This window comes from Zea mays, chromosome 4, assembly GCF_902167145.1.
Source record: "Zea mays cultivar B73 chromosome 4, Zm-B73-REFERENCE-NAM-5.0, whole genome shotgun sequence".
Lineage (NCBI taxonomy): Eukaryota > Viridiplantae > Streptophyta > Magnoliopsida > Poales > Poaceae > Zea > Zea mays.
The window spans coordinates 170,310,581-170,382,669 of record NC_050099.1 but is presented as its reverse complement, the minus strand read 5'-3'; the positions used below and the strand labels follow the sequence as shown (position 1 = coordinate 170,382,669).

Below are 72,089 nucleotides of genomic sequence, written 5' to 3'. Positions count from 1 at the left end.
TCTCTTCCTTCTATAGTTGCGTGCAGTATTAGCGTTGCCACTAGACCGAGCTTTATGCATGGATATGGAGAGCTTGTAGGTCACGTTGTGGAGGCCATTAAGAACCTGCTCAGACTTCTTGGCATGAAGCCTTTCATTGCTCTTGAGAAGATCGCGAGCTTTAGTGATCACCTCGCATCTCTGTTTCTTCGCCTTCATGGATGCATGCTTTCCAGTGTCAGGCTTGGCTGGGTCTTTGGTGATGTGGTAGTACGTCTTGCCCTCGTACTTGATCACCGCGACTGGTGGATTTGTCCCAAACTGAAACAATTGTGTTGTTGCACCAAACTTGGTGGCTTCTTGAGCGGAGATGGTGGGAAAAGTCTCTCCTGCAAGCAGGGATCCTTTTGTTAGCACGCCATTCAACTTTATGTGTATTCGAACATGCTTCAACAATATAAAATATGTAAATCTATAATGACCATTAGACAAGCTCATTTCACCGTGTCTATTAAATCATTTATTTTATGTGACTCAGGTGCAGAGTCTATCATGCAAGCTGCTAGTACATGTTACCATGTGCATGCAACATAAATATTTGTTGTCGCTGAACTCTTAGAGTTCTGGTGACAAGAGTTCTGATGACAAGCATCAGCCATTGCTATTGAATAGCTAGGCCTAGAAGAGAAATTGTATGACGACCACTGTAGCGCAACAAAGATGGGAGGAGAATCATGTCCCACCGGGCGTGCCATTTTGTTCGCGAGAACAAAAGAAATAAATAAAAAAAAGAATCGAGCGAACGAGGACAAGTGTAGCAGTCATGAACCATATATTTCATTAATCATCGGATTTTTACAAAATACATAGTTCGCTTGGTCTTGTCTTCCGCTGTCTTCTACGTCATGGCTTGGACAAGCTTCTGACTTGGAGAATGTGTAGTTCGCTGATTCCCGGGGCCTTACGCGAGAGAGGCTCACCCGGTTAATTACATCTACAGAGTACAATATGTAGAACACCTCCGATTAAGCTGCACATAGTGGTCGTCGTATCTCCAGAATGAGTGCATGGTGTATGATGTGAGTGCCTTTTAAAATTGCCAAAAAAACTTGATCATGACTACGCCATTGTCACGTTGATTGGTAAACGGGATGTTGTTGATGAAGGGGATGACTTTCGCCTCGTCGGTGCCCAGTCGTATGTCCGCCAGTTTTCATCAGCATGAACGTATGTATTGCCTTCGCCTCGTCGGTGCCGAGCAATGATGTGTTTGGTCTCGTTCACACAAACCGTGTCGTCGGAATAATAATGATAAGTTTTCTAATAAATTGCCAACACTTCATCATACTTTGTTAATATTAGGTGCTTGTGGGTAGCTTCTTCAACTAACGGTGATGAAGTCGAGGTAGTATTAGACATATATGGCCATGTACGTGCATGGACGCACGCCCCCTGGCCAAACACCTCTCTGTAGCTCGGCTACTCGAGCCTATATCTCTTGACGGTCGTGCTTCTGGTTCTCTCAGGTGGCTGGAATGCAATCGTCAGGGACAACACTGCCATGGTCGCCCGCTACAACTAGGCGACACATGATGGTCACTTGAAGGCAGGTCATCCGCCGAGTGACGAGTCGGTGTCGATGCCGGAGTCTGCCATACAGGGGCAAAGTCACGGTAAGGAGCCCATGTGAATCAGATCACCAGAACGTGTCGTTGGTGAGCCGATGGATGCTGGGACGATGTTGCCGATGCTGATGCAGACGCGTGTGTCGTGGAACGGCGCTTCCAGGGAACCTTGGTAACTATTGATAGCGCAGCTCGTGGCAGTGGTAAGGTGGGCGCACCGACAGTGATGAAGGTGAGGTGGCTGATGGACTGGGTGCGATCAGGTAGCTCGTCACGTTCTGTCCTTTACCCCCTGCAATTAGATAATAGAAAATAGATTAAAAATGTTTCTCACCCATGGATGTCGTGAATGCCATATGGATGGATGTTGATTGCCTCGCAAGCGTTGGCTGCTGCTTTGGTGCTTTATTCTGACTTGTATTTGGGCGTCTTCAACAACCTCCTGGCGTCTTCCTCTGTTAGCTTCCTTTTACTGCCTTCTTTTCTCTGATGATGGCTGGGAATGCTCTCTGATGATGGCTGGGAATGTGTGTTGCTGCGCGTGGATGACTTCTCTGGCTGAACGGCGTGAATGCTAGGAGCGATGACTTCCTGATGGCGGTTGGCACTCTCCTCTGGTGGCTTCTCTCTGGTCGCGTCTCCTGACGGCTGCTTCCTGTTCTCTCAGATCACGACGGATGGCGGCCGGCGGCGAGGCCCTTTTCTTTCCTGGCGCTGCACCCCCTTTTTTGCGTGTCTTCTCTTCTGGCCGATCTCTCTGGCCGGCGGCGTCAGTTGCAGCTACCTCGTTGATGCCCCCGTGGATCTGCGATGGTCTCCTTTTTATAGGCAGCTGGCAAACGGATGAACTTCACGTAAGGATAAGTCCTCTATCCCTTGCACGTGCCTGTTAATTAGATAAGGACTCCATACATGTACGTGGATGACTTTTAATTTAAATGATTGGCGTTGCTCAGGTTGTTATGGTCAACTAATCACACGAATATTTTGGATCACAGTGCATGCGGCCAACCTTTGTAGATAAATAACCATATTCATGCATGCATGGGATGGATAGAAAGATCCCAAAGTCATCACGTAACTACAACTCTATTATTTTACGTCTTATCTTCAGTCCCTTTTTTATTTAGTTGATCACCGAAACTGTTTATTATTTATTCTATGATTATTTTTCAACGTGTATGTACATGTACCAGCATATAAAAAAATCCATTGAACATGATCAAAGACTCCAAACACATCGTCAACTTGGAGCAAGGCGCCACCTCCACACTCGAGGTGCAACCCGTCGCATTCAAAGCGATGGAAGAGAAGGAGGAGTCTACACCAAGTAGGCTTCCAATCGATGCCTCCAAGCTTGACAACGAGGAGATGGCGCTCATCATCAAGAGCTTCCACCAAAACCTCAAGCAAAGGAGGGGAAAGAACTACAAATCCCACTCCAAGAAGGTGTGCTACCGGTGTGGTAAGTCCGGTCACTTTATTGCTAAATGTCCTATCTCTAGTGAAAGTGACAGGGACGACGACAAGAAGGGGAAGAAGAAGGAGAAGAAGAGGTACTACAAGAAGAAGGGCGGCGATGTCCACATATGTCGGGAATGAGACTCCGATGAGAGCTCCACCGACTCCTCCTCCGAAGAGGACGCCACCAACATCGCCGTCAACAAGGGCCTCCTCTTCCCTAACGTCGGCCACAAGTGTCTCATGGCTAAGGATGGCAAAAAGAAGAAGGTACAATCTAGAGTCACCCCTAAATACACAACATCTAGTGATGAGGGTAGCTCTAGTGATAGTGAAGATAATCTAATGTCTCTCTTTGCCAACCTTAGCATGGACCAAAAGAAAAAATTAAATGAATTAATTGAAGCAATTAATGAGAAGGATGAACTCTTGGACAGCCAAGAAGACTTCCTAATTAAAGAAAACAAAAAAATTAAATTAAAAAATGCTTATGCTCAGGAAGTAGAAAAATGTGAAAACTTATCAAAAGAGCTTAGCATTTGTCATGATTCAATTTCTAGCCTTAGAAGTGAAAATGCTAGCTTAGTTTCTAAGGTCACGAAGGACATGCCTTCATCATTTCAATAAATAAATGTAAATGAAGGGCACATTGTCGGTACCCTGAATCAGGGGTACCCTCTTCTACAGCATGAAGACGCTGTACACGTACGATGCCTCCAGACCACACGGGGAACGGCACCCGACCCCACCACATGGGCAGGTCTAAGGGCACCACGTGGCAAGGAAAGATAATACATCCCAGGATGCATCATTGGGTCCGGACCTCCATAGAGGGACACCAGACCCCTGTACGTACAAGTCCGGAGCTCCCAAGAAGGCATGCCGGGTCCCTCGGGTAGGCCCTAGGTCCCTCCAAGTAAGGTCCGGGCCTTGGCAAGGTCCCGGGACGGGGAGGACCTCAGCATGAGTAAGGGTCCGGTTCTGGCACGTGTCCCGGCCTTGCCCTACACTCCCCACTCAGGCGGAGACCCGCTGCTGCCGCGTGGCTTGTGGCCCGTGACATAAGCTAACGGGTCGAGCCTGACGAAAGGCCCCTAAGGCCGCGCAGCCTCTGCATTTATTGCGGAGAGGACGCGCCGCCTGCCACCACGCTGACGGACGACATGCCCTCTCAGCATTTAATGTGTCCTGTCCAATCCGCTAGCAGACGGTGTCAGGGTCATCCAGTAGACGACGCGCCTGACCAGTCTGTTGACAAACAGTGCGCCCGTGCCGTGCGGCGTACTGTGCTCACCACCCCTTCTACAAGAAGCTTCCCCTACACGCCGAGGATATGCAGATCTCGGATGTCAGGGCACAAGAAGATTGCCCCAGCAGCGAACATTTGTAGCTCCAAGCGCTATATTCATTATGTCTCTTGGCCCACATATCGGGGTTCAGTACCTTTGTGCATGCCCCCTTCAGCTATAAAAGGGGAGGCATGCGGCGTTACAAGACAGATCCAATCTTAGTCTCACTCAGACACTCACAAGTTCATACAAGCTCTCAAGCAATACATCACACAGTGGAGTAGGGTGTTACGCTCCGGCGGCCCGAACCACTCTAAATCCTTGTGTGTTCTTGTGTTTCCTCCCAGTTTCCAACTAACAAGCAAAACGCTTAGGCCTCTCTTCATCTTAGGATTTAGGGTGGGTGCACTCCGCCACCCGGCTGGAGATTTCCTCTCCGACACACATGTAACACATAAGAATGTAAATAATGATGATAAATCGATAAATTGTTTACATTCTCATTTCATAACCATGAATAAATACTCATAATATTCATATTTTATTGATACCTTTGGCTTGTCGAAAGGTGTGAACGTGAGAGTGATGCAAGAGCTATTACAGTGTAGCCTGAACAGTATAGTGTTACTGTTCATCTATTAATAGGCACGGGACGCAGTCCGGACAAGATTACATTCATGCCCCCGACTTTTACTGCTAACAATAAGATAAGTTGTCAAGGGTTAAGTAGTCTTTTATCCTTTAGGTCGGTTCCATCTTCCACCTTCGTCGTTGTGCTAAGCCAATGCTTTTTCGGCCACAGCTTCGGCGCCCGTTCATCCTGTTCCATATCACGCATGCTTTCATCCTGAAGTCGAAGCCTCCTGTATCAGTCTGTGTTACACTGAAAAACATATTAGTCACGTTTTTTAGGACCTTCGGAAGAGGAAGGCCCCCAATAATTGCCAAAGAAGGACACGACGAAGACCTGTCACCTGGAGGCGACATAAGTAGTATACTGCTAGATACATATAGGGAGAGAGCACGCAAGCGAGAAAGAAGCCCAACCGAAGCAGCTCCAAACCGAGAGGCACCCGCACCAGGCGTCAGTCCAAGAAGGGCGAGAGAATGCGAGTGCCTTCCTAGCCCTGGACTCGCCGAGGCGACACAACAACACCACCAACTTTGTAGCATATGCCGACTGCTGCCGCACTATGGGCCTTGGTTGTCCAATATCTCAGACCTGGACTCCTCATCGCCAAGATAACCAAAGCGTTGCAGGTGCCACCGTGTCCTCCTCGGCGGCACTGAAAGTTCCCTTTGACCCGGGAACAGGATCTTGATGTCGCCTAGAGGGGGGGGTGAATAGGCGAATAAAACTTATTACTTTAAAACTTAAAATCTTACTCTACTCGAAGACTTAGTACGCAGTGGAGTAAGAAGACTCTTCGAGTAGGTTGCAGTGGAATAGAATATCCTGTCTCAAAATGTCCTGCGCTTCAAATAAAGCTTATACCACAGATAAGTATTGAAGTGCAGATATAAAGACGAGTAAGACAGAGAGTCAGGATACGATACAGAATAGAGCACACAGACGCAGGGATTTATCCCGAGGTTCGGCCAAGCCTGAAATGCTTGCCTAGTCCTCGTTGGAGTTAGCCACACCTGGGCTTGGAGTCTATTTCAACTCCTTCCTCCGTTTGCTCAGATCTGTCAGTATGACAGATAGAGCCTTTCACTATTGAGATGGGTTACAACAACACCGTGGCTGCTTACAGACTTCTCGGCAGCACCTCGGTAGAGTAACGATACGCTCAAGACCTTGCTCTAGCTCTTAGCAGCTCTTCTCCACTCTCTAAAGGCTTATAGCTGTGCCTTCTACACAAACTATAGAGTTACACACAAGAGGGAGAGCGAGAATTGATTCGAGTGAAGTCTATACTTGTTGGCTGCACTTCTTTTTTGCTGGAGGCGCCTAGGGGTCCCTTTTATAGGCACAAGGGGCCTAGGAGCCGTTGGAATCCCATTTGGAAGGCAATACTTTCTTTCTGTCGGGTGGCGCACCGGACAGTCCGGTGCACCACCGGACACTGTCCGGTGCCGATCTCCTTCCATAGGTGGCGCAGTCGACCGTTGCTGTCTTGGAGCCGTTGGCGCACCGGACACTGTCCGGTGCACACCGGACAGTCCGGTGCCCCCATATGACCGTTGGCTCGGCCACGTGTCCCGCGCAGATCGCGCGGCCGACCGTTGGTCCGGCCGACCGTTGGCTCACCGGACAGTCCGGTGAACACCGGACAGTCCGGTGAATTTTAGCCGTACATCGCCGACGAATTCCCGAGAGCGGCCTTTTCACCAGAGTCAGCCTGGCGCACCGGACACTGTCCGGTGCGCCACCGGACAGTCCGGTGTGCCAGACTGAGCTGAGTCTCGGCTGTACACAGCCAAGTATTTGCATCTCTTTTCTTTTCTTCGTTTCTCTGTTTCTAACACTTAGACAAATATGTTAGTACACAAAAACCAATGTACTAAGTCTAGAAACATACCTTCTCTTAATTGTTACATCTACAACATTTCACATGCTTGAGCTTTGATGTTGGACTCATAAATCATCAAGTTGGCTTGACTTGATCTAGATTGACATTTCTTAGCTCCAACATCCTGCAAAGGTCACATAGAACATCTCCAAACATAGGAACATCCCAAACTGAAGATCAAGATGAACTTAGCTCTTTTGGGCTGCTTCCAGTTCTGGTTTTGACACTTGTTCTCCTTCTAGTGACCTTGATCTCCTTCTTAGAGCTTGATCTTGAGCCTTATGACTTACACCACGTAACTATAGCTGTTACCTCATTGGTTGTAAGTCACGTCCTTATATAGTGATCCTTGATGTGCCGTAGCTGTTCTCAACTCGATCACCCTTGACTTTGCAAGCTTTCTTCTTCACCCTTGGCTTTGGGTTCCTCAGTCTCCTTGACCTTCTCCCGTGCACTTGGTACCTCGAAGCTCTTCTTGCCTCCGTCCTTGGCTTGATCAGTTGTTTCCGAGCTACGCATCCGAGTATCACTTTTGCAATGTCCATCTTACTTGTGATGCCCATTATATATCATCATCTAGTCCTTGGGCCATCACACTTGTTCACTTGTGTTGAACCCTATCAGCTTTACACTGAGCACCTGTTCAACACTCAACACACTTGTTAGTCCTTTAATTGAGTTGTCATCCAAACACCAAAACTCACAAGAGAGCTTTCAATCTCCCCCTTTTTGGTGATTGATGGCAACACAATTAAAGCTTACATAAGAATAAAATTTGAAGCACAAATTTTGAATTCTAAGTTTATAGAATTGCTCCCCCTAAATATGTGCTTACTTCAGATTCATAATTTTGGCCTTATATGCCAATTTGCACATACTTAGGCAATTCGAAGCATTTCTACACCTTAGCACTTTTTGGAATGCATTGTGTCAAGAATCAAACCATGATGCTATAACACACAAATGCACATAATCAGAGTTAAACATCATTCAAATTAGTGAATATATCACAGGAATATCAACCTACCACTATTCACCATTAAGATACCAATTTAAACTAAGATACCAATTTAAAGCAATCTTAAAGCACCTTTAGTCTTAAAGCACCATTAAAACTAAGATACCAATTTAAAGCAATCTTAAAGCACCTTTAGTCTTAAAGCACCATTAACCATATGACTATCTATTATACTATAGAATCCAAATAATTCATCGCAGCGGAAACACTAGTCCATATGATGCAACACATATAATACTGCAGGAAGCATATGAATAACACACTAGCAAAGCTCAAACTGACACATCACCCCTTAGGATAAGCTTTCCTCTCAGGTTGAGATAAGCTTTAATGCACAAATTCTCCCCCTTTGACATCAACCACCAAAACCATATTCATGCAAGAACATAGGATGATGTCAAGGGACAGCAGGGTGTTAAGGAGGAGAGACACATTATCAACACTCCCCCTTACTTATTGAGCATATGCACTACCAACATTTAATGAAAAAAGATTACTACTTCCTTTTGTACCTTTACCATGTTGTAGTGTACTTCCCATCTTGAAAGTATTTAATCTCTTGAGAGCTTCTCCACACTTGTGCCAGATTCTTTATCCTAACCTTTTCTTGTTGCTAAGACACCAAACTTAGAACAAGTTATAGTTTTGGGCACAAGAAGAAACTTCTATTCTAATGATTATCACAAGATGTCAATTAAAGCAAACTACCATGGCTACCAATTGAAAGATACCAATTGCAAGATCATTTATTATCGTAGCTCCATGATATTAAAGAATAAGCATCTAGTATCACCAAATTTTATAGAGCATGAGCAATCTAGAAATATGCAATTACTCGCGACTTAAGATACCAATTACTTGACTTACGGAGGTACCCAAGTCCTGATTGCTCCATTTCTTTCTCATCTTCTCTTTTCCACCTTGAGACTATACAAGATCACTCAAGAAACAATTAGTCTAAAAATACAAGTTATGTGTGCTCCCCCTAAACTTGTGCATCAAGTATTAGATGACTTGCACTTTGCACATTCTAGCTTTCTCAGAACTAGAGGGGATTACAACATATCTTGGTCAAGGCATACTCTCAATTTCATCACAAAGAAATACCAATTGAGTACCAAATGAAAGATTGACTTAATATAGCAATGCATGCTAATCATTGTACCACATACATGACAATCATTGTATCACCTGTACCAATTGAAGAACACAATCATGCATATAAAGCGTAATGTCTAAGCATGCCATAATTAAGAAGGTTTCTTAGATGCACCAAAAGAAACAACATTTTAAAGGCATAAATCATCTAAACCAAGATACTACCGATTGAAAGACAAGAACATAGCTATGATCACAATTAATGGAACTTCAAGATATTCAATAAAATTGCACAGTTCCATTTTCCATACCTTTGCCTTTATGAGAGCACTTGTTATCACCAATTCAGGGCTCCTTACGCATCTCATAGCTCAAAAGGGCACGACATGGATTTGAAATTCACACAATACCAAACCAGGGTAATCATGTGAACATGGACTAAACAAAATGTCATATTTGCACATAGCATGACTTACACACAGTTACATGTTTATCCATATACACCAAGAGGGTTAATCGCTGTGGATATAACAAATGAAAGAGCTACCCATGAATGATTCAAAAGATATATCCTTTAGTGCACTAGTCATGATTAAACAGACATCATTATGATTCATTTAGCACAGGCAATCATAAAGCATCACTACTCCAAAGACAGGTAGCACAACAAGCTAACTTAAGAGCAACACTAAATTGCAGTTATGTACTTAAAATACACGGGTACCGTCCTTTGGAGAGCACGTTGTAGATTCTCATCAAAGTCCTTTACTTGATTCACCAATAATGGTTCAGGACCTATACACCTTATTTCACTTGAGATGAACATGGGATTAGTGTTTTACAATAATTCAACCTTGGGTCAATAAACACCAAAACAATTGACAGCTTAAGCATTTTTAGATAACCGTCTTAAGCTCTCCCATGGTCTCCAGTCCATCTCAAGGCACCTGCATGGTCTAGTTAGCACAGTTTGGTACCCATCTCGGGATGGGTCCATAACGATCAACTAAAAGTGCCTTTGGCACCCAAATAGTCTTTGTGCTAGTTCTAGGTGAGCTCGTTGTAGATCTAGCACAAGTATATGATTTGGGTTTCCTAAGCAAATGAGATTGAGACAACTTTACTTGTTTAGGAGCCTTACCTTTATTACATACCTTGGATAGATGACCCTGCTCGTCACACTTGTAGCAGAAGCATCGCTCAACTTGACATGACACTTGCTGTTTGTTATTTTCCTTAGTGGGGGTCATCTTGGAGAGTGCACGTGCTTGGTTCATCAATAGCGGACAAGAAGTGATCATGTGGTCCTTATTGTTGCATCCAAAACAACTCCTTGTCCCTTCATCCTTGTCTTTGTATGGACAAGACGCGATAAGGTGGCCTAGCTTCTTGCACTTGAAACACCTCCTTTTTCCTCTTCTCTTTTTGCTCTTTGATGACATAGAGAAAAGGTCAGTGCAAACAACATGATTAAGTAAATCTTTACCTTTTTCCAAGCTCATGTTGATTTCTTCATCTTTAGGAACAATCTTTTTATGAAGCTCAACACTTGCTGCAGTTTTTCCTTTCTCAAGCTTCTTCACCACGCGCCCGTGGATATCTTGAGAGAGTTGAGCAATGCGTCTTCTCCTTAGTTGTCTTTTCTTCTTGTTCCCACACAATTTCTTTTGTGACCCTGCATCTTGATGCTTATTCAAACATTGGCTTTCTTTTGAACAACAGGGGTTAGCACATGGTGATATACAATTCAAATGCGCACACGTGCGAGAATGAGGTTCACATGAATTTAAGTTCGTAATTATAACCTCATGAGCAACATTAAGCATGATATGATCATCAATTATTTTATTATGAGAATATGACAACACATCGTACTCTTCACCTAGAGCAAGCTTTTCTAAATTTAGAATTTCTACTTCTCTCTCAAGCATGGCATTTTCCATTTTAAGTTGAGCAACACAAGATATAGCATCATCATTACTATTTTGCTCAATTAAAATTGAATCATACCGTTGGACCAAGACATCATGAGAGCACTTTAGCTCCTCATGTTCTTTGGTCATCTTCTCCAGGCTGTTGTTTGTTTTGATGAGAGTCTCCTCTAGCCTGAGAAGCATCTCGCTTTGTTCCTTGTTCCTTCTCAACAGCTTAATCAAGAGCGCTTTGTTTTCTTTGTTGAGATGGGTGTAGAAACGGCGAATCTCCTCTTCTTCCACATTATCGGTCTCATTTTCCCTGTCATTAATGTCAGTGGAAGCAATATAGGAAAATGTACCTTGTGGTGATGAGGATTCATCCTCGCTATCATCCTCATTTTCCTCCTCATCCTGACTTTTGTCTCCATCGTCATTGTTAGCAATAAGACACTTATTATTAGTGGAAAACAAACCTGTCGACGAGGTGGATTCATCGTTTGGTGCCCATCGTTCTTGTTCTTCTCCCTTGTACAAGTTAGTATCACTAGCAACAGAGGGAGCAGTGGAAGTGCATATGGACTTAAAAAATTTCAACTTAAGTTTAGTCCATAGATCATGAGCATCAAAAATTAAGTCACTATCACTACTCAAGATGGCAAAATAGGCACCTCTAGATAGAGAATCAACTAAGATGTTGCAAGCATGGTGATTTAGAGTTAGACATCTTAGTTCTTCATTAGAAGGATTTTTACTAACATTAGAAGGAAAAATACTTCTACTAAAGACCTGTCTCATTTCAGGATCAACACTCATGAAAGCATTATAAATAGAGACAGACCAAGACTTGTAATTAGAACCATCGCCTAAAAGAAGTTCTACAGTTACCTCTTGTGACGACATTGTCATCTCCGGACGGCTAAGCCCACACTGGAGAGGCCTAGCTCCGATACCAATTGAAAGTTCCCTTTGACCCGGGAACAGGATCTTGATGTCGCCTAGAGGGGGGGGGGGTGAATAGGCGAATAAAACTTATTACTTTAAAACTTAAAATCTTACTCTACTCGAAGACTTAGTACGCAGTGGAGTAAGAAGACTCTTCGAGTAGGTTGCAGTGGAATAGAATATCCTGTCTCAAAATGTCCTGCGCTTCAAATAAAGCTTATACCACAGATAAGTATTGAAGTGCAGATATAAAGACGAGTAAGACAGAGAGTCAGGATACGATACAGAATAGTGCACACAGACGCAGGGATTTATCCCGAGGTTCGGCCAAGCCTGAAATGCTTGCCTAGTCCTCGTTGGAGTTAGCCACACCTGGGCTTGGAGTCTATTTCAACTCCTTCCTCCGTTTGCTCAGATCTGTCAGTATGACAGATAGAGCCTTTCACTATTGAGATGGGTTACAACAACACCGTGGCTGCTTACAGACTTCTCGGCAGCACCTCGGTAGAGTAACGATACGCTCAAGACCTTGCTCTAGCTCTTAGCAGCTCTTCTCCACTCTCTAAAGGCTTATAGCTGTGCCTTCTACACAAACTATAGAGTTACACACAAGAGGGAGAGCGAGAATTGATTCGAGTGAAGTCTATACTTGTTGGCTGCACTTCTTTTTTGCTGGAGGCGCCTAGGGGTCCCTTTTATAGGCACAAGGGGCCTAGGAGCCGTTGGAATCCCATTTGGAAGGCAATACTTTCTTTCTGTCGGGTGGCGCACCGGACAGTCCGGTGCACCACCGGACACTGTCCGGTGCCGATCTCCTTCCATAGGTGGCGCAGTCGACCGTTGCTGTCTTGGAGCCGTTGGCGCACCGGACACTGTCTGGTGCACACCGGACAGTCCGGTGCCCCCATATGACCGTTGGCTCGGCCACGTGTCCCGCGCAGATCGCGCGGCCGACCGTTGGTCCGGCCGACCGTTGGCTCACCGGACAGTCCGGTGAACACCGGACAGTCCGGTGAATTTTAGCCGTACATCGCCGACGAATTCCCGAGAGCGGCCTTTTCACCAGAGTCAGCCTGGCGCACCGGACACTGTCCGGTGCGCCACCGGACAGTCCGGTGTGCCAGACTGAGCTGAGTCTCGGCTATACACAGCCAAGTATTTGCATCTCTTTTCTTTTCTTCGTTTCTCTGTTTCTAACACTTAGACAAATATGTTAGTACACAAAAACCAATGTACTAAGTCTAGAAACATACCTTCTCTTAATTGTTACATCTACAACATTTCACATGCTTGAGCTTTGATGTTGGACTCATAAATCATCAAGTTGGCTTGACTTGATCTAGATTGACATTTCTTAGCTCCAACATCCTGCAAAGGTCACATAGAACATCTCCAAACATAGGAACATCCCAAACTGAAGATCAAGATGAACTTAGCTCTTTTGGGCTGCTTCCAGTTCTGGTTTTGACACTTGTTCTCCTTCTAGTGACCTTGATCTCCTTCTTAGAGCTTGATCTTGAGCCTTATGACTTACACCACGTAACTATAGCTGTTACCTCATTGGTTGTAAGTCACGTCCTTATATAGTGATCCTTGATGTGCCGTAGCTGTTCTCAACTCGATCACCCTTGACTTTGCAAGCTTTCTTCTTCACCCTTGGCTTTGGGTTCCTCAGTCTCCTTGACCTTCTCCCGTGCACTTGGTACCTCGAAGCTCTTCTTGCCTCCGTCCTTGGCTTGATCAGTTGTTTCCGAGCTACGCATCCGAGTATCACTTTTGCAATGTCCATCTTACTTGTGATGCCCATTATATATCATCATCTAGTCCTTGGGCCATCACACTTGTTCACTTGTGTTGAACCCTATCAGCTTTACACTGAGCACCTGTTCAACACTCAACACACTTGTTAGTCCTTTAATTGAGTTGTCATCCAAACACCAAAACTCACAAGAGAGCTTTCAGGCACACATGGAGAAAGGCTAAGAGCAAGACCAACTCGCCCCGTACACACGTCGACGAGCGTCGGTCGGCTCGTGGCTACGACCGTGGGCGGACGCAGCAGATTAGGGAGGAAGAACAGGGCGAAGGTCGGGAAGGCGAACGAGACGTCCGACGATGACGAAAACGATGGTGCACGCATGCTGTGAAACGTCCTCGTGGACGTACAATAGCCATTGCGCCGGTCGGTGTCGGGACTGGTGTCGGACGAATACGGAGAGGAGGCACATGCTCCCACGCCCTCTGCCGAGAATAGGGTGGCGCGAAGGCGAAGGCATGAGGGAAGAGAAAAAAGAAGCAGGATGGCGAATGAGGTGGCGACAATTGAGTCAAGGACCATCATTATGATGTGGAGGTATAGATGACCAAATGAACCGTGTTTGGTGGGCCGGCCCGAGGCACGGCCCATTTAGTAGTGTTTGGGCCAGCCCAGCACGAGCACCATGCCGTGTTTGGGTAGTAGGCTTGACCCATAGTGCTTGCCCGGCCCGACACAATTATATTTTTTTATTTTACAAATAATCGTATATACATATATATATTCAATATTAAAAACATCTGAGCATGATGTTCTACTGGTTAGATGGCTTCATCCAGTGTCGTTCGCCCTTCTTCTATCAGGTTGTGGGTTCCAAACCCCACCTCTTGAACCACTTTTTAACATTTTACGCTGATTTAACCAAATGACCCGGCAGAGTCAGTGGGCCGGCGTGGAGGTTGGTTGCGGGTTAATTCGAAATAGATGTGAGGGGTTATTTGTAAAAAGATGACCACCGTTGAAATTAATGTTTTAATATAGTAGAGATAGAAATTTTATATAAAAATTTTCTATATCTTTTTATTGTCTAACAGATTTTCTATATCTCATTTGTATTTTATAGAGTCGTTCTTGTTTTTTATATTTGGCTAACAAAAAATTATAAATAAAAATAACTATATTTAGACAAACAATTAAAGAAGTTGTAGAAAGATAATTTTTCATCAAAATCTCTACAGTTAGAACTTATTTGGATGCATGACGATTGAAGGTTTCCCCATTTAATCCCTATGTATCCAAACAAGCATTTGACAATTAGGAAAGATATGTTTACAATCACTCTCACCCACTGAAAAAATAAATTTTTATGCTCTCCTAAAAATTTGAAAACATCTAATTTACCTCTTAAGCAGTTTTAGCTAACATGAGTACGTCACACTACATCAGTTGCTCTACGTGACACCGCGTTAGAAAGATCTAGAATAGCTATAGTGAGTAAATAGCTTATTAAAATTCTTCCGGTGACACTTGCTAGCAAAAAATACAAATATAGATCAAAGACAGGACAAAAAAATTTCATGAAAAAAATTTACGAAAAACGACGGGGACCAACCGAAACATTCACTGAACGAGAAAAAATTATAGAACACAAGAAATGCGGTGACCGTTTTTTTTGCAATTTAGCATTTTTAGAGAAAAAAATTCATATTTAGCTCTCTAGACGATATAATAACGTTTTTAAACCCTTTGCTCAGTGTCATAGACCACGACACCGAGATAATATGTCTCGGTGCCTTGACTTATGCGTGGAGGCCAGAGCAGCCGCACGTGAGTTTGAAACTTTGAATTCTAAAGTGTTTTTTTCTTCTAAAAGTTGTAGTTCTGTGCTTATATATTTGGTTTGCCCCCAAGCGCTATTGTAAGCATAGCAGTAATTTCAGCTAGAGAAAAAGGAGTCGCGTTTGTTTAGTTAAGTTTGTTGTGCAGAGAAAATGACTTTGTTCGAGGACTGCATGTAGTTTTATTCTAACCTTCAACTTCAAGTTTTTGTTTCGATATAATCTCTCAGTTGCATGCATAATTGGGTACGGGGATTCCCGCGGGGAGAAAATCCCCCGCTCGGGGACGGGGATGGGGGAAAATCCTCTCTGTTACACTTCGCGGGGATGGGAACGAGGATTCTTCTCCCTCGCAGGGACGGGTATGGGGGCTCAACCCTCGACGGAGAATTCTCCATTGTCATTTCTAGTCTCATGGCTAGCAGCGTGCCGCACGCTACATTACATACATGTGCGCGCAGAACGAAACAAACCCGTGCTCACACACTTGGCACCAAGATCTATGATGCTGACATATATCACGTTAGTCACTAGTGTGTCCCGTAAACGTTAGTATGGTTGAGATCTCGGTGCCAGGGGCGGATCCAGGATCTAATCATGCCCTAGGCCAGTCTATTTAATCTACTAGAGTTTTAATATATTTTGACCTAAATGTAATCAAGTCATGCAGAGATATACATATCACGTCTCGAGCCACGAACCGAGTAGGTAGCCCCCTGTATGCGCCCCTGCTCAGCGCCATGGCATATGGTGTCGAGCAAATGGTCCAAAAATACTATTAAGTTGTCCAAAAGGCTAAACATGATTTTTTAAAAGAAGCGGTAGAAGTTGATCAATCCCTTGACTAGCCACAAGGATTACTGAATCCTTCTGCCAAAATGTTGCCAGTTCAGGTGATCAACAAGGCACTAATGCTCTACGTGCAATCAATGTAACAACAGTTTGAGGTAAGTAGCAGAGTTCGTTTGAAGCTAATGATGTGCCGTGGGTATCATCCACCTACCGAAAGTCCTACGAATTTCACTCTTTTTTGGCCTTAGGTCCTCTTTATCAAGCCTGCGACCATGAGCTCGCTCGACTTAGCAACCTACCTACCCTCGTGCAAAAAGTTGTAAGTCTAAACTTTCCCTTTCTGAGCATGTCCTATAATGGATCAGTTCAGTCCACCAGATTAGTAGCTGCTTACACATACACACGGTGCCCCGCAAAAATTCACATGTATTGAATATTAAATAAACATTCGTGCAACCACACGGTGCTCGCAAAAATTCACATGTATTGATTAATTGATTAAACACTCGCGTAATGCGCGAGCAAAAGTAACAGTACATAGGATGGGGAAAAGATAGAAATGAGGCTCCATTTTCTATCAAAATCAATCATCTATCTACCAGAAGAAACCATCCATAACCCGCTCCACACACACACAAAAGAGGCATTTTGTGGCAAAATCCAAAAGTGCTCCGAATGCTATCCAGAACACAAAAGAAAACAGGAACTTTTGCTTGGCATAATGTAGCAGCCATCTAAACACTGGCCGATGCAACTTTCTGAAACATTTATATACAAAGGAAAACAGACCATTTTTCAGCACCGGCAAAGGTGAGTGAAAGTGCCAGTAAACCAATAAATTGAACGAAACCATATACAAGACACTTAGGCTAAATATGACAACCATAAAAAAAAACAAAGACGGAAAACCCATAAAAATGGTTCGTAACTTTCGTAAGCGACAAATCTGCATGGCTAGAGTACTGAGCAGAGCATTGACGACATGGAACACACAGAACTACGACGCTCGAACGGGCAGCTCACCTACGAACGTTGCACACGAAAAAAGCAACACTGGTTCCAGACTACCGCGCTTTGGCCGGATCCGCAGCAGAAGAGCCCTACAAAGGACAAAAAAAAAAGACGGTGGATCGGTAGGTGCTGCCGAGCAGGTGAACAATTGGTGAGCAGATCGGAGCAGAGAAACTATACGTTGGCTAGAGGTTGCTCGGCGATGGATTCCAGAGGGAACAGGAGCCCCTCGCAGCTAGGCCCTATAGAACCGAGAGAGGGGAAATGAAATCCGCTGTCGAAGGCCAGATATAGGTGGTTGGCGGTACCTACACGATGACCTGGAACAGCAGCAGCAGGACGACGGCGCTGTGCGAGTGCTCAACGGTGAGAAGACCGGTCGCAGATTTTTTGGAGAGGGAAGAGGAGGGGATTCCACATGGCCGGAGGCGGAGGGAGCAGATGGGTGAGGGGCGAGACATAGGCGTACCCGTGGAGCCAAATCCGACTGCAGGCACGACGAGTTTGGCGACCGCCGCAGCATCACAGATGCGACGGCTCAACGGCGAGTGCTCTGCTCAACGGCCAAAAACCGCTTGGAACAGGAGCTCGGACTGGGACACGAACACGGACACCGCGTGGAACAGGAGCTCGGACTCGGACACGGACACCGCGTGGAACAGGAGCTCGGACTCGGACACGGACACTCTGAACGATGTAATCCCGTTTGCCTTGGTAATATATATTTCTCCAGCAATCCCGTTCGGTTCGGCAGTCTCTTTACAAATTTCGCGGTTCCATCTCTCGTGCTCAACAGCAGTCTCTATCAATCTCTCTATAATTTTACTAAATTTCTTTGTTACATCAAGATGTTGGAATACCAAAGCGTCGTTGGAGGACGGCTGCAGCTGAAGGGTAAAGCGCTGAACGTGAAGGATGGTGGAGTAAAGAAAAAGAAGAAGTACCAGCGTGAGGAGTCGTCTCAGACTGAATTTGATAAGAATGGAGACGAAAGGAACCCACATTCTGACTATAACTATCTCACACCAGCAGAGCGCAGCTACATGGAACAGAAGCAGAAGATCGACATGAAGAAGATGGCTAAAGTCGCAAACAAGTCGTACAAGGACCGCATGCAGGACTTCAACCAGTACCTGGCTAACCTCAGCGAGCACTATGACATCTCCAAAGTTGGTCCTGGCTAACCTGGCTGTGTTACGCACAAACAATTGTATGTTGTGTGGGTCTATTTACTTTTCTATTAGCATATTATGTATCGTTTTACATATATTGTAAAACGACTTGTTGCCACCAGTAGATCATATTTATTGTCAAAAGCTTGTTCCATGTATTCTGATCACGTGTTTAAGCCTTTTTTTTGTTGCCCCTTTTAGTTGCATTCATTTTATTCAAAATGTGATTCGCTTTTGATATTTCTAGGGAACTTATTTTCTTTCAATACAGTGGCAGAGCTTAACAACAGATTATGCCCAAATTTTTCCAAGTCAACATGGCCTTCAATTTAGGAAGTGGGAAATAAGGCTGGGATCATTTGATTCCATGTTTGGATAATTGAATTGAAGATAGGGATAGATAAATAAAGACTACACCCATCTCATGCCCTCTTCTTTTGTCTCAACCCATTTTTATTTCCCTATCCAATCCCCATCCAAACGTTCACATACAAATTATCCACTAGGCTAGAGTACTTAAAAAGTAGAAAGTACAACTTCTGATGCAACAAGAAGTTGGCTGAATCGAGGCCCACCTGAAGCATTCAGAACCAAATCGAATTGATTGATGTTTGATGCAAAGAACTATTATTGAGTTTGTATATATTATTTCCATTTTCTCTGAATCGGAACAAGCGCTCATGGACTTGAGAACCCGTTGGAAATCCTTGCCTATCTAGCCTAACTTGGCTAAACTGTCGAGCCGACTTCGCTAATTGGGCGTGATAAGCAGCAATACATCATAATTTGGCGATGTCAGTGCTGATGTCCTCATGCAGAACAAGCAACAAATCGACACAAAACCCTTTCGTCGCCTGGCATTATCTCCTATGGAATGGCTCGTGCCTCTCTTTCGAGCAAGTGCATAGAGAAACACAATACTAATAACATGTTAAAGCATGAAATATAAATATAATATTAGAAAAGAACTAGTGTTTTTTTATTAATCTAGAGACGTAACACATACACAAGGTAAAACGATGTAGTAAAATGATGCCTTGTCATGACAACCATTCACACTCTTTATGCCAAAGTGTATGCCCAGTTCGTGGTCATGTATGATAGTTACTAATTCCTACTCTAATCTTGATGAGATCACTCCTTAAAAGATATCTATTCGAAGAGGTATTCTAAAAGAAATGTCTATTTCAAAAACAATGATGTCGGTGTTCTCTATTGGAGCTTCTTCCTCTAGATACATATTCGTGATAAAAAAATCCTCCTACCTCCCATGATCTCCTTTACCAAACTGGCAAGGGGCTCTTCTTCCTGATCAAATCATAAGGAGTTGGGTTGATCATAGTTGAAAAGTGGTGAGCAGGTAAAAGTGGAATAATAAAGAGAGGTGAAGGTATCGTGGTGATGAAGATTTCACTACGACCATGCACTCCCAGTTGCTTGAGATCACTTGGCAATCGATCACCAGTAGCTTGGCATCCCTTCTTAAACACTAAATCTCAGTTCAAACATAATTAAGAAAAAAATGTGAACCTATAGGATAGGCACCTTTTTTTAATGATGGCCACAATTTAAGTATGATCTGAATAAAGATGATCTAGAATGTGCACAGGAAGCAATCATAGAACTTTTAAGACCATAGATGGGTGTATTGTTAGGGGTGATAATGTGCTCCAAATTTTACACTATAAAATTTAATGATCAGATCGGATTAGGATCAAGTCCTATTTCTATTCGTTTTTGAACTAAAATTTATTTAGGGCCCTACTATTTTATAAAGAAGCATTTGGTTCACGATCCATTACCACCCCTATGTATTGTTGGTCACTCGTTTTGATGCTTGAAAGACATCAAAGCGAGACAACACAATTAAAAATAAGGACCTTCTCCCCTTCAATGTATCTCCTGGTTTGAACATAAATTGATGAGAATGTTATTAAGATTGAAATTTGGTTTAAGCCTTAATTTGGATCCACAAGTCTGTAAAAACCGCTAATTTTGATCAAAAATGAAAAACTTCTATGCAATGTAGTAGACGTGGCCAAAAAAATGTCTCGACAATGGATTCAACTGAAACATATATGATAATGATATTTGTCTGGTCGACTAATTGAAAGGGAAATGTGCCCTTGGGCCATTTCTAAGTATTTTGGTGGTTTAAGTGCCCAACACAAGTGCTTAAGTGTAAAAAGGTGGACAAAGTACAAATCAAGGATAAAGGTATGTTTCTCAGACTTAGTACATTGTTTTATGGACTAATGTATTGTGTCTAAGTGCTGGAAACAGGTAAAATCCAATTGGAAATGTCTTGGCTCGAGCAGCCAAGAATCTGCTGAGTCTGGGTGCACCGGACAGTGTCCGGTGGTGCACTGGACAGTGTCCGGTGCGCCAGGCTGGCTCGAGCGAAGTGGCCGCTCTCGGGAATTCACCGGCGACGCACGACTAAAATTCATCGGACTGTCCGGTGTGCACCAGACTGTCCGGTGAGCCAACGGTCGGCCGGGCCAACGGTCGGCCGAGCCAACGGTCGGCCGCGCAACCTGCGCGGGACACGTGGCCGAGCCAACGGCTAGAAGATGGCACCGGACTGTCCGGTGTGCACCGAACATGTCCGGTGCGCCAACGGCTCCAAGTCTACCAACGGTCGGCTTCGCTATTTAAGGAAGGAAATCGGGCACCGGACAGTGTCCGGTGTGCACCGGACTGTCCGGTGCCCCCGATGACAGAAGGCAAGAATGGCTTTCCAGATTTGTGCTCAACGGCTCCTAACTGCATTGGGGCTATAAAAGAGACCCCTAGGCGCATGGAGGAGGACACCAAGCATCCTTTGAGCATCATTGATCACTCACACTTCATTCTTGCGCACTTGTTCGACATTCTAGTGATTTGAGCTCCGTTCTAGTGTGCTAGTCTCTTGAGCTTAAGTCTGGGTTTTGCGTGTGCGTATTCGCTGTGATCTTTGTGTCGTGTGTGAGTTGCTAATCCCTCCCTTGCTCTGTGATTCTTCGTGAACATCCTGTGTAAGGGCGAGAGGCTCCAAGCTGTGGAGATTCCTCGCAAACGGGATTAAGAGAAGCAAAGCAACACCGTGGTATTCAAGTTGGTCTTTGGACCGCTTGAGAGGGGTTGATTGCAACCCTCGTCCGTTGGGACGCCACAACGTGGAATAGGCAAGTGTTGGTCTTGGCCGAACCACGGGATAACCACTGTGCCATCTCTGTGATTGATATCTCTTGGTTATTGTGTTGTGTTGAGATCCTTCTCTAGCCACTTGGCAAATTACTGTGCTAACAATTAACCAAGTTTTGTGGCTTAAGTTTTTGAAGTTCTACAGGATCACCTATTCACCCCCCTCTAGGTGCTCTCAATTGGTATCAGAGTCGTTCTCTTCAAGAAAGGGACTAACCGCCCGAAGAGATGGATCCTAAGGGCAAGGGGATGGTGATCAACGACAAGGAGAAGGAGACCTTCGTCAACGAGCTCAATGATGACAGGCCCACCGACTCAGGCTCGGGCCACAAAAGAAAAGACGGGAGGAAGAAGAAGACAAGGCGCATCAAGGAAATTGTCTACTACGACAGCGACGAATCTTCCTCCTCCCAAAAGGACGACGACGACTACGATAGACGAAAGACGGTTAACTCAAACTTTTCTTTCGATTATTCGCGCATCCCGCATAGTTCAAATGCTCAATTGCTCCCCATTCCACTTGGCAAGCCCCCTCACTTTGATAGAGAGGATTACGGATTTTGGAGCCACAAAATGCGTACTCACCTGTTTTCTCTCCATCCAAGCACTTGGGAGATTGTGGAAAGTGGAATGAAATTTGATAGCTCGGATAGCCCTGTGTTTATTAATGAACAGATTCATAAAAATGCACAAGCTACTACTGTGTTGCTAGCCTCTTTATGCAGGGACGAGTATCACAAGGTGAGCGGCTTGGACAATGCCAAGCAGATCTGGGACACCCTCAGGATCTCTCATGAGGGAAACGACGTCACCTTGCTCACCAAAATGGAGTTGGTGGAGGGCGAGCTTGGACGGTTCGCGGTGATAAGGGGCGAGGAGCCGACACAAACATACAATCGGCTCAAGACCCTCATCAACAAAATAAGGAGCTACGGGAGCACGCGATGGACGGATCACGACGTCGTCCGCCTAATGCTAAGGTCATTTACCATTCTTGATCCTCATTTGGTAAACAATATACGTGAAAATCCCAGGTACACCAAGATGTCGCCCGAAGAAGTTCTTGGGAAATTCGTTAGAGGGCGAATGATGATCAAGGAGGCGAGGTACGTGGACGACGCCTTGAATGGTCCGATCAACAAGCCGCAACGCCTTGCTCTCAAGGCAACACGAAGCAAGGAGGCGCTACCTAGCAAGGTGGCACAGATTGAGGCGGCCGGACTTAATGATGAAGAGATGGCTCTCATCATCAAAAGATTCAAGACGGTGCTTAAAGGTCGCAAGGGACAGCCAAGCAAGACCAAAGCCAAGGGGAAGCGCTCATGCTTCAAATGCGGTAAGCTTGGTCATTTTATTGCTAACTGTCCCGACAATGATAGTGATCAGGATCAAGGGAACAAGAGGGAGAAAAAGAAGAACTATAAGAAGGCAAAGGGCGAGGCTCATCTTGGCAAGGAGTGGGATTCGGACTGCTCTTCGTCCGACTCCGACAATGAAGGACTCGCCGCCACCGCCTTCAACAAGTCATCCCTCTTCCCCAACGAGCGACACTCTTGCCTCATGGCAAGGGAGAAGAAAGTAAGCACTCATAATACTAGTACTTATGCTTCTTCAAGTGAGGATGAGTCTAGTGATGATGATGAGATAGATTACTCATGCTTATTCAAGGGATTAGATAGAACCAAGGTAGACAAAATTAATGAATTGATTGATGCCTTGAATGATAGGAATATACTTTTAGAAAAGCAAGAGGATTTGTTGTATGAAGAACATGATAAATTTGTAGAAGCTCAGAAATCTCTTGCTCTAGAAATTAAGAGAAATGAAATGCTCTCTAGTGAACTATCTTCTTGTCATGAAACTATTGCTAAGTTAAAGAGTTTTAATGATGATTTAAATGCTAGACTAGAAGTAGCTAGTAAATCTAATTCTTGTGTAGAAATTGTTGAAACTTGTAATAGGTGTAAAGATTTTGACATTGATGCTTGTAGTGATCATTTAGTTTCAATTTCCAAATTAAATGATGAATTAGCTAGTCTTAATGCCCAACTTAAGACTAGCAAGAATGAATTTGACAAGCTAAAATTTGCAAGGGATGCCTACACGATTGGTAGACACCCCTCAATTAAGGATGGACTTGGCTACAAGAGGGAAGCCAAGAACTTGACAAGCCATAAGGCTCCCATCTCCACCAAGGAGAAAGGAAAGGCCCCTATGGCTAGTAGTGTGCAAAAGAACCATGCCTTTATGTACTGTGATAAAAGACAACCTAGAAATGCTTATAGGAGTTGTAATGAATATAATGTCTTTGATTCTCATGCAATGTTTGCTTCTAGTTCTTCTTATGTGCATGATAGAAATGTTGGTAGGAGAAATGATAATATGCCTAGGAGAAATGTCGTGAATGTTACTAGGAAAGTTAATGAACCTTCTACAATATATCATGCTTTAAATGCTTCTTTTGCTATTTGTAGAAAGGATAGGAAGATAGTTGCTAGAAAATTAGGGGCAAGATGCAAGGGAGACAAAACTTGCATTTGGGTCCCTAAGGATATTTGTGCTAACCTTGCAGGACCCAACATGAGTTGGGTACCTAAGACCCAAGCCTAAATTTGCCTTGCAGGTTTATGCATCCGGGGGTTCAAGCTGGATTATTGACAGCGGATGCACAAACCATATGACGGGGGAGAAGAAGATGTTCACCTCCTACGTCAAGAATAAAGATTCCCAAGATTCAATAATATTCGGTGATGGGAATCAAGGCAAGGTAAAAGGGTTAGGTAAAATTGCAATCTCAAATGAGCACTCTATCTCTAATGTGTTTTTAGTAGAGTCTCTTGGATATAATTTGCTATCTGTTAGTCAATTATGCAATATGGGATATAACTGTTTGTTTACAAATGTAGATGTGTCTGTCTTTAGAAGATGTGATGGTTCACTAGCTTTTAAGGGTATTCTAGACGGCAAGCTTTACTTAGTTGATTTTGCAAAAGAAGAGGCCGGTCTAGATGCATGCTTAATGGCTAAGACTTGCATGGGCTGGCTGTGGCATCGCCGCTTAGCACATGTGGGGATGAAGAACCTCCACAAGCTTCTAAAGGGAGAACACGTGATAGGTCTAACCAATGTTCATTTCGAAAAAGATAGACCTTGTGCAGCTTGTCAAGCAGGGAAACAGGTGGGAGGCTCTCATCACACCAAAAATGTGATGACAACATCAAGACCCCTGGAGCTGCTACATATGGACCTCTTCGGACCCGTCGCCTATCTGAGCATAGGAGGAAGTAAGTATGGTCTAGTTATCGTTGATGACTTTTCCCGCTTCACTTGGGTGTTCTTTTTGCAGGATAAGTCTGAAACCCAAGGGACCCTCAAGCGCTTCCTAAGGAGAGCTCAAAATGAGTTTGAGCTCAAAGTTAAGAAGATAAGGAGCGACAACGGGTCCGAATTCAAGAACCTTCAAGTGGAGGAGTTTCTTGAGGAGGAGGGGATCAAGCACGAGTTCTCCGCTCCCTACACACCTCAGCAAAATGGTGTGGTAGAGAGAAAGAACAGGACGCTCATAGATATGGCGAGGACTATGCTTGAAGAATTCAAGACCCCCGAGTGCTTTTGGTCGGAAGCCGTGAACACGGCTTGCCACGCCATCAACAGGGTTTACCTTCACCGCCTCCTCAAGAAGACGTCGTATGAGCTGCTAACCGGTAACAAACCTAATGTATCGTATTTTCGTGTTTTTGGGAGTAAATGCTACATCCTAGTGAAGAAGGGTAGGAATTCCAAATTTGCTCCCAAAGCCGTAGAAGGGTTTTTATTAGGTTATGATTCAAATACAAAAGCGTATAGGGTCTTCAACAAATCATCGGGTTTGGTTGAAGTCTCTAGCGACGTTGTATTTGATGAGACTAATGGCTCTCCAAGAGAGCAAGTTGTTGATCTTGATGATGTAGATGAAGAAGACGTTCCAACGGCTGCGATACGCACCATGGCGATTGGAGATGTACGGCCTCAAGAACATTTGGAGCAAGATCAACCGTCTTCCTCAACTATGGTGCATCCCTCAACCCAAGGTGACGAACAGGTACCTCAAGAGGAGGCGCATGATCAAGGGGGAGCACAGGATGTTCAAGTTGAAAAGGAAGAAGCACCTCAGGCACCTCTAACCCAAGTTCGAGCAACGATTCAAAGGGATCATCCCGTCGACCAGATATTGGGTGATATTAGCAAGGGAGTAACTACTCGCTTGAGATTAGTTAATTTTTGTGAGCATTACTCTTTTGTCTCTTCTATTGAGCCTTTCAGGGTAGAAGAGGCCTTGCTAGATCCGGACTGGGTGTTGGCCATGCAGGAGGAACTCAACAACTTCAAGCGCAATGAAGTTTGGACACTGGTGCCTCGTCCCAAGCAAAATGTTGTGGGAACCAAGTGGGTGTTCCGCAATAAACAGGACGAGCACGGGGTGGTGACAAGGAACAAGGCTCGACTTGTGGCAAAAGGTTATGCCCAAGTCGCAGGTTTGGACTTTGAGGAGACTTTTGCTCCTGTGGCTAGGCTAGAGTCAATTCGCATCTTGCTAGCATATGCCGCTCACCATTCCTTCAGGTTGTACCAAATGGATGTGAAGAGCGCTTTCCTCAACGGGCCGATCAAGGAGGAGGTGTACGTGGAGCAACCCCCTGGCTTCGGGGATGAACGGTACCCCGACCACGTGTGTAAGCTCTCTAAGGCGCTCTATGGACTTAAGCAAGCCCCAAGAGCATGGTATGAATGCCTTAGAGACTTTTTAATTGCTAATGCTTTCAAGGTTGGGAAAGCCGATCCAACTCTTTTTACTAAGACTTGCGATGGTGATCTTTTTGTATGCCAAATTTATGTCGACGACATAATATTTGGTTCTACTAACCAAAAGTCTTGTGAAGAGTTTAGCAGGGTGATGACGCAGAAATTCGAGATGTCAATGATGGGCGAGTTGACCTACTTCCTTGGGTTCCAAGTGAAGCAACTCAAGGACGGTACCTTCATCTCCCAAACGAAGTACACACAAGATTTGCTAAAGAGGTTTGGGATGAAGGACGCCAAGCCCGCAAAGACACCGATGGGAACCGACGGACACACCGACCTCAACAAAGGAGGTAAGTCCGTTGATCAAAAAGCATACCGGTCCATGATAGGTTCTTTGCTTTATTTATGTGCTAGTAGACCGGATATTATGCTTAGCGTATGCATGTGTGCTAGATTTCAATCCGATCCGAAGGAGTGTCACTTAGTGGCTGTGAAGCGAATTCTTCGATATTTAGTCGCTACGCCTTGCTTCGGGATCTGGTATCCAAAGGGGTCTAACTTTGACTTGATGGGGTACTCAGATTCCGACTATGCTGGATGTAAGGTAGATAGGAAGAGTACATCGGGGACGTGCCAATTCTTAGGAAGGTCCCTGGTGTCATGGAACTCTAAGAAACAAACCTCCGTTGCCCTATCCACCGCTGAGGCCGAGTACGTTGCCGCAGGACAGTGTTGCACGCAACTACTTTGGATGAGGCAAACCCTCAGGGACTTTGGCTACAATCTGAGCAAAGTCCCACTCCTATGTGATAATGAGAGTGCTATCCGAATAGCGGAAAATCCGTTGAGCACAGCCGCACAAAGCACATTGACATCCGGCATCACTTTTTGAGAGACCACCAACAAAAGGGGGATATCGAAGTGTTTCATGTTAGCACCGAGAACCAGCTAGCCGATATCTTTACCAAGCCTCTAGATGAGAAGACCTTTTGCAGGCTGCGTAGTGAGCTCAATATCTTAGATTCGCGGAACTTGGATTGAAATGTAGCATACATGTGTTTATGCTTTTGATCATGATTCTGCATTTTGTTGCTTATTGTGGTGCTCAAGTTGTACAAACACTCCCTGGACCTCACAAGTCCTGTTTGCAAGTGATGCACATATTTAGGGGGAGCTGTGCCACAACTTGACCCTTTGAGACAACCATGTACTTGAGTTTGGTTGTTTTAGTCTCCAAGGATAATTAAAAGGGAAAAAGGTGGACTTGGAGAAGGCAAGACTTCCACTGCACTCCGATGAAAAGAGTAACTCTTCCAAGTTCATCTTTATACTCTTATTGCCTATCTGCTCTTAGTTGAAGATTTTGGTGAGGCAATGGGGTTAATGGGCCAAGATTGATCCCGTTTTGGTGCTTGATGCCAAAGGGGGAGAGAATAAAGGCCAAAGCGATAAATGGATCAGCTACCACTTGAGAGATTTTGAAAACAGTAGAATAGAGCTTTTGGTTTGTCAAAACTCTTTTGTTGTCTCTCTTGTCAAAAGTTGGCTTCTTGTGGGGAGAAGTATTGATTATGGGAAAAAGGGGAGTTTTTGAAATCTTGAATTAATTTCTCTTGGAATGACTCTCTTTATGTCTTAACATGTGTATTTGACTTAGAGATAGAAATTTGAGTTGGATTTGCAAAAACAAACCAAGTGGTGGCATAGAGTGATCCATATATGTCAAAGTGAAACAAAACAATTTTGAGTTCTAATTTAATTTGATTTTGTACTTGTTCTACTTGCTTTATATTGTGTTGGCATAAATCACCAAAAAGGGGGAGATTGAAAGGGAAATGTGCCCTTGGGCCATTTCTAAGTATTTTGGTGGTTTAAGTGCCCAACACAAGTGCTTAAGTGTAAAAAGGTGGACAAAGTACAAATCAAGGATAAAGGTATGTTTCTCAGACTTAGTACATTGTTTTATGGACTAATGTATTGTGTCTAAGTGCTGGAAACAGGTAAAATCCAATTGGAAATGTCTTGGCTCGAGCAGCCAAGAATCTGCTGAGTCTGGGAGCACCGGACAGTGTCCGGTGCGCCAGGCTGGCTCGAGCGAAGTGGCCGCTCTCGGGAATTCACCGGCGACGCACGGCTAAAATTCACCGGACTGTCCCGGTGTGCACCGGACTGTCCGGTGAGCCAACGGTCGGTCGGGCCAACGGTCGGCCGCGCAATCTGCGCGGGACACGTGGCCGAGCCAACGGCTAGAAGATGGCACCGGACATGTCCGGTGCGCCAACGGCTCCAAGTCTGCCAACGGTCGGCTTCGCTATTTAAGGAAGGAAATCGGGCACCGGACTGTCCGGTGCCCCCGATGACAGAAGGCAAGAATGGCTTTCCAGATTTGTGCTCAACGGCTCCTAGCTGCATTGGGGCTATAAAAGAGACCCCTAGGCGCATGGAGGAGGACACCAAGCATCCTTTGAGCATCATTGATCACTCACACTTCATTCTTGCGCACTTGTTCGACATTCTAGTGATTTGAGCTCCGTTCTAGTGTGCTAGTCTCTTGAGCTTAAGTCTGGGTTTTGCGTGTGCGTATTCGCTGTGATCTTTGTGTCGTGTGTGAGTTGCTAATCCCTCCCTTGCTCTGTGATTCTTCGTGAACATCCTGTGTAAGGGCGAGAGGCTCCAAGCTGTGGAGATTCCTCGCAAACGGGATTAAGAGAAGCAAAGCAACACCGTGGTATTCAAGTTGGTCTTTGGACCGCTTGAGAGGGGTTGATTGCAACCCTCGTCCGTTGGGACGCCACAACGTGGAATAGGCAAGTGTTGGTCTTGGCCGAACCACGGGATAACCACTGTGCCATCTCTGTGATTGATATCTCTTGGTTATTGTGTTGTGTTGAGATCCTTCTCTAGCCACTTGGCAAATTACTGTGCTAACAATTAACCAAGTTTTGTGGCTTAAGTTTTTGAAGTTCTACAGGATCACCTATTCACCCCCCCTCTAGGTGCTCTCACTAATACCTGTGTATCTAGATGTGAAGCCCTTGGAGGCTTGAAATATAAACTTTTGCTTTCTTCTATATTTTCTAGAAAAATAAAGTGAATGATATGACATAGGTCACATATCTCTCTATATTATTATTACTAGAACAGGAGGTGCGCTTTGTGCGCCCTCCTATTCAGGAACCTCTTGCGACACACGCGCAACGGTGTTATGTTTGTCTATTCTCACAAACACGGAATACAACCGATATCTTACATATTTGCATATACCAAAGTAGGACCACAACATATGTTCCATACAAGGTTCAACACGGTCCATCCATATGTTACACCACACGGTCATGTTTCACATCTACCAGCCATCATACCTGGTTGTCGATATGTCCGAATTTTTTGAATTTTAGCCCCTTATACGAAAAAATCACGTTTAGACCTCTAAAAAACATTCTCGTTTTTGGACCCTTTGCTCGGCGTCATGACCTACGGCGCCGAGGTAACACTGATCGATGTCATAGAACATGGCGCCGAGGTAACACTGATCGGTGCCATAGAACATGGCGCCGAGGTATCAATCTCGTTGGCATCTGGTTGTTGTGTTGGCCCTTACGTGGCGTGACCTCGGCGCCATAGATCATGGCGCCGAGGTATCAACCTCGCTCGCATAGCTGTCCGTTCATGTTCAGCTGCATGGGAAAGCAGCAATAATGATCGACTTTCGCTGTTTGTGACATTTACATAGGCGATGGCGTGCAACAGCAGCCCCTAGACAATGGACAACAACATGACGTCTTCTAGACGTGCGACGCGAGGCAGAGGGCAGATTGCGTTAATTTGCATGGCTCCAAGCACGCATACACAAACGCACAAGTACACACATCATGTTCTCTGCAATTCCTCTGCCTCACTCTTTCAGTTCTCTAAGCTTTTTTGAAGGAAATACATGCTTATGTATTAGCTACTCACTTTAAATCGAGTAGCTAGCTCTAGGTCCTGTAAGGGCTACACACTACCATCTACGTTGGGTGCTACAATACTACTATAGGGCTCTTTTTAAAGTTATTTGAATACTCTTGACGTCCTAAAATAAATAGTTCTATTATTTCTAAAAAAATCACATAAATACTTTTCCGATCCAGAAAATAAATACTTGACGGTAGAAAGCGAATCGACACAAAAACAAATAAATACTTTTAATGCGCTTTTCTGATTTAGACGATCAAATAAATACTTCTCTTATTGCCTCGCGTTGCACGTCCAGAAGACGTCATGATGTTGTCCATTGCCTAGAGGCTGCTGATGCAGCGAAAGCCGGCTATCATTGCTGCTTTCCTATGCAGCTGAGCACAAATGGACAACTATACGAGCAAGGTTGATACCTCGGCGCCATGATCTATGATGCCGAGGTCACGCCACGTAAGCGCCAGCGCAGCATCCAGATGCCAATGAAGTTGATACCTCAGCGTCATGGTCTATGGCGCCGATTAGTGTTACATCGGCGCCGTAGGTAATGGCGCTGAGCAAAGGGTCCAAAAAACGAGAATATTGTTAGAGGTCTATACGTGATTTTTTTACAAAGGGTTTAAAATGCAAAAAAATCGGTCGATATGTTAGGGTCCTGATACTATCACTGAAGGCCCAAAGTCAAGGGGGTCAACAAGATGCTCCAGGTACACAAGACAAGCATAACTACAGAGGATAAGGTAGAAGTAGACCAACATGTCCTCTACAATGTTTTAACAGACGCAAAAACACAAAGTTTCATCAACCAGGATGGAAGGTAGAAGTTGATAAAAAAAGTATCAACTGCATAGTTTCTAGGAGCACAAAAGCAAAAGATCCTTTATCTTTTGTCTAGATGGCATCTTCATCGGATCTGCAGAAGGGAAAAAAGTTCTTTATGTCAGATACACAAAAATAAACATTTTTGCTATTGGTTGATTCCTGGAAAATAAACTGGCAAGTAACTCGAAGCAGGCATTTCAATAAGAGATGCACAACGAAGAGCTGAAGACTGCACATGAACCTATAATGTTTACATATGTGAGCTTCTGAGCACCAAGAAAACTTTATGTATGACATACTATTATAGCATGAAGCATAGATCCCTAGGTCGATAAGACTATGCAAACAATAAGACAAATGAAGTTGAAAAAAGGGCATCACAGTTTATGATTCAGAAGAAGCTCAAACAGTTTCTGCAACTGGAGAATGTTTTGATGATTTTGAAGATCCTAGAAGTTGAAGGCACGCTGATAGCGTACTTGTCATGTATTTTAGAGACTGTATAGGGATATCTACATATTTGAACTGGCCATTTAGCCCATCACTCACCTCAGGACCATATTTATCTGTGGCAAATGACTTAGTTGTTCATGGGAAACTAGATCAGCTAATTATAAATGCCGTTCAAACATTTTGTCATTTGTCTGGTATGGCTTACCTATTCACAATATCACTGACAGAACTGTTGTTTTGCCCATGCTCATTTGCAAATCAGACTACATACCAAAAGGAATTGCATAGCCGTGCAAATCAGACTGTGTACCCTAACAATAAGCATTTTTACTATGATTTGGTCGCTACTTTAGCTGTGCTACCATGGTCAGTTCTCTTGTTGTTAAAAATATAGGTGTGTCATGCAGCTATATATGCTTTGAAATAAAAGGGGAAACTGCCTTATGTGTTGGTTCATTGCCTATCATTGGTGATGCGCAGGTACAATTTTTCTAAACAGCTTAACATGTCCCCACCAGTGATACCTACCTTCTCTTTTCAACTTTTGTTCCCAAGCTGAACCAACTACACTTCCACTAAAATCTTCGAGGATCATTTGTGATGCGCAGGTGCAGTTTTTTAAAACAGATTTAACATGTCCCCACCAGTGATACCTACCTTCTCTTTTCAACTTTTGTTCCCAAGCTGAACCAACTACACTTCCACTAAAATCTTCTAGGAAACCAACAATTTAGAGGTAACATTACGAGTGTTTTAGAGCACGATGAGAATATTTTTTGTTCAGATGAGTAGCGATGGTGTCATGATTCTCTAGGACACTTCAAGAGTCTTTGGAGGTAGGGTTAACGAAAGCAACAACAGTGAGGAGCTTGATCCCATGCGCGACTGTGGAGGTGGAAGACCTAAACTAGGGCAATGAGCACACTACGAATAAAACAACATGTTCTCATTCTAATGCATCATACGTTGTGTTGATACTATTGTTACTTTCTATAAAGGAGTAACACATGATTTAACCGAAGAAAATTGTTGTACGCATTCATGTTTAGGAGTATAGACAACTATTCAGTATTCTTCAATATCAAAAGAATTCATAGTTTTGAACTAGCTGATTCTACCTTAAAAATTATATTGTAAGAAGAACATTCAAACCCGGTGACCCTAAGGAAGTGAGCAGCAAAACAACGCTTCTACATGGATAAACATGATTCTAGGTAGCTATGGTGTACTGTAGAAGGGTTCACCTGCCAGTAGGTATCACCGGTATGTACACAGTGAACATATGAGAGAGTAAAGCCTAATTAATTAACTGGATATGCAAGTGTAGGCATCTGCTATTGGCAACATAACTCTCCCAATGTTTCCAACTTCACTGTTTTCTAAGAATCTGCACATAACCCTATGATTGTAGCATATTGCATATGAACGGAAAATGGTCTTAGTTCAGGAGGAAGCCATCATAATGATGGTTGTTTAAGTGGTTAGTTTTAATCTTTAGTTTTACCCTTTTAAAGCGCGGTGTTCTAATTCATTTGTTCACACATCGATCCGCGGTACAGACCAGTGCTAGAAAACAACCGGCTAAAAATAGCTATATCATCTCTAAAGGGCTGGGAAGTAAGTGGAGTTACCAAGGTATATCAGGACCATCTGTGTAGGCATCAGCACCATCCTCTTCATCGTATCCACCTATGGAAAGCTTTCTAGTAGTTTCCTTCGGGAATTGGCGAGTCCTGCACATAAGTTGTTTCCATGCCTTATATTTAGTACCTCACACAATATGGGACTAAGAGAAATAGATAAGTTTATCGATATCGACCGAACCTCTTGCCTGCAACCTTTTTGAGAGGCTTGGTCGTCGATCCATGGGCACATCAGCCTCATTTCTCTAAAAAGGTGCAAACATTAGGGAAGATACAAAAATATCAAAAGACATTATATTGCAAAACTACAGATTAGATAGATAACATATCATGGATAAGCATGATGCAATAAGAAGGCTCTAAACAAGCAAGGGAACAATATGTGTTGATGTGGTATATCTATCAAGAGCTAAAGTCACAAACACTATCCATAACCAAAAAAACAAGGCATTTTCTCATGGCATAATGTAGCAGTGCTCTGAACACTGGCCAATGTAGTTCGCTGCAGCATTCATATACAAAGGAAAACATAATAAACAAATACACTAAATGCAGCATATCCAGAATTCCAGTTGATGCCACCAAGCAGAACATGGCCAACGAACTGGCCATGACGATGAGAGGTAAGCAGAGTAACAAACAAATTTGACACCCTGCTGATGCATCACAATGGAGAAATTTTGATCTTATGTATCCTGAGTTTGCCAAAGAAACCAGAAATGTAAGATTTGCTTTGGGTACATATACAGACGGAATGAATCCATTTAGTGAAAAAAGAAGTGTACATAGCACCTGGCCCGTGACTTTAACGATGTACAACCTTCCATCATGGCTGTGTCACAAAAGAAAGTACATTATGTTTACTATTCTTATTCAAGGTCCGAAATCAGCTGGTGTTGATATTGATGTGTTCCTAGAACCTCTAATGGAAGATATGACAAAGCTCTGGAATGAAAGAGTTCGAATATGGGATGAGTATTGTCATGAGTATTTTAACATAAGAGCAATTATATTTGTTACCATCCATGATTCTCCCGGTGGCGCCACACTATCAGGGCAAAAGACTAAAGGAAAGAATGGTTGTGTAGTGTGCGTCGATGGAACTGCTTCCATGTACCTTAAATCATCCAAGAAGTTGGTGTTCATGGGACACAGATGGTTCTTGATGAAGCAGCATAAGTACCGAAAGATGTAAGAGGAATTTAACAATGAACTGGAAAGTCAAGGTGCACCAAATCCTTATAGTGGGAAACTTGTTTTTGAAATTGTAAAGAACATTCACGTTGTATTCGGAAAGGGAAAAAACAAAGTAGAAAAGAGAAAGAGTACTGACCCTTCAACTTACACAACTTTCAAGAAGCAATCAATTTTTTTCAAGTACCTCCCATACTGGAAGGATATGGAAATTTGCCACAACATTGATTTGATGCATGTAACAAATAATGTTTTTGACAGCATCATTGGAACCTTGTTGGGCATGCCAAGACAAAGGACGAACTTAAATCACACAATGATCTAGTAGATCTTCAAATCAGATCAGAACTTCATCCAGTGGATAGTGGCAAAGGGAAGCCTTGCCACCCCCCAGCTAGCTACAACTTATCAGTTGAGGAGAGAACACAGATTTGCAAATGTTTGCGTGGGGTCAAAGTGCCCACAAGTTTCTCATCCAATATCAGCAAACTAGTCAGGATGAAGGACTTGTCTCTATTTGGCTACAACTCTCATGACTGCCATGTGATGATGACGGTGTTCCTCCCAATTGCGGTAAGAGCCCTCAAAACAGAGCATGTCAAAGTTGTCATCACACGCTTGTGTTACTTTTTCAATGTGGTTTCACAAAAAGTAATAGCTTTAGAAGACTTGGACTATCTAAAGGCATACATCATCGAGACTATGTGCAAGCTTGAAATGTGTTTTCCTCCATCATTTTTTGATATGCAAGTACACCTAATCATACATCTCGTGGATCAGATAAAAATATTAGGGCCACTATATTTACATCATATGTTTCAGTTGGAGCGATACCTGGGAGTATTAAAAGGTTATGTGCGAAATCGCGCTCACCCAGAGGGTTCAATCATGGAGGGATACACTACAGAAGAAGTGATTGAGAGCTGTATAGATTACATCAGTGATGGAACAATGATAGGTGTGCCTGTACCTAAACATGAGGGTAAACTATGTGGGAGAGGGAGAATGGGCAGGAAAACTTTTCGTGTCGAGGATTACAAGCTAGTACATTGTGCTCATGGTAGTGTACTACAACATCTCACGATAGCCGAGCCTTACATAGAGGAACACCTGGATGAGCTTCGTAAAGAAAATCAGAACCGCACAGAGGACTGGATCATGAGAGAGCACAAACATCGTTTCAGCGAATGGTTAATGGACAAAAACATCCCATTCGGAGACTCTTTGGAAGAGAAAACAATGAAGAATTTGGCTTCTAGGCCATCGTGTTTTGTGACATCATGCAAGCATATGACATCAATGGGTACACATTCTACACTAAATCAAAAGACATGAAAAGTGTTGCACAAAATAGCGGTGTTCGTATCGATGCTTTTGACCTACAGGGACAGAAGACCACATATTTTGGATTCATAGAGGAAATATGGGAACTTGATTATGGCCCAAGCATGAAAATACCCTTATTTAAGTGCCAATGGGTACAACATCCTGTGGGGGTGACAGTGGATAACTACGGACTCACACTGGTAGACTTAAAGAAAGTAGGATATAAAGATGACCTGTGGGTTCTCGCCGAATGTGTTGCACAAGTGTTCTATGTACTCGATCCAGCAGATGAGAAGATGCATGTAGTTATTTCTAGAAAGCAAAAAATTGTTGGAGTTGAGAATGTGGGAGACGGAGATGAGGAATACAATAAGTATGAAGAGATGTTCGTCTTTAACGGTCTAGAGAGAATCAAGCGCGTGGAAAATAAAATTGATAAGAACTTAAAGCCATACATGTGGAAAAATGGTAGTTCATGAAAAACTGTATGAATCAAATTGTATTTATTAGCATGTATGATCGACTATGCATTGTGGTTGCCAATTAATTTAAAATCTCGCTAGTTATCTATGTGTGCTATTAAAATTCATTTAAATTGTATTTGCATATTTTTGTTAAAAATTAAAATATTAATTCAAGCTTAATGCATATTTTTTGTATTTACATCAATAAAATCATTCAAGCTCAATGCATATTTTTTGTTAAAAAGAAAAATATTAATATGGTAATCAAACCACAAGCGGTCCGAAACAAAAACCGCCTGTGATACGAATCGTGCATCACAGGCGGTTTTCTCATTACAGACCGTTTGTGAAACGAATCGAGCACCACAAGCAGTCCGAAACAAAAACCGCTTGTGATACTAATACAGCACAGGCGGTCCGAAAGCCTGGGACATCCCAGACGGTTTTCTATCCGAACCGCCTGTGATGTAAAAAGCCTACCGCTTGTATAGAGCCAAATTGTACTAGTGTCTATTGGAGCTTCTTCGTCTAGATACAGATTCGTGATAAACGAAATCCTCCTACCTCCCATGATCTCCTTTACCAAACTGGCAAGGGGCTCTTCTTCCTGATCAAATCATAAGGAGTTGGGTTGATCAGAGTTGAAAAGTGGTGGGCAAGTAAAAGTGGAATAGTAAAGAGATGTGGAGGTATCGTGGTGATGAAGATTTCACCATGGCCATGCACTCCAGTTGCTTGAGATCACTTGGCAATAGATCACCAGTAGCTTGGCATCTCTTCTTAAACATTAAATCTCAGTTCAAGCATAATTAAGAAAAAATGTGAACCTAAAGGATAGGCACCTTTTTTTAATGATGGCCAGAATTTAAGTACGATCTCAATAAAGATGATCTAGAATGTGTACAAGAAGCAATCATAGAACTTTTAAGACCATGGATGGGTGTATTGTTAGGGGTGATAATGTGCTCCAAATTTTACAATATAAAATTTAATGATCGAATCGGATTAGGATCGTATCCTAGTTCTATTCATTTTTGAACTAAAATTTATTTAGGGCCCTACTATTTTATGAAGAAGCATTTCGTTCACGATCCATTACCACCCCTATGTATTGTTGGTCACTCGTTTTGATTCTTGAAAGACATCAAAGCGAGACAACACAATTAAAAACAAGGACCTTCTCCCCTTCTATTTATCTCCAGGTTTGAACATAAATCGATGAGAAGGTTATTAAGATTGAAATTTGGTTTAAGCCTTAATTTGGATCCACAAGTCTATAACTACCGCTAATTTTGATCGAAAACATGAAAAACTTGTATGCAACGTAGTAGACGTTGCCAAAAAATGACTCGACAATGGATTCAACTCAAACATATATGATATTTGTCTGGTCGACTAATACCTGTGTATCTAGATGTGAAGCCCTTGGAGGCTTGAAATGTAAACTTTTGCTTTCTTCTATATTTTTTGGTAAAATAAAGTGAATTATATGACATAGGTCACATATCTCTCTATATTATTATTACTAGAACATGAGGCGCGCTTTGTGCGCCCTCCTATTCAGGAACCTTTTGCGACACACGTGCAACGGTGTTATGTTTATCTATTCTCACAAACACAAGGAAGGAACACAACTGATATCATACATATTTCCATATACCAAAGTAGGACCACAACATGTCAACATATGTTCCATACAAGGTTCAACAATTCGGTCCATCCATATGTTACATCCGGTCATGTTTCACGTCTACCAGCCATCATAGCTGGTTGTCGATATGTCCGAATTTTTTGTACTTTAGCCCCTTATACGAAAAAATCACGTTTAGACCTCTAAAAAACGTTCTCGTTTTTGGACCCTTTGCTCGGCGCCATGACCTCCGGCGCCGAGGTAACACTGATCGGGGCCATAGAACATGGCGCCGAGGTATCAACCTCGTTGGCATCTGGTTGTTGTGTTGGCGCTTACGTGGCGTGACCTCGGCGCCATAGATCAGGGCGCCGAGGTATCAACCTCGCTCGCATATCTGTTTGTTCATGTTCAGCTGCATGGGAAAGCAGCAATAATGATCGGCTTTCGTTGTATGTGACATTTACATAGACGATGGCGTGCAACAACAGCCCCTAGACAATGCGCATGATGGTTGGACATCCAGAAGACGTCATGTTATTGTCCATTGCCTAGGGGGCTACTGATGCACGCCATCGCCAATGCGCATGTCACAAACAGCGAAAGTCAGCCATCATTGCTGCTTTCCTATGCAGCTGAGCACGAACGGACAGCTATACGAGAGAGGTTGATACCACGTCGCCATGGTCTATGACGCCGAGATCACGCCATGTAAGCGCCAACGCAGCAACCAGATGACAACGAAGTTGATACATCGGCGCCATGGTCTACGGCGCCGATCAGTGTTACCTCGACGCCGTTGGTCATGGCGCCGAGCAAAGGGTCAAAAAACGAGAATATTTTTTTAGAGGTCTAAAAGTGATTTTTTTGTACAAGGGGCTAAAATGCAAAAAAACGGCCGATATGTTGGGTCCTGATACTACCACTGAAGGCCCAAAGTCAAGGGGGTCAACAAGATGCTCCATGTACACAATTCAAGCATAACTACAGAGGGTAAGGTAGAAGTAGACCAACGTGTCCTCTGCAATGTTTTAACAGACGCAAAAACACAAAGTTTCATCAACCAGGATGGAAGGTAGAAGTTGATAAAAAAAGTATCAACTGCATAATTTCTAGGAGCACAAAAGCAAAAGATCCTTTATCTTTTGTCTAGATGGCATCTTCACCGGATCTGCAGAAGGGAAAAAAGTTCTTTACGTCAGATACACAAAAAATAAACATTTTTGCTTTTGGTTGATTCCTGGAAAATAAACTGGCAAGTAACTCGAAGTAGGCATTTCAATAAGAGATGCACAACAAAGAGCTGAAGACTACACATGAACCTATAAAGTTTACATATGTGTGCTTCTGAGCACCAAAAAACATTTATGTATGACATATTATTATAGCATGAAGCATAGATCCCTAGGCGATAACACTATGCAAACAATAAGACAAACAAAGTTGAAAAAAGGGCATCACAATTTATGATTCAGAAGAAGCCTAAACAGTTTCTGCAACTGGAGAATGTTTTGACGATTTTGAAGATCCTGGAAGTTGAAGGCACGCTGATAGCGTACTTGTCATGTATTTTAGAGAGTGTATAGGGTGTTCTGTATCTGCATATTTGAACTGGCCATTTAGCCCATCACTCACCTCAAGACCATATTTATTTGTGGCAAATGACTTAGCGGTTCTTGGGAAACAAGATCAACTAATTATAAATGTCGTTCGAGGATCATTAGTGATGCGCAGGTGCAGTTTTTTTAAACAACTTAACATGTCCCCACCAGTGATACCTACCTTCTCTTTTCAACTTTTTTTCCAAGCTGAACCAACTACACTTCCACTAAAATCTTCGAGGATCATTGGTGACGCGCAGGTGCAGTTTTTTAAACAACTTTAACATGTCCCCACCAGTGATACCTACCTTCTCTTTTCAACCTTTGTTCCCAAGCTGAACCAACTACACTTCCACTAAAATCTTCTAGGAAACTAACAATTTAGAGGTAACGTTAGAAGTGTTTTAGAGCACGATGAGAATATTTTTTGTTCAGATGAGAAGCTATGGTGTCATGATTCTCCAGGACACTTCAAGAGTCTTCGGAGGTAGGGATAACGAAAGCAACAACAGTGAGGAACCTGATCCCATGCGCGACTGTGGAGGTGGAAGACCTAAACCAGGGCAATGAGCACACTACGAATAAAACAACATGTTCTAATTCTAATGCATCATACGCTCTGTTGGTACTATTGGTACTTTCTATATAGGAATAACACATGATTTAACCTAAGAAAATTGTTGTACGCATTCATGTTTAGGAGTATAGACAACTATTCAGTATTATTCAATATATCAAATGAATTCATAGTTTTGAACCAGCTGATTCTAGCTTAAAAAGTATATTGTAAGAAGAACATTCAAACCTGGTGACCCTAAGGTAGTGAGCAGCAAAACAACGCTTCTAGATGGATAAACATGATTCTAGGTAGCTATGGTGTACTGTAGAAGGGTTCACCTGCCAGTAGGTATCACCGGTATGTACACAGTGAACATATGAGAGAGTAAAGCCTAATTAATTAACAAGATATGCAAGTGTAGGCATATGCTATTGGCAACATAACAACTTCAATGTTTTCTAAGAATCTGCACATAACCCTATGATTGTAGCATATTGCATGTGAAGGGAAAATGGTCTTAGTTCAGGAGGAAGCCATCATAATGATGGTTGTTTAAGTGGTTAGTTTTAATCTTAAGTTTTACCCTTTTGAAGCGCGGTGTTCTAATTCATTTGTTCACACATCGATCCGCGGTCAAACCAGTGCTGGAAAACAACCGGCTAAAAATAGCTATATCATCTCTAAAGGGCTCGGAAGTAAGTGGAGTTACCAAGGTATAGCAGGACCATCTGTGTAGGCATCAGCACCATCCTCTTTATCGTATCCACCTACGAAAAGCTTACTAGCAGTTTCCTTGGCGGGGGATCGGCGAGTCATGCACATAAGTTGTTTCCACTCCATATATTTAGTATCTCACACAATATGGGACTAAGAGAAATAGATAAGTTTATCGATATCGACCGAACCTCTTGCCCGCAACCTTTTTGAGAGGCTTGGTCGTCGATCCATGGGCACATCATCCTCATTTCTCTAAAAAGGCGCAAACATTAGGGAAGATACAAAAATAGCAAAAAACATTATATTGCAAAACTACAGGTTAGATAGATAACATATCATGGATAAGCATGATGCAATGAGAAGGCTCTGAACAAGCAAGGCAACAATATGTGTTGGTGTGGTATATCTATCAAGAGCTGAAGTCACAAACACTATCCATAACCAAAAAAACAAGGCATTTTCTCATGGCATAATGTAGTAGTGCTTTGAACACTGGCCAATGCGGTTCGCTGTAGCATTCATATACAAAGGAAACATAATAAACAAATACACTAAATGCAGCATATCCAGAATTCCAGTTGATGACACCAAGCAGAACATGGCCAACGAACTAGCCATGATGATGAGAGATCAGGGCTATTATTGAGTACTTGGAGGCAAAAAACACAATGAGCTCGGAGAAAGCATCAACATACTAACCCCCAATGGTACAGAGAAATAATCTACATCATAAGTAAGGCAAGCAGCTATGGTTGTGCCCAGCAACCACTTTGTCCATTCATCGCTATATGTTTAGAGCCCCAGAACCATTTCATAGTACTGTTCCCTTTGAGATAGTTTTAGAGTCCTAATACTACATAACAATACAAAGCAAGAGCTAAAAATGATAGAATTCTGACTTTGCTATTTTTTGGCACCCAAACGATGAACACCGAGTGGACATTATCATGTATAGCCTCTCGGCAACTCCACACGTCGACGTCGCGATGCTTCCAGAGGCCGAGCGCGTTTGGCTCTATAGTTGTGGGAGGGAAGGCGGCGCTTGGATCTTTTTCCCGGCCACAAGATCACGTTCCAATGGCCAAAGATGCTTCACATTTTCTTTCCTGTAGCAGGAATGGACGATTCGGTCATGTGTGTTACTGGATTATTCTAGAACCCAGGCATCACTTTCTCCACGTTGAGAACAAGCAACCGCCTTCTCTGCGTTCGACAAAGTGACATGGTACAAGGTGAAGGAAACGACGACAATGACAGTGCTGCTGCTCACCCCACTGTGTCTCTCCTCGCTTCTTCGATAATAACTCGGTTACATTATGCAGCCAGGGTGCATGGTGCACGCTACGCGGCTGTCCAGCTTCAGGGGCACCGCTTCGCCGGCCTCTTCGGGCTGCCTCCGTCGGTGCCCATCGCCAACTGCACCGAGTTTGTCCACTCCCAGGTGGCTTCATAGGTGTCGGACCTGGCGTCCACGATTAAGGATGTCAATGCCACGACGACAAGGTGATAAGCCTAGGAGTTTACTGACCAGGTGTGTGAGCTTTGTCTTTGCTCGACCTCGAATTACTGGCCTGCTGTCCATGACCTTGCTCCTACCCCATGTCTGACGTCACTAAATTTTCGTCATGCCGATGTTCATTTAGGTAGGGGAGCAGAGATCTGTATGCCAAGGTAGGGGACCAGATGTATCTGGGTGCCAAGAGGTGCAAGGCGGAGGGAGGCGAGGGGAACCTAAACCGAAAACCCACACTAGAGCAGACCGACAGCGATAGCTTCGACGAGAACGACGGGCAGAACCAGAAGCCACCGGGCAAGGGGAAGAATATGACACCGGCGGAGACCCCCCAAGGACTATGCCATGTCCATGACAGGAGAGGGCAGGCTACTGACAGCACAAATCACTTCTATGTTATGCTCTGCACCACTTAGCCTCTCCGTGTGTTGCTCAACTGTGTCATGTGTAGGGATGGCAATGGGTACGGGTATGGGTAAATGACCGTGGATAATTATCTATTGGATACGGGTATGGTGGAATTTGGTATCCGCAAGTACGGTTATGGATATAATAAGGTATCCACGGATAATTTTTCGCGGGTATGGATATCCAGTATCCATACCCGTTACCCAATGGATATCTCACATGTGGGCCATTCGGATTTAATATATTATCATTAATTCTCATTTTTTCAATTTTTATCCATGACATATTGTTTGGTGCTGAAATTATCATTTGATGCTGCTGGAATGATAATTATTTTGAAATGTGATAAAATTGTTGTTTAGTGTTGAATGCTAAAATTGTAGTGGGCGGGCGGGTAACGGGTATCCACCGAATAGCGGATACCGGTGGGTATGGGTATGGATACGGATCCCGTTGTCTCCCTCGTGGGCCTAGATGGACAGCGTGGTACTCTCGTGGCTCAACGACACAATCACCGTCGAGATACAGGACATCGTCCATGACTAGGTGGACACCGCTCGCAAGGCGTGGGGCTTGGGCGCTCCACCTCGATGCTCAGTTCCACCTGTTTGCTTAGGGGCATCTCTCGTGGGAGAGTAGTGTTGCTAGATGAAGGGCATGACAGACTGAAGCGTCCCGATCCCTTGGGACTCAAATGTGAAACAATTACTAGTCCCAGGAGGCTAGTAACCACATTCCTTACTTCAAATAGTACAGAGTTTAAATAAAAGTTATTACAATACCGGGGTACAAGCTCGAGAGAGCCAGAATATAAAGCGCAGTAGAAAGTGTACTAGCCCAAGCCACAGGCAGAACTGGGAGCAGACACAGCCCTCTCAATCAAGCATAGCAGAAAAGAAGTCTTCGGCTGCTGAAAAACATAAATAAATCTGGGTGAATACACTAGGTATTCCTCAAGCCCACCCCGCTCCCGTAAAGAGAAAGAGACCTACATCATACATGCTTTATTTGGTGGAGTTGAAGTCACTCTTCATTTTCTTAGAGAAAGGCAGTTGATGTGAGGTTTTCCAAAAGACTTAAAAGTAACAAAGTACTCAACCACCACTGAGCTTCCCGCTCCCGTGGCCTTGTTTTCTTTTTCAGTACGCACTTACACACACATTTCCTTGTTCACGGAGGTTGTAAAAATCTCTAATTGTCATACCACACCAGACTCGTCCATACCAGTGGACATGGACTATTCGAATAGGTTTCAACTCTGCGCAGAGGGGTACACTTTACCCACTAGTCCGGTTTCTGCGATCTCACCGTCGTGAGACCCGAATGCCATATCTCTTTCTTTCCTCGCACGTCCTAACCTTAACGGTTATACTGGAAGGATTCAGGCCACCGCCATGTCCAAACCGGACAAAACATTCCCCCTCCTTATCCTCCCGGTGCTCCCCAACCTTCATAACCTTGGGGTCGGACCGTACGAGTTCGGATTGAGTGACTGCCCACACAGTCTCAAGTGGTTGTACTATTTATGAGTACAGGTAGTGAAAGATGACAAACCGGTCCTTATATGAGGGGACAATCCTTCTGCTCACGCCTAAACCAGCTGAGCCAACACCTTAGGCCCTCCCCTAAACCAGTGAGTCCCTGATCATCCCACTCCCAAGGTGATGAGGGTGAATACCCTTCATCGCACATCCCTTTTTAAAAGAAACCTTATTTAAAGAAACATATTGCCCTTTCTCCCAATCCACATTTCGTGTCCAAAAGATATATGTTAATGCGGGCTATCTCTCTACTCACAATGCTAATATCCCACCCTGAAATCCCGGCCTAGGTAGTGGTAGAAAGAATAGGTAATTTATGCATCAAGGGAAGGATGGACTTGCCTTCGTCGAAGCTTTCCTAGCACAAAAGGTCTACCTCCGGGAGATCGGGCTCCGGCCCTTCTTCCGGGGTTACGGGTTCCGGATCGACGGTCCCCGCTAGAGATGGCAATGGGTACCCGCTACCCGAAACCCGGTGGGTTTTTGCTCTATTAGGGTATGGGTTTGGGTCAATTTCTCTACCCATGGGTTTGTTAATGGGTTCAAATGGAAACCCAACGAGTACGTGGGCATGGGTTTGTTCTTCCACTACCCATACCCGCAAACCCATGGGTTTTTAAAACCCGCCTTAAAATCATCATTCCTTATAAATATGTCTCATAATATTATTAATTGAATATGTTCTAATTGAAATAAACTTCATGTAACAAATTTTAAGCTAAAATTAGTTATCACTTGTTCCTTTTATCCTAGCTTATTAATGTATTGGTTGTTATTTACATGATGAATTATTTTTTATGCTGATGTTAGTGGGTATGGGAAACCCGTTGGGTACCCGAAACCCGCATGGGTATGGGTTTGGGCAAAATTTTATACCCGTCATGGGTATGGGTTTTTTAGCGGGTGTATATTTTTTTCGCGGGTATGAGTTTGGGCAAGTAATACCTAGCAGGTTTTTACCCGTTGCCATCTCTAGTCCCCGCTTCTTCTAGTAAAACAGGCAATAAAACAATACATCAACAGTGGTTTACTAATTGTAGTGTGTCATTTTCTAACATTATTATTACATGTGACTTTAGAAATTATTTTTGATAATTTTTGGTGCATAAAATATTGAGGAGTACTAATTAAAGGAGAAAAGGCTGAAAAAAGGAAAAAGAAAAAGGGATTCAGCTCTGGTGGGTCGGGGGGGGATTCTGGCCCAGCCAGGCGCTGCGCGCGCGCGGCGCGAGTGCGCTGGCCCAGTTGCGGCCCAAGGCGGAAGACGGCGCGGGCGCGCGAGGGTGACGGCGTCTCCGCGGTGCCCACATGACAGAGAGAGCGGAAGGGGGGGGGGGACGGCGCCAGCGGTCGATAGCGGGGTGAACCGACCGTCCGCGGGGAGAACCCGGCCGCCGGTGGGCTCGGCGGCGATTCGTCGCCGGTGACCCGGTTCTTGGGCAACGGGTAGGCGCCTTAGCACGAGGAGGGGCTGGCGAACCTAGGGGTGGGCTCAATTTGGCTAGAAGGGGCCAGGAGGGGGCTGTCCGCGGGGAGGTGGCAGAGCTCCACGGCGGGAGTCGCCGCCGGTGAGCTTCGGGCAGGGATTGGGGTAGGGGAGCGGTGTTCCAAACTCACGGCGGTGTGGCGAAGCTGATAGGCCTAGCTAATTGCTTGCTACACAACCAGAGGGGGAGGGAGAAGAGGGGGAAGGGCTTACCAGAGAGGGAGAAGACGGCGGCGCTTCCGCGAATTGAGCTCGGGCGAGGGGAAAGAGGGGTGGCTGAGGCCGGTGCGGGGCAAGGGAGTGCTCGGGGCGACCCTTTTATAGGCGGCCGAGGGGAGGGGAGCAGTGGAGCTTGGCGGACGCCGGTGAGGTGCACAGCGCCAGAATTTAATGCCGCACAGCGGCGACGACGAGACCGCACGGCGGGGCGGTACCGGGCAAGGACGCTGTCAAGCGGCGAGGATGGGGCGGTGCCAAACTTCTCTGTGCGGAGAGGTGATGGGCGAGGGGACGGGGCGATGGAGGGGACGATGGTCGGAGGTGACCGCGATGAGCCATACGTGGGGAGGACGACGAGGCGGCTGACCGGTGGGGCCGGTCTGCCAGCGGGAGTGAGCGCGCGAGAGAGCGATGGTGAGAGCGGCTCGCGGGTGAGGATGGCTCGTCAGCGAGAGAAAGGGAGAGCTCAGGGCGGGCTGGCGCGCGTGCGGAGGCAGGCCGGAGATGGGCCGAAAGGGGGAGTTGCGGGCGCGAGGGGGGGGGAGCGGCCGCGGCATGGGTTGGATTTGGCCCAGCTAGGGGGAGAGAAGGGTTTCTCTTTTTCTTTTTATTTTCCCAAATTCTATATCCATTTTTTATACCCTTTTCTTTTGAACAATTAAATTACTAGATAATCTAGATGCTGGAAAATTAAATCTAAGTGAGGTGTTCATATTCAATCAAAGTGTATGCATATGATGGGAAGACCTAGGGGAGATTTGGGATAGATAATAAGAAGGGGGGTTAGATTAGGGTTTCAAACCTGGGTTGAAAATTGGGATGTTACACAGACTCTCTCCTTGACCTCGACGAGCCCGTCGCCAACCGTACCTTAGTGTTCAACGTCTCCATGTGGCTAGGTCAAGCCTCGAGTGCCTCCCTTCCTTCGATGTCGGTCCTCCTGACTGCGCTTCCCTTCGGTGTACCGCTGACAACTCTGGCCACGCCACATCTCCCGCCCTGGGGACCACCACCTCGACGCCTTAGTCTCCGCTGGCTGGAGGATGGGACCCCGCCTTCCTCGCCGCCAATTTCAGCACCATGGCGATGACCCCACCCCCTCCGGCTAGGTGGTCAACTCTGGTGCCTCCTACCACACCACCCCCACTGCAGGCACACTATCTCGCTCCCACCCCCTCCTACCTCCCATCCCACCTCAATCGTCATTGGAAATGGTTCCACTATGTGGGTCACATGGGTCGTTCTATCTCAACGACGTTCTCATAGCCCCACACATCACCTATAATCTCCTTTCTGTTCGTTGGTTCACCACCGACAATTCTTGTTCCATTGAGTTTGACCCCTCTGGTTTTTCTGTGAAGGATCTGGCCACCAGGAACCCTCTCGCGAGCTGTGACAGCACTGAGCCCCTCTACACGTTCCGGCCTTCCACCATCGACGCGTCTCCACCTCCCGCCTTGGTCTCCACCACCTCCTCCATCACTTGGCATCATCGTCTTGGCCACCTAGGACATGACACCATGATCAAGCTTAACAGTAGTTTAGATCCTTCAAATAGTAGGGGACATTTTGAGGGCCTCTGTCATGCTTGTCACTTAGGCCAACATACTCGTCTCCCATTTACTACTTCTCGGGCTGAGTAGGCTTTTGACCTGGTTCATTGTGATCTCTGGACCAGGCTTTCTGGTTATAAATACTATTTGGTGATTTTGGATGATTTTTTCCATTTTTTGTGGGTTTTTCCTCTTCGGTTGAAGTCCGACACGTTCACCACCCTCACACACTTCTTCGCCTGGGTATCCACCCATTTCCATCGCTCGGTCCGTGCCCTGAAGTGTGACAATGGCCGCGAGTTTGACAATCATGCCTCTCGTTCTTTCTTTGTCACCAACGGTGTCCAGGTGCGTATCTTGGGCCCCTACACCTATGCCTAGAACGGTTGGGCCGAACGCATGATTCACACCACCACCAATATGATCTGCTAACTTCTCTTCCATGTGTCTCTCCCTGCCAGCTACTGGGTAGAGGCCCTACACACCGCCACACACCTCCTCAACCGTCTTCCCTCGAAGGCAGTGAGCCACCCTACTCCCCACTTCGCCCTATATGGCACAACCCCTCCTACGACCACCTTCGCGTGTTCAGTTGTGCCTGCTATCCTAACAATTCCGACATCGCTGCTTGTAAGCTATCTCCTCGCTCCACTCGATGCCTCTTCCTTGGCTACTTCCCAGACCACAAGGGGTATCGTTGTCTTGACCACGCCTCACACCGCATCATCATCTCTCGTCACGTCGTCTTCGATGAAGATGTGTTTCCCCTTGCTGGCTCCTCCCCACCTACCGATCTTGACTCCCTTCTCGAGTTTGATCCGATTACCCCTCCACCCCAGGCGCCCCACCTTGCGTCGTTGCCTGCACCACGTGCAGCCTCGATGCCTCTGCTCGCGCCTCTTCCCATCTCACGTGCGGCCCCATTGACCCTGCCTGCGCCACACGCGGCCTCGTCGACCATACCAGCACCACGTGCAACCCCGTCGACACTACTTGCGCCACGCGCGGCCCCGTCGACTCCTCCCGCGCCATGCACGGTCCTGTCGATTCCTCTCGCGCCATGTGCAGCCCCGTCGACCACGCCTACGCCACGCGCGATCTCGTCGACACCTCCTAGGCAATGCGCGGCCCACCGACGAGCGTGGCTCGCTTCGCCGACCCCACTCTCGTCTACCACCGTCGCGGGCGTGCCACTCCCTCAAAACCCACTGACTCGGGCCCGTCGACGGGCGCGGCTCACTTTGCCGAAACCGTCGTCTATCACTGCCACAAGCCGGCCACGCCCGCGGACCTCGACGTCCCGGCGGCCCGCTCTAAAACGCCTGTGTACCACCCAGTCGCCATCCACCGCGACCACAGGCACATCCAACTGCAAATAATCGACCAAAGGATGAAGGTTCTTCAATACCCGATGCCAGGATGCCGATGGTCTGGTTTCTGAATGAGGAAGCATGAAAATTAAGAAGTGGTAGAAGTTGATCAATCCCTTGACTTGCCAGTTCAGGTGATCAACAAGGCACTAATGCGCTACGTGCAATCACTGTAGCAGTCGTTTGAGGTTAGCAGAGTTCGTTTGAAGCTAATCATGTGCCATGGGATTCAGCCACCTATCAAAAGTCCTACCAATTTCACTCTTTTTTGGCCTCACGTCCTCCTTATCAAGCCTGCGACCATGAGCTCGCTCGACTTAGCAACCTACAAGAAGTTGTAAGTCTAAACTTTCCCTTTCTGAGCATGTCCTATAATGGATCAGTTCAGTCCACTAGATTAGTAGCTGCTTACACGTACACACGGTGCCCCGCAAAAATTCACATGTATTGAATATTGAATAAATATTCGTGCAACCACACGGTGCCCGCAAAAATTCACACGTGTTGATTAATTGATTAAACACCCGCGTAATGCGCGAGCAAAAGTAACAGTACATAGGATGGAGGAAAAGATAGAAATTAAGCTTTGTTTCCTTTCAAAATCAATCATCTATCTACGAGAAGAAACCATTCATAACCCCCAAAAAATAGGCATTTTGTGGCAAAATCCAACAGTGCTCCGAATACTATCCAGAATACAAAAGAAAACAGGGATTTTTGCTTGGCATAATGTAGCAGTCATCTCAACACTGGCCGATGCAACTTCCTGAAACATTTATATACAAAGGAAAACAAAATGAACACTAAAAATAAAAGCAGCATATCCAGATTTCTAGTTGATTCACCAAGTCGAACATGACCAACGAAGATGGTTGCGAGTAATACAGTCGGCACAATGTGCGTATCCCTACCTGATTAGAGATTCACAGATGCAAATCAGACAATTTTTCAGCACGGGCAAAGGTGAGTGAAAGCGCCGGTAAACCAATGAATTAAATGAAATCACGTACAAGACACTGAGGCTAAACATGACAACCATATAGAAACAAAGACAGGAAAACCCATAAGCATGGTTCGTAACTTTCGTAAGCGAAAAACCTGCGTGGCCAGAGCACTGAGCAGAGCATTGACGACATGGAACACACAGAACTACGACGCCTCGAACGGGCAGCTCACCTACGACTACGAACGTTGCACACGAAAAAAGCAACACAGGTTCCAGACTACCGCATCCGCAGCAGAAGAGCCCTACAAAGGACACACACAAAAAAGACGGCGGATCGGTAGGCGCTGCCGAGCAGGCGAACAATCGGTGAGCAGATCGGAGCAGAGAAACTATACGTTGGCTAGCCCTATACACTGGAGGGGGCTCGCCGATGGATTCCAGAGGGAGCAGGAGCCCCTCGCAACAGCAGGACGACGACGCTATGAGCCTCAGGCACGACGACCGAGCATTGTGAGAAGACCGGTCGCAGATTTTTTGGAGAGGGAAGAGGAGGCGATTCCACATGGCCGGAGGGAGCAGATGGGTGAGGGGCGAGACGTAGGCACGACGAGTTTGGCGACCGCCGCAGCATGACTGCACGGCTGCGCCGACGTCAGCGCACAGCCAGGGGCGAAGCCAGGATCCGAAGATAGGGGGCAGACTTAGCCTCCAAGCGACCAAACCAGCAAGGATACATTATTAAAATGGCAAAGAAACCAACCACAATACATATATTGATATATAATGTTCATTACAAAAACAGTATAATAAAACAGCATCTATTTTGTCAAACAAAATAAAATTACATCTCAGTTATTTTGAATTTAGCTCTACGTGTATTAGCTAGATCATAGGCCTTGATAATATCATCAGAACTAATCATTGCCGCTAATTCCCTTTCAATATAAACGACCAGATAATCCCGTAAATAGGCATCTCCCATTTTGCTTCGAAGACGTGTCTTCACAAATTTCATAGCTGAAAAGGCTCTCTCTGTGGTCGCAGTTGACACAGGGAGAGTTAAGAGTAATCTCAATAATTTATCTACCATCGGATAAGAAGAATCTTTACCCAGCTTAACTAATCCACTTGTTAAATCAACCAAAGATGATAAACCCTTTAGTTCTGGATGGTTGCAAACATCAAGTTGAAAATGTGGCAATTGGCACTCTAATTGCATTCTTTCTTGATTTGAGAAATCAGCAGGATAATACTTTTCCACTAGAGAGCATACCTTTTCCATGTCAAAAGAGCCAAGTATTGGATTCAAGAAAGCACAAAGTGATAAAAGGTCTGTCGCTTGGCCACCAAATCGATCTTCTATCTCATTCAGTTGTTGATCAATTGCAACATTAAACACATCAAATTTATAATGATGAAAAACGGTGGTGTTATCATTCTTATTTCGAGATTTGGTCACATCAACAAACCTACAAATGTGATAAAATACAAATAAGATCAATTCATATGATATGAATAATAATTGTGCAATAATTTAGCCAAAGGAAACATACTTGTGATTCAGATCCAAAATATCGATGTCATTCTTTTCACAAAAGTAATTGACCTCCTGAAGAAGAGGATCCCAACCATCATTTCGCAAGTTACCAAGTAAGACTTTAGTATTGGAAACTGAATCTAGTGCATTTAAAATATCAATTGACTTCTTTTGGAGTGTTTGACATAGCACATCGGTTATCTTCATAATCTTTTCCATCATGAGCAAAATAAACACAAAATCAAATTTGACAATAATTTGTAGTGCACCTGCAGCATCACCACGAGAATACTTTGAAACTGAACGATCATTTGCAATACTACGTAGGACTGAAATTGTGGCGCTAAACATCTTCTTTAAGCTTTGAATTGACTTGTAATGGGAACTCCATCTAGTGTCCCCTGGCCTCTGTAGAGAGCTCATCTGATTTGCACCTTGTCCAGTGTCAAGCTCTCCCAATTCAATTTCACGAGCTATTTCTTCAGCTTGTGCAGCTAGTAACTCATCATTGCGCTTAGTAGATGAACTAACAACATTTATGATAAAAGTTGCATGTTGAAAGAAGTTGTGTACCTGTTGCAGTTAAGACAACACAAATTGAGTTCTTAAGAGTCACTGCAGTAGTATCCTTCACATGAACGAGGTCAAGAAAACGTTCCTTGATAAGTCCTTCTTTGTTGACAAAACGGATGACTATTGCCATTTGCTCCTTTTTAGATTCATCTCGAGCTTCATCAACCATGATGCAAAACTTGCTAGTGCCAATTTCTTCTCTTATTAATTTTTGCACTTTCCGTGCAACAATGCTTAGAATTTCCTTCTGGACATCAGATGAAGTGTATTTGGCATTTTTTGGAGCATTTTGTAACACAACTCCTTTCACGTCCTTGTTATATGAAGCCAAAAGCTTGACCATTTCAAGAAAATTACCTTGATTTAATGAATTCTGAGATTCATCATGGCCTCTAAATGGACAACCTTGAAATGTTAGCCACCTACACAACATGCAAGGTTTAAGATATTAAATTATTAAGATGATGATGATGATAATAATGTATACATATGTATAAACATCATAAAAAACAAACTTATTTTTTACCTAATGGAATTGATGGTAGTCGTAAGCCTTAGTCTTGCTTCTGCAACTAATTTCTCATTTTCTTTAACCATCACCTTGTCAATATGAGTCATACTGTTTTTCAGATTATTGAAACATCCAACAGAATAGTTATGGGCAGAACCAGAATTTCCCATATGTTTTAGAAAAGCACATTCCTTTCCTTCATTAACCTTTTTCCAATTGTTAAACCCCTTGACTGTGAATGTATCTGATCCATACTTTCCAATTGGTTTCTTTGAAAAAAGAAAACATGGGAGACAATAAGCACGATCTGTATGAGGTGAATACTCTAGCCAACTAAATTGTTTAAACCAATTGCTCTGGAATCGACGAGCATGAGATGCATCATTCAATGGGTACTCATCTAATATAACTTGATATGGGCCCTCAGATATATAAAATCTCCGAGCTTCATCTTGTTGATCAAAAGGTAGCCTCAAAATTTGAACACGTTTACCAGGCCACCAGGGTCTCTCTCAAATGCCGTGGCTAAAGTCTCTTGTTGATTTAGCTCAGCTGCCTCAGTATGCAAATTAATTGGATCAGAATCTTGCACATTGGTTAGGTTAGGATTTTCGATAGGAGTAGCTCTAGGATTATCACGTTGGAAAAACAATCAATTGTCTTGAGTTTTCTCTTCATCTTGGCTGAAATTAAGTAGATGCAAAATTACATAATCACAATGCCCCAAATAAACATAATTGACAGCTGATAAATGGTAATTATCTAATTTATTATTTTACCTAGGCACCTAGCTAGATCAAACATCAAAGAAATTAAGAAACTCGGCTACCTGCCTGGACGCCTGGTGGCTGGTGCTTGGTGGTGAACAGCTCACGGCTGGACGCCCTGTCCCTGCTGCCCGCTGGCCGCTCGGCCAGATCGCGTAGAGCCGCAGAGTGCGGCGTGCTGCCTGCCAGCCCAGCCGCAGTTCGCAGACGGCAGAGCCGCTCAGCGCAGGTGCTGCCAGAGAACGAGAGACGGAGAGAAGAAGACAATGCGGCGTCCGATCGTGCGCGCTAGGGAAAAAATTAAGGGTTTTAGACTACTAAACAATAAACTGATGGCAAAATAATGGGCTCTAGAATACATTAGTGGTATACCTTAGTTGGGCCGTTGGGGGGTGCCAGGCCCACCCCGGCCCCCCTGGTGTCTTCGCCACTGCGCACAGCACCGCAGCCCGCAGGAGAGAACCTGCCCTTGCACGGCAGCACCGCACGAGGATGGGCCGCGCCACGACCCAACGGTGAGTGCTCTGCTCAACGGCCAAAAACCGCTTGGAACAGGAGCTCGGACTTGGACACGAACACGGACACCGCGTGGAACAGGAGATCGGGCTCGGACACGGACACGGACACGGACACTCTGAACTAGGGCTGGACGAAATACTCGTGGCTCGATAACTCGCTCCACTCGGCTCGTTAGTAGCTCGGCTCAACTCGGCTCGTTTTAATTTTGTAGCGAGCCAAGCTAGCATTCTAGCTCGGTTCTCTAATGAGCCAGCTCGGGTTAGCTCGTGAGCTAGCTCGCGAGCCAAACGAGCTAAGCCACAACACAAGTTTGTCTAGTCGTTGGTGTCGTCTCATCTCTCATAGTCTTGTTTTCTCGTTGTTATGATCTGTGATATGGACATGTGTGGATGTGCCATGTGCTTAAATATTTGTATTATTGCATGGCCACATGTTTGTAGTGTTAAACACTTAAAATATGATTTTTTGGTTATACATATATTTATGTACATAGATCTTTATATTTAGTTGTGTGGCTCGCGAGCCTAACGAGCTGGCTCGAGCTTCCTAACGAGCCGAGCCGAGCCAGCTGTTTAGCTCGTTAGTATAACGAGCCGAGCCAAGCTGGCTCGTTATAGTAACGAGCTATAACGAGCCGAGCCATAACGAGCCGAGCTGGCTCGATATCCACCCCTACTCTGAACGATGCAATCCCGTTTGCCTTGGTAATATATATTTCTTGAGCAATGCCGTTTGGTTCGGCAGTCTCTTTACTAATTTCACGGTTCCATCTCTCGTGCTCAACAGCAGTCTCTAGCAGTCTCTCTACAACTTTATTAGATTTCTTTTTTACATCAAGATGTTGGAATATCAAAACGTCGTTGGAGGACGGCTGAAGCTGAAGGGTAAAGCGCTGGACGTGAAGGATGGCGGTGCAATGAAAAAGAAGAAGTACCAGCGTGAGGAGTCGTCTCAGACTGAATCTGATAAGAATGGAGACGAAAGGAACCCACATTCTGACTATGACCATCTCACACCAGCAGAGCGTCGCTACATGGAACAGAAGCAGAAGATCGACATGAAAAAGATGGCCAAAGTCGCAAACAAGTCGTACAAGGACCGCATGCAGGACTTCAACCAGTACCTGGCTAACCTGAGCGAGCACTATGACATCCCCAAAGTTGGTCCTGGCTAACCTAGCTGTGTTACGCACAAACAATTGTATGTTGTGTGGGTCTATCTACTTTTCTGTTAGCATATTATGTATCGTTTTACATATATTGTAAAACGACTTGTTGCCACTAGTAGATAATATTTATTGTCAAAAGCTTGTTCCATGTATTCTGATCACGTGTTTAAGCCTTTTTTTCTTGCCCCTTTTAGTTGCATTCATTTTATTCAAAATGTGATCCACTTTTGATATTTCTAGGGAACTTATTTTCTTTCAATATAGTGGCAGAGCTTAACAACAGATTATGCCCAAATTTTTCCAAGTCAACGTGGCCTTCAATTTAGGAAGTGGGAAATAAGGGTGGGATCATTTGATTCCATGTTTGGATAATTGAATTAAAGATAGGGATAGATAAATAAAGACTACATCCATCTCATGCCCCCTCCTTTTGTCTCAACCCATTTTTATTTCCCTATCCAATCCCCATCCAAACGTTCACATACAAATTATCCACTAGGCTAGAGTACTTAAAAAGTAGAAAGTACAACTTCTGATGCAACAAGAAGTTGGCTGAATCGAGGCCCACCTGAAGCATTCAGAACCAAATCGAATTGATTGATGTTTGATGCAAAGAACTATTATTGAGTTTGTATATATTATTTTCATTTTCTCTGAATCGGAACAAGCGCTCATGGACATGAGAACCAGTTGGAAATCCTTGCCCACCTAGCCTAACTTGGCTAAACTGTCGAGCCGACTTCGCTAATTGGGCGTGATAAGCAGCAATACATCATAATTTGGTGATGTCAGTGCTGATGTCCTCATGCAGAACAAGCAACAAATCGACACAAAATCCTTTCGTCGCCTGACATTATCTCCTATGGAATGGCCCGTGCCTCTTTTTCGGGCAAGTGCATAGAGAAACACAGTACTAATAACATGTTAAAGCATGAAATATAAATAGAATATTAGAAAAGAACTAGTGTTTTTTATTAATCTAGAGACGTAACACATACACAAGGTAAAACGATGTAGTAAAATGATGCCTTGTCATGACAACCATTCACACTCTTTATGCCAAAGTGTATGCCCAGTTCGTGGTCATGTATGACAGTTACTAATGCCTACTCTAATCTTGATGAGATCACTCCTTAAAAGATATCTATTCGAAGAGGTATTCTAAAAGAAATGTCTATTTCAAAAACAGTGACGTCGGTGTTCTCTATTGGAGCTTCTTCCTCTAGATACATATTCGTGATAAAAAAATCCTCCTACCTCCCATGATCTCCTTTACCAAACTGGCAAGGGACTCCCCTTCCTGATCAAATCATAAGGAGTTGGGTTGATCAGAGTTGAAAAGTGGTGAGCAGGTAAAAGTGGAATAATAAAGAGAGGTGAAGGTATCGTGGTGATGAAGATTTCACTACGACCATGCACTCCCAGTTGCTTGAGATCACTTGGCAGTCGATCACTAGTAGCTTGGCATCTCTTCTTAAACACTAAAACTCAGTTCAAGCATAATTAATAAAAAAATCGTGAACCTATAGGATAGGCGCCTTTTTTTAATGATGGCCACAATTTAAGTGTGGTCTCAATAAAGATGATCTAGAATGTGTACAGGAAGCAATCATAGAACTTTTAAGACCATGGATGGGTGTATTGTTGGTCACTCGTTTTGATTCTTGAAAGACATCAAAGCGAGACAACAATTAAAAACAAGGGACCTTCTCCCCTTCAATTTATCTTCAGCTTTGAACATAAATTGTTGAGAACGTTATTGAGATTGAAATCATAATGAAATAAAGAACACATAAATACACAAAAGAAATCTTCATAGCTGTGCTCTTTGTATTATCTTCTTATTGTAAATGAATACAATTATATCTTCATAAGTATAGACAACAACCAGCAAGGTAAACTTAGCTTCGTAGGTGGAGCTAGGCGGCATGCCGTGAAATCATGTTCGGTCTGTGCATGAGCACTGTTCACCTATTTATATGGACAACTCAATATACAACTCAATGTAAAATTACTATCATAGTCTCAAAACCTATACATACATCTATAAGAATTGTTGGGGACATAATTGTCATTTCTTCTGAAGCAGCGGCAAACATGTTGGTCTTCATTTTTGGACAAACATATGTTAATTACTCGTGAGACAAATTATGAAAAACTGTCAGTATTAATTAATTTTGAGGACCTTCGGCAGAGACATTCCCCCCAATATGTATCAACATCATACTAGCATACTTCAAAACATATATGACCTCCTTTTGCTTCGTGACAAAAAACTTCATTGCTATTAGTTAAGACATATTTTAAAGCTATAGCTTCAGGCAGAAAAGAAACTAAACATAACTCAGAATCATTTTAGATAAGAAGATGTAGGTAAAGGAAGCAATCAGAGAACTTTGAAGACCATGAATCACTACAGTAAAACGACGCACATCCGACGACCACTTAACCTCCGACGGCTATCTACGAGACCGTCGGACATAAGCTTATGTCTGACGGTCTCTGCTGGCCCTCGGAAATAGCGTCTTATGTCCGACGGCTGTCAGAGAAGCCGTCGGACATAAGCTTACGTCCGACGGCCGAACTGATAGCCGTCGGACATAAGATATTTTAACGTGGGCCAGGCACCGCGCGCCGTTTCATTTATGCATCTGGTCCTCTCTCTGCCGTGCTTAGCCATCGCTGTCGCGCTGCCGCCGTCGCCTGCTTAAGCCGCCGCCACCACTCATGCCCGCCGCCGCCGCCCGTGCCCGTGCCCGCCGCCGCCCCGGCACCTGTCCCGACGCCGGCTACCCCGACTCATCCTCTGTCCCGCCCACACCGACCACCGTCCCGCCGTCAAGCCGATAAGTGAGTATTTTTAATTTTTTCAATGTATATATTATTTTCTAGTTGTCTTTTTTCAGTATTAATTTTTTTGTATGTTTAATATTGTTTAGCTTGTTATGTCCGACGGCCGGAATTTGATTATGTAATAAATTTAATTTGTTTTAGTTTACTTAGTGGTGTTTAGATAATTTAAACTTTTAATTTTCGAGGGTTTTTATTATGCCCTCGGAAATAAGGTTATTTTATATAATTTAGCACTCGTGACAATGTTATTTCGTATATATTATATGTTATTTCGTATATATTATTGTGGTAGTTTATTAGTTGAACTCGTGACATTGTTTTGGTTTACTTAGTGGTAGTTTATTAGTTGAACTACGTAATTTACTTATTCTTTCCTATAGATATAGGGGTGATTTACTTAAATAATCGAGTAAACGTAATCAAGTTACCTAGCGAGAAAGAAGAAAGCTACTTGCGTCCATTGAATCGACGAAAGCAACTAGACCCTGATTTTGATTACAATTACAATTGACGAGTATGGATCATGATTTTATTGAATATTATATATATATATATATATTTCATTTGTTTCATTATTTTATTATCGATTTGTGTACTAACTTATTTTTGTTAAAATAGGATGTCAAAGAAAATGAGGTCTATTGCTCGTAGTTTGCTTGGGATGAGGAGTAGCTCGAGGGGTGAGGATTCAGTTTTTCAGGGCACAGGTTCTACCATGAGCAGACGCAGAGCGCTGGCAGAACATTTGCCTCCACATGATGTAAGTTAGTTGTTAATTTACATTATTTGAGTTACTTAATATTGTATGATGTAAGTTACTTGTTTCATAGGATGCTGAAATCGAGGAACAAGTGGTAGATGATCATGCGAGAGATGATGCTGAAGATGATGTGGGAGATGATGCTGGAGACGATGCTGGTGGGTATTCTGCAGGCATGGATTCTAGGGCTGGTGGTGATTCCGCAGCTAGGTCTAGAACTTCTCGAGTTAGGAGAACGAGGAAGCTGCATTTTGTTGGACCACCTCCAGAGCTTCCACTCGAATCTCAGGTTTTGATAAAGCCTAGTGGAAAGTGAGTGACATACCTTTGCTTAATTGTTATTGAAATTTATGTTTTCATTTCTACATTGTTTTCTGTTTGCAGGACTTGGATCGACGACTCGTTCACAGGCACAGGACACTACAGGCAGGTGAACATGGTCCTTGGTAATCTTGTTCGTCTGCACTGGCCTGGTCTTGTGACTTTGCCTAGTGGCGAGTCTGTCCCCGCCACCACTTGGGAGCATTATCGCTATGGTGTCTGTAGAATGTTTGGCAACACACAGGCACTAGTTTGGGATGCATTCTGGGTATGAATTGTTTATACTAATTTAGTTATCCCATATATGGTTGCTTTTATGATAACACTAATTTTTTGCAGAAACGGTACAAGTTGCCGGACGATGGATCATATGATATGAACGCTCGTTACGTGTTTGAGTATAACGCGAACGATGTCGTTGCAGATGCAATGTACTATGCACGAATTCAGGCTATAAAGGCATGGTACAGAGCAAGTGCTGATGATCGACCGATGCCAAATACCAAGGCCGAGTGGTCATCAATTTACCTTACGGAGGAGCAATACCTTGAGGTAAACAAGTTGTTGCATCTCATATCGCACGAATCCATGTATTTGCTTTATTGAAAAAAATTCATGTAGGTGTCGGTGCCGTGGATGGCCACCCGATTAGAGGGTTATCGGGCCTTGTGCAGATGGTGGGTTTCCCCTGAGTTTCGTGCCATTTCCGAAAGGAACGGGGGAAACCGTGGACTGAGTCGTTCTACAACTACGGCGGCGATGGACATGTGCGCTTGGCTAAGACGACGCATCACATTCTTGGGTGAACAACCTTTTCAACACGCAGAGTCCAGCCGGAGGAAGTGGCTATAACTCGAACCAACCAGGCGATGGATATGAGTGATAGTTCATCAAATGTGTTTAAATTGGAACTATTACTATTCATGTGAAAGACTATCCGTCGAATAATGTCAGTTTTGATTTTGGACCTATATGTTGATGTAAAACACTTGTTGCAACCATTTGGAACTATATGTCGTTATGTTAAATTTGTGAATGTGAATACTTATGTGAGTATATTTGTGATTGTGAATACTTATGTGAGTATATTTGTGATTGTGAATGTGTATATCTGCATGAAATCTGTTTTGTTTTTGTAAATGTCAGATTTTTTAAAAAATTGAATTTTGTGTAATTTCTAAAATTTGTTATGTCCGATGGCCTGGCGTCAGCCGTCGGACATAAGGGCTACTTATGTCCGATGGTTTATATTTAAGCCGTCGGACATAAGATACTGTTATGTCCGACGGCTGACGTCAGGCTGTCGGACATAACAGTTGTGGGTTCCACCAGTCGACCGGTAAAACGATTGACAGTCACTATCTCCGACGGGTGGTTGCGGCCGTCGGAGATAAGTTATGTCCGACAGCTGTCGTCGGACATAACACTATTTCTGACGCCTTATGTCCGACGGCTAGAGACCGTCGGAGATAACCCAAAGCCGTCGGACATAAGCTACGTCCGACGGTTTACAGCTTATGTCCGACGGCTTTGGCCGTCGTAAGTTGTTTCGTTTACTGTAGCGAATGTATGTATCAACATCAGATGATATCTTCAGATCACAAGACCTCTTCATGTTGTTTCTCAGCGACTAAATACTACAGTTCAAACTCAAGCATAAGTGGTACCAGTATTCAAATGCCATAGTTAAAGAAAATAGAATACTGCTGCACTAGACAAACATCATTTGAATACCATAGGTACAAGGTACATAAATAAAGCAATCACAGAACTTTGAAGACCATCTGTTAATTATCAACAGCACAGTAAAAGATGGTATAGATTCCTCATTTACTTTGCAGTCGCTACATGTTGATTTAATTCACATGAAAGGGTGTGGGCCAAGAAAAGATTGAACATGAAGCAATCAGAGAACTTTGAAGACTATACGTGTTTTCTCCACATAAAAACATTCAGATGTTTCAGTCTCCTCATTTCGCTTCTAAAAATATTTTAGAACACGATTATACTTGATAGATACTGAGCGAGTAATAAATCGAAGAAAACAGAAGCAAGATCATGATGTGGGTAGAAAATATGACTGAGGACAATCACTGCTTCCATAGAGGTATAGAGCCCCAGCCTTGTCCATTACTCTTGCACCCATAGATAACTTTTTCTCGCATGCATTTTCTTTGCGTCCAACCTCACAAAGCAGGGGGCTAATGGTGCCACTTAACCAAAACATAAGTCATCGATGCAACAAAAGTGTGTACTCATGTCTACGCAAATCAAGCCAAAGACCGCTTTTCTTGATTTTCAAAAAGTACTAGCAAGAAAGTGTAATACCCAAATGTTGGGAGGAATAGAATGTACAGGAATTGAGAAAATATAAAAGGTTTATTTGACTACTTATGCTAATTTTCTCATTTTTGCATCAATTATGTTAAATAAAGAAAATAGTGCATCATATTGGAATTTAATTGTTTGTGCATTTAATAATAATAATGACAATAATAATGATAATGAATAATAATATTATGGGAAAAATGAAAGTACAATTAAGATTGGAATTTTGGAAATTCAAGACAGGAATTTAAATTTGAATTGAAGTTTTCAATTTGGAAAAAGAAAACGGGAATGAAGAGCAACACCACGCTCATGGGCTGAATTCTCGTTCTCGGTCCACTTAGTGCTCAAACCACCAGCCCACACTACCCACCTGCGCCGACCAACCGGGCCCATGTGCCAGTGTCACCTAGGTGGGTTCTATCTCGTTTGCTCACCGCCACATGGGTCCCATGGGTCGGGCCACCATTCACCTCTGGTCGCAGCTGATGCCAAAACCACCGGGCGAAGACGCCGCTGCCGCTTGGGTTGTTACGCGTGCCTGGCACTGGGTGGCAGTCCACGCCTGTATATATGAGACCCAAGCCGTGATTCATCTCGGCCGGTGATCAGCAGGTGTGCAGACGAGAGTAAGGCAAGCTTGTGGATCGTTGGATCGGAATCCTGCTCTCGCGTGTTCGTACCGGTTCGTGGTGTGATCTAGGTCGTTGAGGGTGGATCGGTCGGATCCGCGTGGATCGCGCGTACTTCACCGTGTAGTTTTTACATAAGGGACCCCGGAAAATATGATAACTAACCCGTCGTCCATCCAGGTTAGGGAGTATCTGAGTTTAAACCCTTAGATTTAAAAATTTAACCCGGAGCTTTCTGGTAATTATGTGCGCAACCCAGAAACAGATAAGCTGATGGCAATAATGTAGAAAATGAATTTTTGTATAAAAAATAATTTCAATAACTTGCTAAATTCATAAGTAATATATTTTAATTCCTTTTTAATCCATTCTAGTTGCAATAATTTTGTATTAATATTGTTTATCAACTGGTAACTCTGTTTATCCATGAAACATAGACTAAAATTATTCATTTGCCTTAATCTGTATCACCCACTTAATAACTTCATAAAATCATAACTCGACAATCGTAACACCGAATTCAGTGATTCTTGTTCCTACGATCTCGTTACGATGCGTAGAATATTATTATGCAGTATGATCTCATGTTTGGTGTGATGTTAATTTCTCCTGTACCATGTTTGTTCGTATTGTTGCTAGTAGACGAGCAAGCCACTGAGGACCCTGGTGTTCAACAGGTGGATAATTCTGAGGAGGAGCTCGTTGAAGGCAAGTTGTGCCCTTGACCACTTTTATTTATCCAATAATGTTCTCTATAATCACTATGGCATGATTAGGCTTAATTTTGATGGGACCCAATATGTCACCCTAGGCTTAACCACTATGGCCTTGATCAGCACTGAACTTTTTGGGTAGTCTTGCTATTGCTATATATGGTTTTGGATGTTGAGATAAATTTGACACATGATCATTCTTTATTATTATTGATGATTATTTATTGTTCATGATAAGATTTTTGTGTTAATTGGAACATGGAGAACACCCGGGAAAACAGTGCTACCACAAGGGTGGAATGGGACACCCTTGGCCAAGTAATTAGGAAAGCTAGGGAGAGATTACCTTACCTGAAAGGGGCAAGTGAAAGGGAAATAGGGTTAACCTTTTCCTACAATTAATTTTGGTGGTTGAATGTCCAACACAAACATATGGACTAACTAGTTTGCTCTAGAACTCATGTATTACAGGTGCATAATTAAGGTTCAACACAAACCAATAAAAGATTCAAGTTAGGGACTAAAATTGAACCGGAGCAAAGAACCTGAGTGTGGTGTGGACTGGCGCACCGGACTGTCCGGTGTGCCACCGGACAGTGTCCGGTGCACCATGCCCGTACAATTCCGAAGCAGCCACTCTCGGGAAAACGCAGACCCGCTCCGCTATAATTCACCGGACTGTCCGGTGTGCTAGCGGAGCAACGGCTAACTCGCGCAACGGTTGACTCTGACAGGAGCTACAGTGAGCAACAGTGTCGCGCAGAAGTCAGAGCTGCAAAGTTAGAGGGCACCGGACTGTCCGGTGCCGCAAGAGGACAAAGTTCCAACGGTTGTCCGAGCTCCGAACCCTAACGGTTGGGTGACGTGGCGGCGCACCGGACAGCACACAGTACATGTCCGGTGGCGCACCGGACTGTCCGGTGCGCCCATCGTCAGCAGCTTCCCCAACGGCTACCTTGGTGGTTGGGGGCTATAAATACCCCCCCAACCACCACAACTTCAAGCATCCAAGTTTTCTGAAGATCACATTTAATACAAGAGCTCTAGCATTCACTCCAAGACACAATACAAAAGATCAAATCCTCTCCGAGTCCCAAATTCACTCCAAACACTTAGTGGTTTGTGAGAGAGAGATTTTTGTGTTCATTTGAGTTCTTGTCGCTTGGATTGCCTTTCTTCTTTTCACATTCTTATTCTCAAGTGCTTTGTAAGCAAGGCAAGAGACACCAAGTGTGTGGTGGTCCTTGTCGGGTCTTAGTGACCCGTGAGATTAAGGAAGAAGGGTCACTCGGTCTACCTGACCGTTTGAGAGAGGGAAAGGGTTGGAATAGACCCGGTCTTTGAACCTCCTCAACAGGGGACTAGGTTATTTGGAACCGAACCTCGGTAAAACAAATCACCCTGCTCACTCGCCTTATTTCTTAGTTGATTTGTTTTCCCTCTCTTTCCGACTTGAATTTAACTCTAACGCTAACCCCCGACCTTACTACGTGTTTAAAGTTGTAAATTTCAGGTTTCGCCTATTCACCCCCCCCCTCTAGGCGACTTTCAATTGGTATCAGAGCCTGGTGCTTCATTAGAGTCTAACAACTCGAAGTGATGTCGGGAGATCACGCCAAGAGGGAAATTATGACCGGCGATAAGTCCGCAAGCTCAGGGAGGACTCTCCCACGGGAGTCCGACAACAAACACAAGGAGGAATCCTCTTCCTCCATCAAGTCGCATCGGAAAGGTGACAAGAAGAAGAAGATGAAAAAGGTGGTCTACTACGAGGCCGACTCTTCGTCACCCTCTACATCAAGCTCCGAGTCATCCGTCGCTTCAAAGTGCCATGAGCGCAAGAAGTATAGTAAGATACCTCTTCGCTATCCCCGTATTTCAAAGTGCGCTCCATTACTTTCCGTACCCCTAGGCAAACCACCATATTTTGATGGTGAGGATTATTGTATGTGGAGTGATAAAATGAGGCACCATCTAACCTCACTCCACGAAAGTATTTGGGATATTGTTGAGTATGGAGCGCAGGTACCTCAAGTCGGGGATAAAGACTATGACTCGGACGAGGCCGCTCAAATTAGGCACTTTAACTCCCAAGCCACGTCTATACTCCTCGCCTCCTTATGTCGAGAGGAGTATAACAAGGTGCGAGGGTTAAAGAGCGCCAAAGAAATTTGGGACGTCCTCAAAACCACGCACGAAGGGGACGAGGTGACCAAGATCACCAAGCAGGAGACGATCAAGGGGGAGCTCGGTCGTTTCGTCCTCAACAAAGGAGAAGAGCCGCAAGCAATGTACAACCGGCTAAAAACCATGGTGAACCAAGTGCGCAACCTCGGGAGCACCAAGTGGGATGCCCATGAGATGGTCAAGGTTATTCTTAGATCCCTCGTATTTCATAATCCTACTCAAGTTCAATTAATACGTGGGGATCCTAGGTATAAACTAATGTCTCATGAGGAAGTGATTGGCAAGTTTGTGAGCTTTGAGCTAATGATCAAAGACTCCAAACACATCGTCAACTTGGAGCAAGGCGCCACCTCCACACTCGAGGTGCAACCCGTCGCATTCAAAGCGATGGAACAGAAGGAGTCTACACCAAGTAGGCTTCCAATCGACGCCTCCAAGCTTGACAACGAGGAGATGGTGCTCATCATCAAGAGCTTCCACCAAATCCTCAAGCAAAGGAGGGGAAAGAACTACAAATCCCACTCCAAGAAGGTGTGCTACCGATGTGGTAAGTCCAGTCACTTTATTGCTAAATGTCCTATCTCTAGTGAAAGTGACAGGGACGACGACAAAAAGGGGAAGAAGAAGGAGAAGAAGAGGTAGTACAAGAAGAAGGGCGGTGATGCCCACATATGTCGGGAATGAGACTCCGATGAGAGCTCCACCGACTCCTCCTCCGAAGAGGACGCCACCAACATCACCGTCAACAAGGGCCTCCTCTTCCCCAACGTCGGCCACAAGTGTCTCATGGCTAAGGACGGCAAAAAGAAGAAGGTACAATCTAGAGCCACCCCTAAATACACAACATCTAGTAATGAGGGTAGCTCTAGTGATAGTGAAGATAATCTAATGTCTCTCTTTGCCAACCTTAGCATGGACCAAAAGAAAAAATTAAATGAATTAATTGAAGCAATTAATGAGAAGGATGAACTCTTGGGCAGCCAAGAGGACTTCCTAATTAAAGAAAACAAAAAAAATTTAAATTGAAAAATGCTTATGCTCAGAAAGTAGAAAAATGTGAAAACTTATCAAAGGAGCTTAGCATTTGTCATGATTCAATTTCTAGCCTTAGAAGTGAAAATGCTAGCTTAGTTTCTAAGGTCACGAAGGACATGCCTTCATCATTTCAATAAATAAATGTAAATGAAGGCACATTGTCGGTACCCTGAATTAGGGGTACCCTCTTCTACAGCATGAAGACGCTGTACACGTACGACGCCTCCAGACCACACGGAGAACGGCACCCGACCCCACCACATGGGCAGGTCTAAGGGCAACACGTGGCAAGGAAAGATAATACATCCCAGGATGCATCATTGGGTCCGGACCTCCATAGAGGGACACCAGACCCCTGTACATACAAGTCCGGAGCTCCCAAGAAGGCATGCCGGGTCCCTCGGGTAGGCCCCGGGTCCCTCCGAGTAAGGTCCGGGCCTTGGCAAGGTCCCGGGACGGGGAGGACCTCGGCATGAGTAAGGGTCCGGTTCTGGCACGTGTCCAGGCCTTGCCCTACACTCCCCACTCAGGCGGAGACCCGCTGCTGCCGCGTGGCTTGTGGCCTGTGACATAAGCCAACGGGCCGAGCCTGACGAAAGGCCCCTAAGGCCACATAGCCTCTGCATTTATTGCGGAGAGGACACGCCGCCTGCCACCACGCTGACGGACGACGTGCCCTCTCAGCATTTAGTGCGTTCTGTCCAATCCGCTGGCAGACGGCGTCAGGGTCATCCAGCAGACGGCGCGCCTGACCAGTCTGTTGACAAACAGTGCGCCAGTGCCGTGCAGCGTACTGTGCTCACCACCCCTTCTACAAGAAGCTTCCCCTGCACACCGAGGATATGCAGATCTCGGATGTCAGGGCACAAGAAGATTGCCCCAGCAGCGAACATTTGTAGCTCCAAGCGCTATATTCATTATGTCTCTAGGCCCACATATCGGGGTTTAGTACCTTTGTGCATGCCCCCTTAAGCTATAAAAGGGGAGGCATGCGGCGTTACAAGATAGATCCAATCTTAGGCTCACTCAGATGCTCACAAGTTCATACAAGCTCTCAAGTAATACATCACACAGTGGAGTAGGGTGTTACGCTCCGGTGGCCCGAACCACTCTAAATCCTTGTGTGTTCTTGTGTTTCCTCCCAGTTTCCAACTAACAAGCAAAACGCTTAGGCCCCTCCTCATCTTAGGATTTAGGGCGGGTGCACTCCGCCACCCAGCCGGAGATTTCCTCTTCGACATTTGACACGCCAGGTAGGGGCCTAGGCATTAGGTTTTTGCTTGTTTCCTTGCTCAAGCATGATGGTGCAAATCGTTGAGCACCGTGCCGAAGGAGAAGCTTCTTCTTCCATGCCACAAGTTCCCAACTGCCCCGTGCCAGGCACTGCTGCTGTGCACGCCGCACAGTAGCACACTGCTGCACAGACATCCCGGACTCCATCGAGGGCGACTCCAGGAGCATTGTTAGCAGACAGGGAGTTGTTGCGACACCCTCCAAGCTCCACGGCCTCACTAGGGGCCATGAAGCAATGGCGGGACGACGTCGACCGACTACTCGGCATGGCACATTCTACCTCGACCAGGTCAAGGCCATGGTCATCTCGGCGCCAACATGAGGCGTCGGCGTCTGTGCGCTCACCCTCAGTAAGGGGCGCTCAGACCAACGACCTCCGGGCAAAACTCGACCGCAGGCGTGCGGGAGAGGATGCCTGGGCCTTCTTAGAAAGGGCGCGCGAGCGCCGCCAAAACATCGGTGGTCACAACCTCGATCGAGACTTCGCTGCGGTTGCACCGTAGACACCAATGGGTACCTGGTCTCAAACGGGTGTCCCCTTGGCCGATGTGGGCTGCGCCGCTCTCGCAGATCATCTCCACGCAGTGTCATGGCCACCCAAGTTCTGGCCGCGCCTGCCGGAAAAGTACGATGGAACATCGAACCCGTCGGAGTTCCTGTAGGTGTACGTCACCGCCATCACGGCAGCAGGTGGAAACACCGCTGTGATGGCAACGTATTTTCATGTTGCCTTGTCTGGACTTGCCCAGACCTGGCTCATGAACCTCGCCCTGGGGTCAGTCTACTCCTAGGAAGAGCTCTGCGCGCGGTTCGTTGCAAACTTCGCCAGTGCTTACCAGCAGCGCGGTACGGTGTGGAGGCCCACCTCCATGCGGTGAGGCAGGAGCCCGGGGAGACTCTCCGGAAATTCATCTCCCGCTTCACCAAGGTGCGAGGTACCATACCTTGCATTTCTGATGCTTCCATCATCACGGCCTTCCGACAGGGAGTACGTGATGAGAAAATGCTGGAGAAGTTGGCCGCACATGACGTGGAAACTGTCCCCACACTCTTCGCTCTGGCCAATAAGTGCGCTAGAGCCACCGAGGGCCGTGCATGGCACTCGGCCCCACAAACCGGAGCTGCCCAGTCAGGTGGCTCGGGTGCCGTCCCCCGGGATGGAAAGAAGAAAAAGAAGAAGGACCGCGAATACCAGAAGCCGCGGTCCACCGCTCTGGTTGTCGCAGCCACGACCGGAGGCCAGGGCGACCGCAACAAACGTCCATGGCCGTAGAGGGGTAACAGCGGCTCATGCCATGTACACCCCAACGATCGCCACAGAGCCGCGGAGTGTCGTGAGATCATTGACCTCGCGAAGCGTGTCAGTGAGCGGCATGAGAAGTCTTCCAAAGGCGGCTCCCCACCTCGTCGCCGACCTGGCAAAGAAAAGGTGGACGACGGCGAGGTGGCCGCGACTGAACGGGACCTCGGGTATCAGTCACCCGAAGGGGACCTGAAGGATGTCTTCGCTGGAGGCTCCTACTCCGGTGGAGACAACTAGACGGACCCCAGAGGGACCCCGTGTTCCCCGGTCTACGGAGGTGAAGCTTGCCTTCCTCCGAAAACCCTTCTGAATTCCCCACGGGTCTAGGCTTCTTACAGGTACATACAGGAACGGCCACAACCAAAGGCGAGGGCTCCCGTGTCAAATGCAGATGGGAACCCAGGGTCGGGACCTAGCCCTACGGCAAGTACCAAACCAAGAAGGGCTCTGCAACTCTCCCCCAGCTGGGAAGGACCCTTCAAGGTAACGGGAATGCACTGACCCGAGGGCAACCATCTAGCTACGACTGAAGGAGTCCCTCACCCCGATGCTGAAACATCTCTGTAAGTTCTATCCATAGAGCAAGTCTGAGGGGTCGATTTAGTTTCCCTTTTGTAACCAGGTAGCGCATACGTGTACGTCAACCTGGTGGGGTCCGTCCCCATAAACCCAGCCTGTTGGTCTGCACCAACGCATGATGAGTTATAAAGAAAAACTACCCCCTCAGTTGAGCTCCTATGATAGTTCCGTCTCACTGCTCCATGGTCTTACCTTGCAGTTTTTTAGATAATACTTTTTATCTAACCCACCCGTACGGTTCCCATCTGTACTGACATGACGACATCCGAATTGAGCAACCAGGCTTGCTGTTTAGGGCCCCTGATACGAAAGTTGGGAGGTCCGACAACCTGGGAGCCGACTCTAGAGAACAGGACCCCGTTCCATGGGGTGGTCCGGAGCCTGTGTGGCCGCTTAGCCTATTTCCGTACCCGAAAGCTTGCACACTCCACCACTCCGTGACGGGTACCTAGTATTTGGGGCTATAAGTCCTGTGGGTCCGACAACCTCGGGACCGGAACTAGAGAATGGACATTAGTCTCCTGGAGTGGTACGGAGCCCGTGTAGCCACTCAGCCTGGTCCCGTACCGTGGGCCTGCACGTTCTACCGCCCTGCGACAAGTGTCCTAGTATCTAGAACCGCGACCCAAGGGAGTCCAGACACGCAGCTTGGCCACCCGGGCTGAAACCTGTGAGTCCCGAGCATGTATCAAAGGATGGCTAATGTCAGACAGGGGACCCTATGGGTGTACTACTAACGCTCCTTAGCTGAAGCTGTGTACAGATCCAAACCTCGGCGAGGCTGCCTCCCGAGAATTATTGACAACCTTTTCAGATACGCTGGTATCCAACCTCAACAAATCAAGCCTGCATCCCAGGCGGGGGGCCAGGTACCAGGGAGGAGTCAATAATATCGCACACATCACAAACAAGTTGAAAATAGATAAGTGCTAATACTGCTTAACAAATAGTACTCTTGAGTACCTTACAAAAAGCAAAAGTATTACATTTGTTTTTCAAGTGGAGCCCTAGTTCCATATCTACTCTGCAGTATGAACTACCTCCACACCAGTAGGGCCGCGGGATAGCTAGCTCCGAGCGGCTCACCAGCGGAGGCGACCATCTCAGCACCGATGGCGACGACCACCTCTGCAACGACGACTCGCTAGCAATGGCGATCACCTCAGCACGTGCGCCATTGCGAAAAGGTCCTCACCCTCGTCTTCCTACGGGGGCGACAACGAGGCCATTAAAGCCAAAGAGTCAGAAGGCTCGGCGACAGGTGGCACTGATGGTCTCGCCAGCGGAGGCAACCACCTCTGCAACGGGCAGCCTCACCAGCAGCGGCGACCACCTCATCACCGACGACAGCGGCCACCTCAGCACCGACGACAGCGGCCACCTCTGCATCGGTGGGCGACGGCTGCCTCATCACATGCGAAGAGGTCCTCGCTCCTGTCCTCACTGCGGGAGTGAGGACAAGACCATCCAAGAACGTGGCCCCCGCCCCCGCAGCGTACGACGTCTTGTACGGCCCCCCGGTGCGACCGCCGGCGCGGGAGAAGCCGTGGATGCGGCGGACCTGCGCACGACGCGACCGTCACCCGTGCGGTGGACGGGCAGCCACGCCCCAACCAAACGGCAGGAGGCAGCGTCGGAGGCGGCGCCGAGGCCATCCATGCCGGGGAACCGGGCACGCGGCGGCCGACGGCGCCTACAGTCGGTCGGTCCCGCGTACCCGAAGTTCGCCTCCTCCGCAAGGCTGGTGAACGCCCTTCTCCCCCGAATGCTGGAGGAAGAAGCGGGCCGCCAGCCCATGCGGAAGGCGGGACCCCAACTCGGCTCGCCCTCCTCCACAGCGCGGATGATGAACATCATTGAAGCTAAGGGCAGGGGAGGCTGCAGCCCGGCTCGCTTCTATCCACCACAAGGCTGGTGGTCATCCCTCTAGATGACCACTAGCGGGAGATTGCAGCTGGGCTGCATGATGAAAATCCTTGAAGCCGAGCAATGGCGGAAGATCGCCAACCCCCACGGGGTTGCGCTCCTCTAACAGCAGCAAGAAGACAAGATTGGCAGCACCACCACGAGCGCGAGCTCTCTGGCGGTGAGATCGCTGGAGGGGGCAGCCCTGACACGGATCCCTCCAGAGAACACCGGCGCACCCCATCTGGAGGCCTCGAAGGCGAAAGGGCGCGATGAATGCAAGAAGAGCGAGGCATGACTACTGGCTAGGAGATCGATCCCTTTTTAAAGGCAGATCTCCCCACTCGCGCCCCGAAGCGTCACGGGCAAGGTCTCCCCCGATGTGCACCAGGGTTCCCACCCTATGACACGGGGGCCAGGCCCCACATGTCATACTGACTGACCCGAAGAAGGCGAACCACCGCACAAGGAGCGTACAACTGCCCCGCGGTTATGCGCCCCTTCATTTTCGGAGCAACCAGCGGTCAGGAAGGTGAACCGCTGCACAAGGAGCATGCAACCGCCCAGCGGTTATGCGCCCCTTCGTTTTCGCCAAAACTAGCGGTCAGGAAGGCGAACCGCCACGCAAGAAGCGTACAACTGCCTCGTAGTTGTGCGCCCCCTCAGCTTCGCTGTAACTATCGGTCCGGCATGGTGGCCCAGGCCCACATGTCATGCAGCCGACGCGTCGGTTACCGGGTGCGTAAAAATCACACCGCCACTCGCGCCAATGCCACGTCTTCTCGGGGCCGACGCGGAAGACTGAAAAGATAAGTTTCCAGAACCAGTGCAGCGACTCGAGGCATCCCGCGCATGGCCCAACAGTGACATTAAGTATGAAGGTCATGGGCCAGTCAGCCGTGGGAATAGGCGTAGCAGTCGGCATGACCATAGGCGGGCCGGCAGTAATTACGTCAACAGGCGCGCAGGAGCAGCAGGCCAACCGCTAATCAGACTCTAGCCCCACCTGCATGCTCGCATCCTCCCCTAAGGCGGGCCCGGGGGCCACTATCAGTACCCTGAATCAGGGGTACCCTCTTCTATAGCATGAAGACGCTGTACATGTACGATGCCTCCAAACCACACGGAGAACGGCACCTGACCCCACCATATGGGCAGGTCTAAGGGCACCACGTGGCAAGGAAAGATAATACATTCCAGGATGCATCATTGGGTCCGGACCTCCATAGAGGGACACCGAACCCCTGTACGTACAAGTCCGGAGCTCCCAAGAAGGCATGCCGGGTCCCTCGGGTAGGCCCCGGGCCCCCCCGAGTAAGGTCCGG

The 72,089-nt window shown here is 45.4% G+C and overlaps 3 protein-coding genes, 1 long non-coding RNA gene and 2 other non-coding genes across 6 annotated transcripts; 2 read left to right on the top strand and 4 right to left on the bottom strand.

Annotated features, from left to right (window-relative positions):
• Positions 1-18,089: 18,089 nt before the first annotated feature.
• On the top strand, positions 18,090-18,425 carry LOC103654043 (protein FAM32A-like). The gene has a single exon (XM_008680862.1). The coding sequence runs from the start codon at positions 18,090-18,092 to the stop codon at positions 18,423-18,425; it is 336 nt and encodes a 111-aa protein (XP_008679084.1).
• A 12,560-nt stretch (positions 18,426-30,985) lies between these two features.
• LOC103654042 (uncharacterized) lies at positions 30,986-33,857 on the bottom strand. Its single transcript, XR_565878.3, has 3 exons — positions 33,435-33,857; positions 33,242-33,343; positions 30,986-31,248 (listed from the first exon to the last, which is right to left on the bottom strand). It is a non-coding gene; the product is annotated as an uncharacterized lncRNA (long non-coding RNA).
• A 17,378-nt stretch (positions 33,858-51,235) lies between these two features.
• Positions 51,236-53,081, bottom strand: LOC103655667 (zinc finger MYM-type protein 1). The gene is made up of 3 exons (XM_020552226.1): positions 52,417-53,081; positions 51,891-52,312; positions 51,236-51,249 (listed from the first exon to the last, which is right to left on the bottom strand). Exons 1-3 carry the CDS (start codon positions 52,569-52,571, stop codon positions 51,236-51,238), a joined length of 591 nt encoding a protein of 196 aa, XP_020407815.1. The 5' UTR covers positions 52,572-53,081.
• Positions 53,082-54,525: 1,444 nt separating this feature from the next.
• Positions 54,526-54,861, top strand: LOC103654040 (protein FAM32A-like). Its single transcript, XM_035967395.1, has one exon. It carries the CDS (start codon positions 54,526-54,528, stop codon positions 54,859-54,861), a length of 336 nt encoding a protein of 111 aa, XP_035823288.1.
• A 5,686-nt stretch (positions 54,862-60,547) lies between these two features.
• Positions 60,548-60,624, bottom strand: LOC111591398 (small nucleolar RNA R160). The gene has a single exon (XR_004858033.1). It is a non-coding gene; the product is annotated as a small nucleolar RNA R160 (small nucleolar RNA).
• Positions 60,625-60,690: 66 nt separating this feature from the next.
• Positions 60,691-60,769, bottom strand: LOC111591390 (small nucleolar RNA R160). The gene has a single exon (XR_004858025.1). It is a non-coding gene; the product is annotated as a small nucleolar RNA R160 (small nucleolar RNA).
• Positions 60,770-72,089: the final 11,320 nt, after the last annotated feature.

Bases quoted from the DNA above. Each gene is read 5' to 3' on its own strand.
- LOC103654043 (XM_008680862.1), top strand. From the start codon at position 18,090: ATGTTGGAATACCAAAGCGTCGTTGGAGGACGGCTGCAGCTGAAGGGT.
- LOC103655667 (XM_020552226.1), bottom strand. From the start codon at position 52,571: ATGGGAAATTCTGGTTCTGCCCATAACTATTCTGTTGGATGTTTCAAT. The intron at 52,313-52,416 runs GTAAAAAATAAG...CATGTTGTGTAG, and splicing joins ACTACCATCAATTCCATTAG to GTGGCTAACATTTCAAGGTT.
- LOC103654040 (XM_035967395.1), top strand. From the start codon at position 54,526: ATGTTGGAATATCAAAACGTCGTTGGAGGACGGCTGAAGCTGAAGGGT.